The sequence below is a fragment of the Vigna angularis genome, chromosome 10, assembly GCF_016808095.1.
Source record: "Vigna angularis cultivar LongXiaoDou No.4 chromosome 10, ASM1680809v1, whole genome shotgun sequence".
NCBI classification, from domain to species: Eukaryota; Viridiplantae; Streptophyta; class Magnoliopsida; order Fabales; family Fabaceae; genus Vigna; species Vigna angularis.
Window position 1 is genome coordinate 18,917,803 of NC_068979.1, and position 72,089 is coordinate 18,989,891.

Sequence of the window (72,089 nt, forward strand, 5' to 3'; positions counted from 1 at the left end):
AGTAACCCAATAAAAAGTGGACCCCCCCTTTCATAAAAACTAATGTCAATCCTCATACAGAAGAAAGATTCACCTGTTGAAATCTCCGAACACGTGTTAATCCACTCAGGGCACCACTAGCCTCATTCCGATGCAAAACTCCAAAGTCAGCAAAACGGAGAGGAAGTTCTGAACAACCATTGAAAAGTTGAGATAATATTTCATATAAAAAAAATCAGCTCAATCAAATTCAATTCTTCAAGATATACACTCAAACTCATGAAACATATCAACCTTACAACAAACTACAGATGATTGTCTGTTTGAATATTGTTATTAAAAACGATTCTTTAATTCTAAAAAGAATAAAACTTGCTTGATGACATTACTTCTCATTTGAAGTTTGGGAAAAATGTTTACAAAATTAGTTTTTAAAACCAAAAAATCAGAACAAGTTGAAGATATTTTCTTAATCTAGGAGCTCAAACATGTGCATTTTCCTAAATTCAAACTGAAATCTGGACTAGCTCAACCGGTGAGCATACAAACATAAAAGATTGATACCATCTAAAAAGATAAATCTCCATCTAAATGAAAATTACCTCTATATGATCGAACCCTGTGTTTAAACATCAGACAGTGTCCTGGGCAATTCATTGGTTTCAACCCAAACTCTTGTTTGTCAATCTAGTTCACACAAAAAAAAAAAAAAATACTTTGGTCAATAACCTGATTGCCTGTAAATAAAATGCCTTATTGGAAGGGTTTTATACTGTTCAGGTTGTGCAACTTAAAATACGTAGTAGAGATATCCTATAGAAATCCCAAAAACACTATTAGTTTCTTTTCCTACATCCTAATACATGGTCCCTGCCCACATAGATTATTCCTAAAGGTAATAATTACATGAGCATATACATCAACACAAATCTCAATCGTCTAGATTCCCCCATGATAAAGAGATATGTCCTTCAACTCTCTAACCCGCATTCTTACAGAAGCTAGCATTTATAGATATTGGGAAAAACATACCTCTAAAATAAACATATCCTCTCTATAATTTGCAGCATGACCAGATTGCACCCACAGATCCATGTTAAACACATTTGGAGATATGACCTGTTAATTCCATTTGCAAATAAATAAGTACTAAGTACATGGAAAAAGATTGTTTTTCTGTCACTTCAAGAAACTCCTACAATACAGTAGTTATTGGGCCTATCTTTTTTGGCTTTTCTTCGTATTAAAAGGAGAAGCTAAGTCAAACACATTTGAGGAAAAAGTCTTTAAAAATGAAGGAGCTTAATGTTTATAAAAGAAAAGGAAAAGCAGCTTTTAATATATTTAACGGAAGTAGCTTTTCTTAAAAAAGAATACATTACACCGTAGGCTCCCTCTCCCTATCATCCTACACAGATCAATGTGGAACAACGAAATAGAGCTTATAGTTTAAAAGAAGTTTTTAAGCTAAAACAGACAAACAATTTCCACACTGTTTTTAAAGTTCGTTTGCTAGATTTAACTTCTAAGTGACTTCTAAAATCAACACAATGGGCCAGATGTAGCCTTAAACTCAACCTCTTGATAACCCCTGTCTCTGTACTGATTTCTAATGAAGTCCATGAGTTTGTTGTAGACACGAGCACCATGTGGAAGAAAAAACCAGCTTCCTGGGCTGACAAAAACAAAGACAGATGAAGACATATCAGTCAGATTAGCTTACTAAATGTTGCAATCAGACTAATGGCCCCAACATACCTCCATTCATGATGAAGAATAAGCTCTTGCTTCACACCCAAAATCCGGTGATCATACTTTTTAGCCTCCTCCAGCCGATGCAAGTATTCCTAAAAAATTCAAAAACAAAAAATGGGGAGCAGAATCAAATGATAATAACACAGTAAGCCTTAATTCAAAAACACCACAGTGTGCATGTAGCACAGCACAGAGAAACTAGAGCGCCGCTGATAATGCTACAGGACACTATTAATGACTACTAGCTAGTTATTTACTTATTCCACAAGGAACTGCAATTGATTATTCAGTCCACCTTTAAACTCTTCTGATCAGGATAAGATATGCCATAAACTCTTTGTAAACTTTCACGATCTTTGTCCCCCCTCCAATATGCTGACGAAGCCTGGAATTCCAACCCAATTAAACCAAAGTACTTGCCGTTGATACAAATTAAAGGATAAATAAAAATCAGTGGTTGCGTGAAAAGACAGCTTACACATACCTTTAAACATGCAATTGCTTTGACAAATGATGTATTAGGAATATGGGGTCCACGACACAAGTCAACCAGGGGACCACATCTGTATACCGTGATAGTTTTGTCGGCAGGCAAATCATTGATAATCTCAATCTGATCACAATAACCACAAAGCCAAAGCGGCAAATTGTGAATTTGAGATATAAAATATTATAGGCGAAAGCAAACTGGAAATATCAGAATTAAGAAGATAATAGATAATATCATTAAAACAAGAAGCTAACCCCACCCCACCCTCAAAAAAAGTACGTTATGCTTGCCTTAAACTTATTATCAGAAAACATCTCCAGTGCCTGATCACGTGTAACTTCAATGCGCTCAAAGGGTTGTTTTTCCTGTAAATATAATTTTCAATGTTAACACAAAATTAATGTTTATCAGAATGATGAGTAACACATACAACAAGAATAAAATAAACGTATTCCATTAAATGAGGCCAGCTAAACATATCACAAAATCAACCGGGTTTAGTTAAAAACTATATTTTCAGAAATATTATTCACTGTGAAATTTTCCTTTCCATAAGTTATTCCAATGTTGTTCTTGATCTTCCTCCACCCCTTTTCATGAGGCTATAAACATTAGTTACTCTCCTCATCAGTGCCTCCAGTGACCACCTTTACATGTTTTCAATCCAACTCAAACAATTTTTATCATCATTTTCTAAGTAGCTGTCACATCAAAATCTCCTCATTAACAATCATTTTGCATCCCATTCTTTCTTGTCCTGTCACATCAATCTTAGCATACTTGTTTTTTCTACTCCAACATTTTTCTCTTGTTCTCCATTTAAAGTCCACATTTATTACCACAGAAACGTGCTAGGAAAATTCTTGGAAACGACAGATAAAAGAATGGAAAAGAGCAACCAGATCAAAACATCTAGATTAAGGAGGAAAATCTGAAATCTCTTTCCCTGTACTAGGAATATTTGAAAGTAGGAAATGATATGTTTTGATTTAGACATTCAATTCTATGTTTGAAACTCATTATCAGTGAGTGAACACCCATCCACTACAAAGGTTCTTCAATAAAAACCACGTCAAATAGTGCAACTGACTCAATATTTGGTTGCTTCTGGTAAACTAGAGAGAGTGGAAACATGTGTTGTTGATTTGCTTCCACATATGCATTATAAAAAGGGAATCTGAATTTATTTAGAAATCAAAATTATATTTCGAGGAAATTAAAAACGGGATAGACTTTATATCTTTTTGAAAAAAAAAATGAACTATTAACTAGGGTAATATGGTGAATCAATTAAAACTTAAAAATAAAAATCATTTTTTACTAAATTAGAGACAACTTCTAAAACAAAAGCAATTGAAAAATTGAACAAGGTTGGCTCCTCTAAAGTGAGATTATCTCTAAAATGGGTAAGGATGTATGATATATCTACCTTATTTAACTGAAATTGTAAAGAGATCGTAAACGAAAGTTGAAGGAAGGGTACATCCTCGCACTCATATTGGGGAAGATACCACTTTAGAAGAGCATTTTCATTAAAAATAAAATCACCTAATATTTGTTTAGCATTCCAAACTCAAGATTTGCTCAACAAATTAAACCAATAATTCCTAAGACACTCTTGATAAACATTAGACTTCCAGATATAGAAATATATGCAGAGGATCAGAAATTTGGAACAATCTTTGATAACTATGAAGTGTCTGTAAGTCGACAAAACACAAGATTACGAGGAGAAATGAACGTAAAGAGAAAAACATTAAGTACCATAACCATTATTCATCACGCTAACCGGAATAAAACCCCATAGCCAATGTAGCATCTAAAGCAGAAGTAAACATTAAAAAAAGGACATAAATAAGATAATAAAGAAGAAGAAGAAGAATACCGCAACAGCCTTCAATGCGCCAGATTCAATTTGCTTGAAGTGATCGTCATTGAGACCCAAGTCACCGTAAAACGCATCATAATAGAATCCCTAAAATAGAACATTCACTGTCTAACTCAATGCACACCTCACAAAAACATCACAACAAAGTCAAAACCTCATAAACACGTTACAACCAACAAAAAACACACACGAACCTCTCCTCTTGTAGTGCAAGGCCCAATGCAGAGCTTGCAACCATACTCCGTCTCAAGAGACTGAAAATAAACAAAAAAGAACAATACCAACAACAATAATCACTATTTCATCATAATACGAATTCAGATGATAATTAACAAAAACACTTGAACAGAGCTAGACCTGGCCGAGAATGTGCGCGCTGGAGTGCCAGAACGTGTCGCGTCCTTCATCGTCATCGAACTTGAAGATCTGGAGCTGGCAATCGTCCTCAAGCGGGCGCGTCATATCCCAGAGCACGCCATTGACTTTGGCGATGAGCGCGTTGTTGGCCAAATTCTTAGAGATTTCGCGCGCCACGTCGAGCGGAGTCGAGAGCCATTTCTTCGCCTCCTTCACGCCGCCGTCGGGAAGAGTAACTTTGATAGGATCCGGCGAGAGCGAGAGGCGCTGCGTTCGCTGCTCCGCCTGAATAGTATCGAACAGCTTGATGCGTTTCGGAATCGCCGCCTGAAGGTAGGCGTCGTCCTTCGCGTGAGCAACCATGGCGGCACCAGCGGAGGAGAAACGGTTAATAGGAATACGAAGAAGCGGAGAGTGTGGACAAGCGTAACGGCGCAAACGGATTAGAGAGTATAGCATAGCATAGTGTGTTGTGTGTGGGTTTTGGCTTCGAATTTTCCTTTTTCTTTATTAGTTAAACGGAAATAAAAAATGAAAACAAATTGCATGCGCTCATTGAGTTAGTGGGTTCAGTGGGTAAAGAGAAAGGTTTCTAGGGTTTATGGTTAGATCGAGCGTATCGCTTGGTGCACCTTCATAATTTTATCTTCTTTTTTTTTACTGTAGTAAAATGATAAAACTATTTTTTTAATATTACAAAAGAAAACTCCAGATTACATAGTTTAGAAATATTCTGAAAAAAAAAATTTAAGACGAAAAATTTAGAATGCATAATTTAAAATTGAAGTTTAACTAATTTAAAATAATATTTTAGAAACAGTAATTCTACAGGGTTGGAAGTTGAATTTTTAGTGGCATTATGTATTAGCATAAGCGGGTGCGTCTTGGTAAATATATTGTTTTGTTGTAATGTACTCTTTGAATTTTGTTCATACATAATCATGAAATTCCTAAGACCATTCGGTATTCCTAAGACCATTCTTAAGTTATAACCGTATGGTTACGTGGCGTGAATTTCTCCTACATGCTTCTACTTGTCGATAAACTTTCGGTTTTTGTCAACGTGAATTTCGTTTAATGAATTTATCATTGGATAACTCGTATAACATTAACTGAACTTGAGCGACAATAGTTCAAAGATGAACTCGTTGTTCAACTCGAGAAAGTGGAGAGTAGTTCCTTCAAAGATGAATTCGTCGTCCAACCTCCTTCGTTTATTAGGATCAAATGGTAGTGGTTCATGGTGAACTTGTTGTTACCACTGAGTGGTTTTCAAGGGAACTCTTCGTTCACCAATCTCTTTCTTCGTTTGTTAGACCAAATGGTAGTGGTTGTTGGTGAACTCCCTATTCATCATTCGATAAGGTTGGTAGTGGTTCCCAGGGGAACTTGTCGTTCACCGACCTCTTTCTTCGTTTGTTAGGACCGAGTGGTAGTGGTTCTCGAAGGAACTCACCATTCACAACCTTTATGGCGCTTGATTAACCCGAGTAACAGTGATTTATAAATGAACTCGTCATTCACCAACTCAGGGAGGTTGATAGTGGTTCCCGAATGAACTCGTCGTTCACCAACCTCATGTTTTTCGTTCATGCATGCAGTTATATATGGTCTTTGAACTTTGTGAATGTCTCATTGTATTAATTTGGTGAGAAGGAATGCAACTTTTTAACTGAAGTAAAATTTCAAATGAGAAGCATTCCATGTGTTGGGCACAACTTTCCCGCACGGGTGGCAAAGGAAATAAACATTGTTGTTCAAATCTTCTACTATCTTGAACGACTCCTCCCATTTTGTTGCCAGCTTTTCATGTATTGGTTTCTTTTGTGTGTCCCTAGCCTTTCTCCATACCAAGTCTCCTTCATTAAAACGTTTAGATCAAACCTTAGTGTTATATCTTCTGGCTACCATCCTCCTGCACGTTTTTGACCATATGGTCGTCGCTTCTCTTTGCTCCTAGAGGGTATCAAACTCCACTCGTAGCTTTCCTTCGTTGAGGTTCAAATCCTTAATTTGCCTACGAAATAAAGGTTCCCCTACTTCAACCGATAACATGGCATCAATATTGTACGTTAGATTTAAAGGGGTATCTCTAGTTGTGTAGTGTGGCGTATATCAGTACACCCATAACACCTTAGGGAGCTTATCTACGCATTCTTATTTTACTTCCCCAAAATGCCTTTTCAGCTCGGTAACAATGGTGTTATTGACGGCTTCTACCTAGTTGTTCGTTTGAGGGTGCTCAACTGAACTTGTAACATGTTTGATGCCCAAATTTGTGTAAAACCTAACAAGTTTTTTGTCAATGAATTGTCTGTAATAATCGTCTAAGGTAGCCCGACATAGCATGAGTTGTTATACGAACTTTTGGATCAGCTAAATGATGATAGTTGCCAAAGCTTCTACTTCCATCCATTTGGTGAAATAATTGATTGTTACCAAAAGAAACCTCTAATGAGCTAGGCCAATTGGGAAGGGACCCACTATATCCACCCCCACTAGACGAACGATTATGCTTTAAAATTCTCTTTGGAGTCAAAATACTCTACAATAACCGATTAACTACTTAAAATAATCGATTATCACAAAGAGGTTTTTAAGTTTGCTAAAAACTCATTTTGGCTCTAGAATAATCGATTACCAGAGAATGATAGTCGATTATCCATAATCGATTATGACTTACCACCATAATCAATTATCATAACTAGTCGTTGGAGTTTTTAGCATGTTTTTTAGCATTATGCATTCATTAAATGCATAATCGATTACCTTATTAAGAGAATGGTTTAATACATCATTTAGTCCCTACTTTTAGGGGTTGGGTTCAAAGTAATCCTACCTTTCAAAAAAGTTCATTAAGACCTCATATTTTGTTAAAAAATGTTCAATCCGGTTCTTTCCGCTCACGCCGTTAAAAACATAACGGTGCAAATGCCACCGTGGCATCTCATAAGCACGTGGCACACGTTAATAGGTGGACTTAAATGATTTTTCAATTTAAAAAAAAGACCTTGTCACGTCATCATCACCATCTCTAGACAAACCCTAATTTCTCTCCAAGAAACCCTAGCCGTCGCACCATCCAACGCCGTCACCGCCATCCTCGTCGGCAGTCGTCCTCTCCAACGCATCACACGCCACAACCAAAGCTATGCAACGAGAACGCGAGAAACCCTAGGTCTCCACAGTTTGCTTGCAGGTCTAATTGTGGTTGTAGGTGGAGGCAAGCAGCGATGCGATTAGTGATGGAGAAGAGTGGCGATTCGCGATCTGCAGTAGCTGGCGATTTGGCTGGTGGTTAGTGGTGGACGATTCTGTGGTGGAGATTGGACGGCAGTGCTGCTAGCGCGACGACAATTTGGTTGGTGCGAGGGTGAAAATGGTGAAGATTGGTGGTCGCGGCATAGCAAGGGATCACGTATGGTGGTGGCGCGAGAACTAAAGTGAGATGCGAAGGTGATGGAGGTGCAACAGAAGGGAGAAGACACTTTGGTGGTGGCGTGTGATATGTTGGAGAGGACGGCTGCCAGTGAGGATGGCGGTGGCGCTAGATGGTGCGACGGCTAGGGTTTCTTGGAGAGAAATTAGGGTTTGTCTGGAGATGGTGATGATGATGTGGCATTTGCACCGTTATGTTTTTAACGACGTGAGCGGAAAGGACCGAATTGAACATTTTTTAACGAAATATGGGGTCTTACTGAACTTTTTTAAAAGGGAGGATTACTGTGAACCAACCCCCTAAAAGTAGGGACCAACTGATGTATTAAACCTAAGAGAATCGATTATCATGCAAGAAAAGGCTGACAACAGATTTTTGGAAGTGTCCTTGAATAAGGTCTTTATAAAGATGTTTTAGACTCTCATTCTAACACATACTGTTTATTTTAAACTAAAAAACTCAATCTAGGGTTTATGTAACTCTTGTGCTTTAACTTTGAGAACTTGGTGTTGGCAAGAGCGAGAACTTTCATTGGGAGTGTGATTGAGTGTTGTTGCTGTTACTAAATGAATCCTATCATCCTTTGTGAAGATTCAAAGGAAGTGTTCATCTTTCATGAAACATTTGGAGGAGGTATTCATCCCTTGTGGTCTTCAAAGGAAGTCAGTTTCATCTCTTATGGTAATAAGAGAGGTGTCTCTAAACCCTTAAACTTGTTTTTTTTTGTGATTGTAACAATTTATTAGTTTTATGATAGTGGAACCATTATAAAATTATCTGTACAATTTTCTCTCTTCCCTTACTCTTTATTATTGTTTAATTTATTCGCTAAGATAAAATTGAGAGAAAATTATAAAAGACACATTTCGGAAAGGAAACTAAATCACCCCCCTTCTTCGTTTATTTGATCACGCTAATCATTCTGTTGTACTACTCTGACATGAGTGAGTTATTATTTAGTAATGATAGGGTTTGCTTTTTACCAATCAATTCAATTAATTTATATATACATACTTGCACCCCGACATTTTCAAATTCATTTTGCAATTTTGTATTTGTTACCCCCTTATTCTTTATGCTTTTGTTCATTACGGTGGTGGTGGCTATCTTAGTTCGTCCTCTTCTTCGTTAAGGCTGACATTCGAGATAAGATTTACATTTGGAATCCTTAATCGTACTTCGAAATACGGTTAAGGTCTCATTGACGTTTGAAATCCAATTGAAGTCTCGCCGTAATTCGAATTACGTCGAGGCCTTAACCGACTTCGAAAGTCGGCGAGACCATAATCGTATTTCGAAGTATGATTAATAGTTTGGAAAAATCAGTTATGATTTCTCAAAAATGGGAGAATTTGTTAATATGAATGTTATGTTTTATGGGGTTGTTTAATATCATCCTTATTTGTATTTTGTTTAAAAATCCATGAAGTGTTGTATTAGTGACATGTTGTCATCACCAAGTTGGGTATATTGTAATGTGATGTTATTAAATGAATGAAAAATCTCAAATTTTGCGTTCAATATACAATTGTTAGATGATTTTGGCAAGTGTATTGATTTGTTCAAGTAATATAAAATGGTAAAATCAAATATCGTTTTCCAAGAGACTAGTGTAATACTAGTTAATTGTACGATTAGTAACTCATATAAGCTAAAAAATAATTCATGAATTTACAACTATATGAAAGTAAATAAAGATTTACAAGGAAGGGTGGACTTTGGTAAATTGAGACACTTAGGACTGGAAAAATGATAGAAATGGTATGGAATGACAATGCTAAGGATAGATTTCACCGGCTTCACTCTCTTGCATACATCGAAACAACCCATCTCCATTAAATACTAATGTCAACCCTCTAAACACTAGTACAAAAACAGCGTATAACGTCACGCGTTTAACGTCCAACCACTGAATAGCCAATGTTAAAAATGATCGGTGACATTTTTGTAAATAAATGCAATTATTAAAAGTCGTTTAGAATTGTAATTCGACGTAAAATGATATAAAACGTCGAATGCCTCAGCGTTAGACGTCAAAAGGTTAGTGAATTCAATAAAAATTTGAGCGAGAGATTGAAAATTCATTATCTTTATCTTAGCGCGCGAGACCCTCTTCTCTTTTCAAACTTTTCTTGAACGAAGTTTGACGACCATCACATGTAATCTTTCTTTCATTTGATACAAATGCATTTTAGGTATGATTTTCGTTTGTTTTGACCGATTATTTTCGTGCTTTTGTCCTTCATAGGCGCATTCTGCTTTCTCTGACACCGGTGACGACACTTTATTCCAACGAACCCACCTTTTGAAGGTTAGTTTTCGTTTTCGTTTTGAAGAACTTATTTGTTGAACTTGTTTGTTATTATTTGCTTGAACTTGTTTGTTGTTGTTGTTTGATTGAACTTGTTTGTTGTTGTTGTTTGTTCTTGATACTATGTTCACAGTTCTTGCTTTATAAAATACCAAAAATTGAAGTTTTTTGTTTTTCTGCTTTTCAGGTCTCGTAAATTTGTAAAAAAGTATCACAATTAATTAAAAAAAACAAAAAAAAGGTGATTAACGTCGTATATTAACAAAATTCGACGTTAAGTTAACGCCATATATTAACGTCGAATTTTTTAAATTCGACGTTAATTTAACGTCTCCTAATATGACGTCGTTTGCGAATTTGCCGTTAAAAGCCCAAAATATTCGACCTTGTACGCGATTTTTGTACTAGTGAAAGCACTCAAACCCCAATTCCTTAGGTGAGAGAGCCTAGGTTTTCTTACTAAGCACCAATCTCTTGATTACTCAACAAGCAAACTTGCATGAGGACCTAGGGTTTTAGACAACTAATGAGTCATGTTCCATCTCTAGACATAAGTCCCCACTAGATTTCTTATTTCAAGCCTAGGGTTCACAAGATTTTTCCCCAAACCTAATGAAACCGCAAGTCGAGCTAAGAACGTTGCCATTCCCATAAGCATTAAGAGTAGAAACAAGAAGTTAACCTTTAAATGAAGATGCATATATATAATTAAAGCATTTATAAGGTACTAAAGAGTTCAATCACTACATCTACCCCAAACAAGATGGGTTTGACTATCCACTTTCATAGAGAGCCTCAAAGCTTACAAAACGGTCATGGAAGAAGAAGAAGAAGAAACCAAGAGGAAGAAGGGAGTGTTCCCACGAGCCCTAACAACCTTCCTAACCCTCCTCTAAGTGAAGTCGCACCTCCAAACAACAAAAGACCCTAAATGCTTCAAGAAAGCTTGAATAAATAGGCAATTTTATACATCAGTTGCGCCACCACTCAGCGCCAACTTCGTGAAAACTCTCTAGAAATGTCGCGCTCAACAGTGGAGAGTGACGCTCAACGCCAGCTAAGCTTCCAAAAACTCCACCATTTTGCTGATTTTCTTGCTTCTTTAAGTCATTGAGGCCTTAATGCAATGGAGGATCTTCTTAGCATCAAAATAGAAAAAAAAAAGAATTAGAATATTATTTACGTAATGTAGCCCAAAATATAGATAAACACTAAAATCATATTCAAATTAAGATATAAAATCAGAAATTCTGCTTCCAATAAAAGTGATATTCAATTCAATATACATTGAAATCATAAACAGTGCATCAATGCATATGATATTCATGCCAATATTCATTCAACAAACAACGTTGTTCTTTAACAAAGAACACAAAACAATATAATAAGGTCCTAACCAAAATAAAGTGCATAATAAATATTGAAGTTCCAATTTATTATATGGCTTCCAAAATAGGCATCAATATGGACATTAATAACGTTTTATGACTTCTAAATTAGTGTTGGAGTTGGATGATTTTGTTGGGGTTCTTGAAATTGACATTGAGTAATCTGACTTGATTGAGATGGAGTTGGGTTTTATTGTATTTGGCTGGTGTTCTGTTTGAGCTGCTTGTGAGCAAGTTATTCTTTCATATCCAAGTTGTCTACATATCCCACATCTCTCACAACTTCCACCTTGTCTTAGTTGTGTCATATTCTTCTTTAGCTACCAAGACTCTAGTCTTCTTTTCTTTAGCTATCTAAACATTGTAGATCTAGACACATCAATGTTCCATTTGTTACAAACTTTGTTTTGGAGGTTATTGAGATCAATATTTGGATTTTTTTTATGGCTTCTCTAACCTGTCACTTAACCATTTTGAAGTCACTAACCAGATATTAAATTCTCTACTGCATGTGTGCTTGTTTATAATCTTTCTTAAGTGTCATGTACTCTGGATAACCTTATATGCACAATAAGCGTATCATGGACATTTCCCTTTTGCCCCACAACATTTCACAAAAACTCTTCTTTTGTCATTTTTAAAAACCTTTAATTTCCTACCATTTCACCACAAGTTCTCATTGCTTCAGTAAAGTCTTTTTTTTTCAGTGAAGTATGTTCTCACTTCCCATTTATATTCTTCCATAGTTTTGGACATTGAGAAAATCCCAAAATTTTCATATTGGTCTCTATCATAATCTAATGAATCACTTAATACAACACTGCCTAAAGTTTCTGATTCACATTCACTTTCATATAAACCCATGTCATGTACATGCTAAAATGGAGTAGAAGACCCACTTAGTCCACCCACTTGGTCTACTCACTCAAATAAATCATCTTCCACTTCATCTCCATGGGCACTAACATTCATAAGATCATCCACTCAACACATCCTCTTGGGACCCATTCCAACTACTAACATCATACTCATCATGTCCCTCACCATTCCCCTTCAAACCAACATCATCCTCACCTTCATCTTCTCCCTCCACACCAACATCATCCTCACCTTCCCTCAAAACAACAATTTCATCCTTTCCTTCACCCTTACCTACCCCCTCCACACCAATACCATCCTCACCCTCCCCCAAAACAGAAACATCATCCTCTCCCTCACCCTTCCCCTCCACACCAACAACAACCTCACCTTCCCCCAAAACAACAACATCATCCTCACCCTCTCTCAACTTGTGATTCACCATCCACACCAACTTCGGATTCACCAAAATATTCCAACATATTAATTATCTAAAGGTTTGACACCATGTGTTACAACATACAAGTGAGCTTGACCATTCAATATGGCATTGTTGACCAGATGACATGCACCTTTGTCATCAGATAGCAATTTCATCCTTCCTTCTAACACAAAACCACCACCCACTAAATACCACAACTCTTTAACATTCACATAACCCATTTCCTTCAGAATGGACAAAATTTCAAAGTAGCTCCATCTGTCTTCGTCAATTACCAGAGTAATGGTTTCAACAAACTCGTATTTCAGTGACCTATTATTGTTAAACTTACCCCTGTGGTGAAAGACCACTTCGATATTAGAGTTAATCATTTCAACTAATATATGTCTATATAAAAATCCTTGTCATATATCAAAATGACCAAGTGAGATCAACTTGCCATATTCACTTTGTTATGCCTAAATGGGGGAGAAAATATATAGTTTTGGCATATTACAACTACACAATTTATGTTTGTTTACCCAAATAAGATTACATTTAGTTTTCCAAATTTAAGCAACACAAGGTAAAGTAATGAATACTATTAGGATCACTTCTAACTTATAACAAGTACATAAACTTACTCCAGACTATATATCAAAATCCACAAAGTTTATTCAAACAAAAGTACATGGATCCTATTCCAACTATGCAATAATCTCCGTTGAGTTTAGCACTAAATGTTTAACACCTCCAAGCCAAGTACATAAAAGCCACCTGACTAAGTATATCCAAAGCCTCTCTAGGTTATAAAACAAGCATTCATTTGATTACAGAGTTTTAAATACTTACACTGAATATGAAATTGATAACGATTGATTTCACCGTTAATTGGGATTAAATTTTGGTAATAAATGAACCATTTTTGACTTAGAAACTTGTTTGTTCTCTTGTTTTTAGCTTATTTTGGTGAATAAGAGAGTTGAGGTTATACTTGAAGATTTTATCACTAAATTCCCTTGATTTTGTAGGAAACTTGGATGAATTGGAAGAGGAGTTAAATTATCAAGAAGTTGGAACTCAAAAAGGACAGAAAGAGCACTAGAAGAGAAGGTTGTTGAAGGTCGCAGGACGTTTGGGCGCCTTTTTCTAGGGCCCTCAGCTAGTGCTGTCAAAATGGGTTGAAACCCGTGAGCCAACCCGGCTCACCACGGGTTTGAGCCGGGTTGGGTTGGAAAAAAATGTAAAAATTTTTATGCGAGCCAATTTTGACCCGGCTCACTAAGAACCCGGCTCACACGGGTTGAACCCGTGGTGGGTCGGGTTGGCTCACCAACCCATCTATTTTTTTAATTAAATTAAATTAATTATTAAAATCCTATTTTTTTATTGAAATCAAATTAATTAAATTAATTATTCAAAATGCACAACCTTTACTTAGCAACAGAGCATTTCGCGTTGTTGTCTTTCCAAAAGTTACCCTTCGCAAATAAAGAAGATGTTTCAAGAGAACATAATACTGTGGATTTATCCATTCAGGACTCCAATTTAATAGATGGATAATATTATTATAGATTGGATAATTCGGGAATATATCATTTGTTTTATCTTGTTTTTAGACCTATGTACAAGCATGACAATTTTATCTTGTGCTATATATTTTTGTTAACGTCTATATGTAGTTTCTTGTATGTCTCACTAAATTAAATTGGCAAAATTTTACGCTTGATAACTTAGAATATATATAACAATATATTTCTTTTGTTTCATTTTCTTTTATATCAATTGGTTCAATTATTATTGTTTCAATTTGATCGATCAAAGTAACATGTTATAAGAATCTGAGAAGTAGAAGGTGAAAAAAAAGTTAATTAAGTGAGCCAATGAGCCAACCCGTTTAACCCACCAACCCGTGGTGGGTCGGGTCGGGTTCGAATTTTTTTGACTCGCTAATAAATGAGCCGGGTTGGGTTGACTCACTAAGTGGTCAACCCGTGATGGGTCGGGTCGGGTCGGGCCGGGTTACCCGTTTTGACAGCTCTACCCTCAGCACAGGAGTCTCACATTCACGCTTGAGTGCCCTTTTAGGGAGGTTGAGCGCCAGTCTTCTAGTAACGTTTCATGCATGGGCGCCCTTCCTAGGGCATTGAGCGCCACTTCAACAAGATTTTTCCCCAAACCTAATGAAACCGCAAGTCGAGCTAAGAACGTTGCCATTCCCATAAGCATTAAGAGTAGAAACAAGAAGTTAACCTTTAAATGAAGATGCATATATATAATTAAAGCATTTATAAGGTACTAAAGAGTTCAATCACTACATCTACCCCAAACAAGATGGGTTTGACTATCCACTTTCATAGAGAGCCTCAAAGCTTACAAAACGGTCATGGAAGAAGAAGAAGAAGAAACCAAGAGGAAGAAGGGAGTGTTCCCACGAGCCCTAACAACCTTCCTAACCCTCCTTTAAGTGAAGTCGCACCTCCAAACAACAAAAGACCCTAAATGCTTCAAGAAAGCTTGAATAAATAGGCAATTTTATACATCAGTTGCGCCACCACTCAGCGCCAACTTCGTGAAAACTCTCTAGAAATGTCGCGCTCAACAGTGGAGAGTGACGCTCAACGCCAGCTAAGCTTCCAAAAACTCCACCATTTTGCTGATTTTCTTGCTTCTTTAAGTCACTGAGGCCTTTAATGCAATGAAGGATCTTCTTAGCATCAAAATAGAAAAAAAAAAGAATTAGAATATTATTTACGTAATATAGCCCAAAATATAGATAAACACTAAAATCATATTCAAATTAAGATATAAAATCAGAAATTCTGCTTCCAATAAAAGTGATATTCAATTCAATATACATTGAAATCATAAACAGTGCATCAATGCATATGATATTCATGCCAATATTCATTCAACAAACAACGTTGTTCTTTAACAAAGAACACAAAACAATATAATAAGGTCCTAACCAAAATAAAGTGCATAATAAATATTGAAGTTCCAATTTATTATATGGCTTCCAAAATAGGCATCAATATGGACATTAATAACGTTTTATGACTTCTAAATTAGTGTTGGAGTTGGATGATTTTGTTGGGGTTCTTGAAATTGACATTGAGTAATCTGACTTGATTGAGATGGAGTTGGGTTTTATTGTATTTGGCTGGTGTTCTGTTTGAGCTGCTTGTGAGCAAGTTATTCTTTCATATCCAAGTTGTCTACATATCCCACATCTCTCACAACTTCCACCTTGTCTTAGTTGTGTCATATTCTTCTTTAGCTACCAAGACTCTAGTCTTCTTTTCTTTAGCTATCTAAACGTTGTAGATCTAGACACATCAATGTTCCATTTGTTACAAACTTTGTTTTGGAGGTTATTGAGATTAATATTTGGATTTTTTTTATGGGTTCTCTAACCTGTCACTTAACCATTTTGAAGTCACTAACCAAATATTAAATTCTCTACTGCATGTGTGCTTGTTTATAATCTTTCTTAACTGTCATGTACTCTGGATAACCTTATATGCACAATAAGCGTATCATGGACATTTCCCTTTTGCCCCACAACATTTCACACAAACTCTTCTTTTGTCATTTTTAAAAACCTTTAATTTCCTACCATTTCACCACAAGTTCTCATTGCTTCAGTAAAGTCTTTTTTTTCCAGTGAAGTATGTCCTCACTTCCCATTTATATTCTTCCATAGTTTTGGACATTGAGAAAATCCCAAAATTTTCATATTGGTCTCTATCATAATCTAATGAATCACTTAATACAACACTGCCTAAAGTTTCTGATTCACATTCACTTTCATATAAACCCATGTCCTGTACATGCTAAAATGGAGTAGAAGACCCACTTAGTCCACCCACTTGGTCTACTCACTCAGATAAATCATCTTCCACTTCATCTCCATGGGCACTAACATCCATAAGATCATCCACTCAACACATCCTCTTGGGACCCATTCCAACTACTAACATCATACTCATCATGTCCTTCACCATTCCCCTTCAAACCAACATCATCCTCACCCTCCCTCAAAACAACAATTTCATCCTTTCCTTCACCCTCACCTTTCCCCTCCACACCAATACCATCCTCACCCTCCCCCAAAACAGAAACATCATCCTCTCCCTCACCCTCCCCCTCCACACCAACAACATCCTCACCTTCCCCCAAAACAACAACATGATCCTCACCCTCTCTAAACTTGTGATTCACCATCCACACCAACTTCGGATTCACCAAAATATTCCAACATATTAATTATCTAAAGGTTTGACACCATGTGTTACAACATACAAGTGAGCTTGACCATTCAATATGGCAATGTTGACCAGATGACATGCACCTTTGTCATCAGATAGCAATTTCATCCTTCCTTCTAACACAAAACCACCACCCACTAAATACCACAACTCTTTAACATTCACATAACCCATTTCCTTCAGAATGGACAAAATTTCAAAGTAGCTCCATCTGTCTTCGTCAATTACCAGAGTAATGGTTTCAGCAAACTCGTATTTCAGTGACCTATTATTGTCAAACTTACCCCTGTGGTGAAAGACCACTTCGATATTAGAGTTAATCATTTGAACTAATATATGTCTATATAAAAATCCTTGTCATATATCAAAATGACCAAGTGAGATCAACTTGCCATATTCACTTTGTTATGCCTAAATGGGGGAGAAAATATATAGTTTTGGCATATTACAACTACACAATTTATGTTTGTTTAGCCAAATAAGATTACATTTAGTTTTCCAAATTTAAGCAACACAAGGTAAAGTAATGAATATTATTAGGATCACTTCTAACTTATAACAAGTACATAAACTTACTCCAGACTATATATCAAAATACACAAAGTTTATTCAAACAAAAGTACATGGATCCTATTCCAATTATGCAATAATCTCCGTTGAGTTTAGCACTAAATGTTTAACACCTCCAAGCCAAGTACATAAAAGCCACCTGACTAAGTATATCCAAAGCCTCTCTAGGTTATAAAACAAGCATTCATTTGATTACAGAGTTTTAAATACTTACACTGAATATGAAATTGATAACGATTGATTTCACCGTTAACTGGGATTAAATTTTGGTAATAAATGAACCATTTTTGACTTAGAAACTTGTTTGTTCTCTTGTTTTTAGCTTATTTTGGTGAATAAGAGAGTTGAGGTTACTTGAAGATTTTATCACTAAATTCCCTTGATTTGTAGGAAACTAGGATGAATTGGAAGAGGAGTTAAATTATCAAGAAGTTGGAACTCAAAAAGGACAGAAAGAGCACTAGAAGAGAAGGCTGTTGAAGGTCGCAGGACGTTTGGGCGCCTTTTTCTAGGGCCCTCAACACAGGAGTCTCACATTCACGCTTGAGTGCCCTTTTAGGGAGGTTGAGCGCCAGTTTTCTAGTAACGTTTCACGCCTGGGCGCCCTTCCTAGGGCATTGAGCGCCACTCCTCTCGCAAGCTCACTTGGACGCCCTAAGTTGGGGCGCTGTGCGTTGGCGACGTTGGCCCATGATCCAATTCAACTGTATATAAGGACTTGGAGGTCCTAGAGGGAGTATCTTTTGATTTTTAGGGTTTATCCTCTTCGATTTTTAGGGTTTATCTTTCATTCTCATTCCATTGTTCATCTAGTTTCTCCATGACAAGGGGGAACTAAATTCAATTTGTTATTGGGGATGATAACCTTGTGAACTCTCATGTATTTGAATTGGTTTTAATTGATATTTTCTTCTTTCATTAATTGTTAGGGTTATTTTTCTTTGCTCTATGCTTGTTATGTTTAACTCATTCATGACATGATTATTGGTTTTCGTGATATGGACACATACGGGGAAACCTAGATCTGGGGAATTTCTCCCAAGGGAACTATTGTCTAGACATAGGGATAGAACGCTTGGTTATCTTAAGCTTCTAATCGTAATGCAGAATTAATTACTAGGGATACAAGACATTGTGATCTAGTAATTAAGGATAGACTTTCTTCGACGAGACATCGGGTTTTAAATAATTTAGAAATTGATATTAATATTAATGAAGAAGATGAATTCATATATGCATGAGAGTAAACTAGGTGAAATTTAAACCCCAACAACATATTCATCTCATATTTTCAATATCATTCATTCATCTTTATGTTTTTCTTCAATTGATCAAAAAAATATTTACTTTCTTGTTTTTGCATTCAAAACCCTAAAATTGTTCTTCAAAATCTTAATTAGTTAAGTAATTACATGACTATTTAGTGTCGTGAGTCTCTTGGAAAACGATACTTGGTCTTACCAATTATTATTACTTGATACAATTCGGTACACTTGCCGAGGTCTTAACAGAAATATGCACTCCACTTTCTCTTATAAAATAACTTTATATAAAAGTAAATAATTTACAATTACATTACTCTTTATAACTTAGTCATCTTGAAGATGATCTTGTTATGACTCGAACAATCTATTACTCTTCTTAAAATGTTTTGCAAGATATGAAAATTGCCCCTTATAGCTAACAACTAACCAACTAATTGTAACCACCCCTTAAAATACATCTTATTTCATATTAGTGGCCAATTAAATTTCAACTTTCTTAACCTAAATGAATTTGTTGTTCCTCTTTATTTCACCACCATTCAAGGAGTACAATGTCCTCAGGTGTTAACTTTACAATTCCCATTGACACATTCTATAAAACCCAAACTTTGAATATCATTTTCAAATGGCACCAAAGCAAAACAACAACAGACATAATGGGGACCACAACGAAAATAACATCTAACTTCATGGGGGAGGGGACCACCACTATGAATCGATTCCATAAACAAATAACCAATACACCACAACACGACAACACTTTCAAAATGCAAATATAAACACACATTCCACAAAAACGCACCTTGGACCTTCAATGGAATCCACTTTGGTGTTAAAAAAAGACTGATTTTGCACTTTGCATTTTGCACTTTCACTTCTTCGGTCTTTGAAATCCCCAAATGCGCTTATCTTTTTATCTGTTTGAAACTCCCAACTGCGATTTTTCTCTGATCTTAATCTCAATCATGAATTATCTTCGATCACGAACTCAACAATTCAATTCATACATTTAAATCCATCCATATGCATACATTTCAATACAATTCATACATTTCAATCCATCCTGATGCATATATTATACCAATGAATAAAAAACATACGAATGAATGAGTAAAGGAAGAGGGAGACCAACTTTTAGTAGCACAAAGAAAAACATAAGAGGAGATCCACCACACTACCACCACCAAGGAAGACCACCACACCACCACGTTATGCCGCCGCAAAACCAAAAGAAGAGAAAAAAAGCTCGATGAAGGAGAAAGTGCAAGGGAGGAGAAAGGAAGGAAGCGCAATGGGAGAATGAAGGAAGCAAAAGGGAAATATGTGATAATGAAAGTGAAAGTGAGGCTTGGATTTGTAGGGTTTTCTTTTTTAAAATTCAGAAGAAAAAAAATTCTTCTTTGATGTGTCAGAGGTGTATAGATGGTCAAAATGGACATTTTTAATAAAGTTGGAGAAGAAATGTGGAGTTAAACGCATTTATATTTAAATATTATGAAATATGATTGGATTGAATTATTTTTGAGTATTATGAAATTGCTTTGAATAAATATCATATTTAAAAATAAAGATAGAGAAAAAAAATATTACTAATATAAGTGTATTTTTTTAGGACATGCTGTTACATATTTTTCAGATATAACAATGGTTGATGGATTGATTTTAACAATACCTAACACACGTATAGGTTTTTATCCATTAATAATAAAAGTATTATCTGATAATATACCTATAAAACTATACCAATAGGTAGAGGGTACTTATCCACAAACCACATTTCCTAAAAACAAAAATATTTTAGAAATTAGCAACACTTACGTTATCAACCAGTTTTTTTGTTCTTGGTAATGTTAATATCAATGTATTTTATGAATTCATAATGGGATTTTATGGTCAATAAATAACTTTTATGATAAAATAAAATCACATATTTCATTATTTTTTGTTTTGTGATTTGTGATGTAATTCTGTGTCTTGTACCTTTGCTAAAAAAAAATAAGTTAACTTTTCCCAATCAAAATAAAATATCACATAAAAAATCTTTCATTTAAGGCTTAAAAAATTTAATAAAAGTAACACATTATTATTTTATTCCCACAAAATTTATAAAAATATTTTTACAAATATATTTTATCCAACAATCATATTTGAATAATTCCTAAAATTGGAATTTCTAAAAGTCCTAATTTTGAGGTGTGATTTTTTTATTCCATATCTTAACATATTGCAAACACTCATATATAATGAAGATATGAGAATTATTTGTCAAAAAAAGTAGGAGTATTCACCAAAGAAAATTAAAAATGAAAAGAGGGTGTATATAGGAATACTTTTGGAGGACTATAAGTATGAATCACCCATGAGCAATAGCCCAATACTTCTAACAGTAGTGAGCTTTGAACATTTGGGCTGAATGGATCAACTTCAGGCCACTTCTTCTTCCACTTCTATAATTTTCATCCACACCTTCATAAATTTTATATTCTGTATAATTCAAAATATATTTATTTTGAACAAAATATAAATATATTTTGAATTATACATTTTGAAATAAAATAGATACATTTTAATTATACAATTATATAATCTAAAATATAAATTTGTATTTCATGATACAAAAGTTTATATTTTGATATATAAAATAAAAAATATACTTTCATATAAATTTACATTTTGAATTAGATTGTTTAGAATATAAAAACATATGTTATGGGAGTACAAGAAAAAACATATGGAAGTTCAGATAGGTGAACTTCATCTGAGGCTTTATGCACTACTTCGAACACTAGCAAACTTTGAACATTTGGGCCGAATGGATCAACTTCATCTGAGGCTTTATGCAATCTTTTGGATGAATTTTTGGATGATAACACGTTTTTGACCAATAATATTTCAGGGGCAATCTACTACTAAGAAAACTATGTGGGACATGAATATGAAGCAACACAACAGCTTCAACTTGTCAAACGACAAAATGACAATTTTGCCTAACATTTTGCCTTTTTTTAGTCAGGTGAGGCCTATGATCTGTACTATAGTCTGCAGTTGTAGGGGACCCAAAAACCTTGGGTTTTGGAAGTGACTTCGTTTTCACATGGCCACTATTGGCATTAGATTTGGAGCAGCACAATTAGATGCTCTCTTCATCATCACCATTAGGGTTTCTTTTTGCCCCAGAAGAGAAACCCATGTCAGGTGTCTGCTAACATTTCAAATTTTCAACAACCATATGGTTGGTCAACTGCTACTGCAACGTTGACATTTTCTCAGGCATGTTTCCTTAAATGCTTTGTTTGGTCTATCATTGCTTGTTTTCCTCAATGTATGAGTTGGGTTTAATCCCAAAACAAGCAAAGATAAAAACTTTCTTCAAAACCACCACATGGGTGGTAGTAGTGCCACTCTTTCTCTCTCTCACGCACTCATTCCAACCTCAAACTTTAAACAAGGCCTAATTTGAATTTTAGATATCCTATTCTCAAAATGTATAGGGTTCACTCTCAAATCCTTCTCAGCAATGGTGCTATCACCAACCCCCCTATTCTTTCTCCATATTCTTCTTCTTCTTTACCCTCGCTGCCTTATGTTTCCAACTACCAGAAACAATCAGCTCCATCCCCAGCTTCTTCATCCGGGAACAAAATAAGCCCTGCAATTCTTTTCATCATAGTCATTTTAGCTGTGGTGTTTTTCATCTTAGGCCTCCTTCACTTGCTTGTTAGATTTCTCATAAAGCATAGGTCTTCTAATTCATCAATTTCCCAATCAAATAGGTACCCTGACATGTCCGAATCAGATGCTTACCAGAGACAGTTACAACAGCTCTTCCATCTTCATGATTCAGGCCTGGATCAGGCTTTCATAGATGCTCTTCCCGTCTTCTTTTACAAAGAGATTATAGGCCTGAAAGAGCCATTTGATTGTGCTGTTTGCCTCTGTGAGTTCTTGGAACAAGACAAATTGAGACTGTTGCCCATGTGTAATCATGCTTTTCACATTGAATGCATAGATACATGGTTGTTGTCCAATTCAACTTGCCCTCTCTGTAGAGGGACTCTGTATTCACTAGGCTTTGCCTTTGAGAACTCAGCTTTTGACTTTGAAAGTCAACTTGAAGAAGATGAGGTGTCAGGCAGTGGTGGAGGTGGGGTTGGGGTTGCTTCTTTTCACAAAACTGTAGAAAGCCACATAGTGAATGGGAAAAGGGTGTTTTCTGTTAGGCTTGGAAAATTCAGAAGCACAAACAATGGAGATGGAGTGGAGAGAGGTGAATGTGAGAGCAGTAGTGGAAATTTGGATGTTAGGAGATGCTATTCAATGGGGTCTTTTCAGTATGTGGTGGCTGATTCAGATCTGAGAGTGGCTCTAGGCCCTTCTAGAGGTGATGGAGGCAGTGGCAGCATGAGACAACTGAAGGGAAGAACAGCTCCAAATGGAAGTTCTTTCATTGATGGGGATATTGAGAGTAAGAAAATCAACCTTGCAAGGAAAGGTGAAAGCTTTTCTGTTTCCAAGATCTGGCAATGGTCTAGGAAAGATAAGTTGTCAGGTTCATCTCATGCTCACTTCCATAATTCTACTCTCTCTGCAACTTTGCCATGGATGAATAAAGCCAGAGGTATCTGATACATGAAGCTAGTTTGCATTTTGTACTTTAACTAATTCATATGTTCACTAAAGGAATCCTTTTGTTGAGCTTCTGCTTCCTCTCACACTTTGATTTTACTTTTTTTATATTTGTAGTGACAGAACTTGTAAATTGTGCCATAAACATAATCAGCCAATGTTCTTTGAGCAACAATTAATCTTGAGTATGAGGAAAGACTATAACTCTTAATTCTATCATGCGTTGTGTTATGTATTCATATTCATCCTATGATACATATATACTTAGTAGAACTCTTTTTCTTTCTTTATATCACATGTATTCTCAAACATTTTTCTTTACTTTACGCTCATTTCATCACACAGCACTTGTTTTTGGCATCACGTTTCTACAGTATCCTCACACTAACTTTTAGGAGGGGCGAAAACTAAATTTACATTATTCCCTATAAGGACACAAAAACTTAGAGTAAATAGTGAATGTTACACAGTACAAAGTTTTTATATTATTATCCAGTCACAATCATCATATAATATATATATATATATCAGCTTTTCCTATAATCCCTTTAAAAGTCATTCTGACAACGTTATTGCATGACAGTGTAATACATAGAAATTAAACTCAAATGTAAGAAAGAAAACATCTTTGTTTGTAATAACATCTTACCAATATAACCAGAAGCAATCACCTGTTTTGCCCAGAGAGTTCATGAAAAGGTACAAGCTAGAAGAGGCTGTAAGGGAAAAGAGTAAAGTGAGATAGTATTTGAAAGTGGGACCCTAATGCCATGTGATGTGATTATTTGTTAAAGTGTGAAAAGTGATTTTGATTAGCAGTTTCTTAAAAGGAGGGGGGAGATGAAAGTGAAGTCAAAATGGGGTTGCTTTTTGGATGCTGTGGTTTTCTCTAGAGGAATGCTTTTTGGGTTTTGGGTTAAAAAGAAGTGAAAGTTACAAAGGGAGGATTCTATTCCTTGTTGTGTTGGGTCATTCTTGTGTGTGGAAGTTATCCTTTTTGGATGGTTTGGCATAGCACATGAAACCAAATGGGGGAAACTGAAATGTGGGGTGCACCAGATTTTCAGATCAGGATTGTGGACTCTTGGGTGGTGGGTGGTGGGGTTGTGTGCTGACTCACTCAGTGCTAGGTTTCAATCTAAAAGATGTTCTTTATTTGTTTGCGAATTTCTAGGATTTGGGATGAAAACTAAGAAAAACGAAATTTTTAGCTGTTTTAACCATTTTCTTTCATGAATTTTAGAAATAACAATAAGCAAAATGTGTTGTTTGATTAATACTGTTAAATATGTTTTTATTAGTAACTTTCATTAAAAATTATAATTACTCCTATTCGAAATTTTAATCTAATTTAGTTTTCAAATTTTAAAAATATATAGATTTAATTTTTTAATCAAATTTTATTAAATTTATTTAATATTTCAAACATATTTTACAATAGTATTTAAACTTTTAAAAAACACAACAAAAATAATTAAAGAAAAATACAGACTTCATAATCTAGTAAATAAATCAAGTGAAGATTCTTGATAAAAAATATTAATATTTTATAAGAATTAGCATACTCTAAGACACAACAAATATGATCATAAAGTGTTTATATTAGAGTTTCTTTTATATAAATTCAAGAGAACGCCTTAAATAAAATTCAAAATCTAAAACACATAAAAATAACAAAAGAAAATTACAATCATAAACTTTTGCCTAACAAGACCAGTTTATCCGATAAATATAAACTAGTTTGTCCAATAAATTTGTCATTGTGTAAAATTAAAATAAATTTGTAATTTATTTAATTTTTTAAATTATTCAATATCGTTGACTTTTACAGATATGTCATTTTATTATTAATATATAATGTTAAAATTGAAAAAAAAAACTAATAATATATATATATATATATATATATATATTAGTAAAATATGCAGGAAAGTAATTATAGTAGTAAAGTGTGGGAAAATTAAAAACTTGCTTGCATAATGCTCGAAAACAAATTATTGTCGTAAAATTTATAAGAAAATAATAGTAATCGGATAATGAAATGTATAATTAAACATAGTAATTATATATCTTAAAGTTTACACCAACTATCTATGTTAATTACTTATTAATTTATTGTGTGAGTAGTATGTAGCACTAAAATTGAACTATTAAAAAGGCTTAGGTTTTTACTTTAGATGTATAGTATATACTAATATAAACCGGTTTTGTAGATTTTTCGTTGAGGTTAGGTTCTGTTAGAAATGAAAACTTCCTTTTCTAACTCTGTCTTATGACCTGTTTGTTATTACATTTGCTCATTCAACACACACCTAAATTATCTTCTAGACTATACATTGATAAGATAAGAGATTATAATACTACTTTTATCTCAATATCTCTTAAATAATATATTTGAGATGTTTTTACTATATCGTTGAACTTTTTTATTTTATTTTTAGTTAATGCAAAATTTTAAACTTATATTTAGATTTCTAAACTCTTAACATATGTATATAAAAAGTTGTGTTTTCCACCAAAACCAACTAGTATTAATTTAAGAATCACACTTTATGCAATTAAATTTTGATATTTTGGTTGTTGTTTTGAGGGGAAAGCACATAATAAAAGGAATACATACATTTTACTTGTTTTTTTAAGGTTTAATAGCATCTTTTATTATAAGTTTTGTCAGAATTATTCAATACAATTTCTCAATTATTTTTCATTTTAATATAGCTCTTTTACTGAATTGGTGTTAATGAAAGTGATAATGTAACCGTATAAATAATAGGAATGGAACTAAACTTATAAAATGTGTTGTTATTTATACAACCAATTTAACGAAAATCATATTAATTCTTTTAACAAAAACAAGAGTACATCAAGAAAAGAAAAATTAAGATACCACATTAAATAATTTCAATAAAAAAAATAAAGATGAAAACGACTATTAAACTATTTTTTTTAATTGTTTTGGGTCAACTTCCAAAGGTTAAATAAAGGGTAAGAAATAGTGCAGAGCTTAATGCTGGGGCCTGGGGGAAAAGGGAAGGTTCTCTACCCTTTCATTGCTGTCCCATGATAATGGTGGACATCTGTTATATCATCTGCTCACAAACCATACCCTACCAAACCATCACTCACCCCAAATTTAAGATTCATAATAACTAATACCATTGCCAATTTTGGGAGCAAAAAAATACATATTTTCTTATATGATTTATTTATATTCTAAAATAATTTTATCTTATTTAAAACTAGAATATACAAAGTAGACTTGAAATGAGAACAAAAAATAAAAAGGAAAAAGAAAAGATAATTTAGTATCGGTGGTTGGATGGATCTCATATAGAAACATACCAACTATGCACTATGTACTTGTTATTTATTAAGAGATATTATATCAGGTATCAATTAACACGTTTGTCTCTTTCAACTTGATTCAGTATGATGGATAACAACTAATGTTTTTACTGTTTGAGGCAAAGAAAACAAAGGTGGTAGTTAATCCAGTGATTACGATGTTGTATTAGATAACAAAATCGTAGAGAAGACATGTTTTATGATCAAGAACTTCGGATTTTTTTTCTTTTTTTTTTTTCTAAAAAGTTTGATAATAACTTTAAAGAGGGATGAAATCTTAAAGAATTGGTGGGTGTGAAGTGTGTGCATACTGATAATTTTCAATGATATTGTTCAGAAATTATTTGGCAGCTCACTAATGCTAATGTCCATTATTCTAATTAATATTTTTATATCATTTAAAATAATTAATTTATTGAAAATAATCATTAGTATATGTTTAGTGAAGATTTTGAACTTGGGTTGCATCGTTTAAACTTTATTGTCGGTGTTCTGTTTTTCAAAATTAAATTCCAAGACAATCTTTAGACTTCTAGATATGAAAAAGTAACATGACTAGAGAGCATTTGAAAGAGTAGAAAGGAAAAGAAGTGGAAAAAGGAAAAAAATATATAATAAAAGTAAAGATGCTTAAGTTAAGAAAAAAGTGAAAAGAAATAAATAGAAAGTTTGGGAATGATTTGAAACCTTTTTATTTTTTTGTTTATGTTTAATCTTTTGATAATATTAAGTTATTAGCTATCATTGTTTATTTAATCTTCCAAATACAATTTAAACATAAACATTTAAGTATCTTGATCATTGCTAGCGTGTTTAGAGGTTGTAAAAGCGAAAAATTGGCACAGAGCTTGAAGAGGTTTGTGAGAAAAAAACTACGTAGGGATAGAGTGTGGAGAAGATTGTATACAGAACAATTGTATTTACAATTGATTATAGTGAAAATATCCCCATCCTTGCATAAGTATCAAGCATGGCATAGTTTGAAAGTAAACAAAGACGTATATCCTCCTATATTTCTCGTATCCATGTTTTCTTTGTCTAACTAGTGTGCTGATTTTGTGAACAAAATTTTTGAACCAATTTAAAGAATATTTTTATTAAACGCCTATTCATTGGTATTGTACCTTAATCTTTCCAAAAACTCATACGGTTGGAATTTTTTTAAGGAAAATGTTTTTTTAACTGTTCTTGAACACTCTTCTGAAACACTTCTCTGCCATCTTATGTTTCCCGTGTATTTTCAACACAATTTCATCAATGCAATGCAATACGCTCTTGACAGTTTACTAAATAAAATGTTTTCCAGTCTCTTATCTTATGAATATTAATAAATGTATATTTTTTTCTTTATATTAATAAAATAATACAGTTCAATGCAAATAACCTTGGGATCTTACACTAAAAATATATACATTTCATGACTGTTGCATGCAATGAATGACTCTTAATTATTCACCTTGGATCCGTGAAAGTAAAATGTTTAAGGTCGAGGGGTTGAAAGATACTTACAAATAATAATAATTAAGAAGTTGGACTTTTTAATATATTTGACAACTTGAAGTTGGATTCTCGATGAGCCAATTCAAACTGAAAGGTCTAACGTGCAGAAGAAATTACCATCTTGTAACAGATCACCGACTGAAGCCATCTTAGCTCACCTGATAATTATAGTATTAGCTAAAATGCGTCGAAATTTCTTCAGCTGGAATTGTTTAAACTTACCAAACATCACACGTTGACTTGTGTAAATTTACGCTGTTCAACATAATTTTGCATGTTCAGAGTTGCGTAGAGTTTTGAACCATGACAATTTCTTCGATTGACCTACAACGAAGGCGCTTAAATACATTTTAGCCTATTTATTAGTTAAAACTCTTAATTTCCATACACTGAAATGAGCTCTATAAAGATAAAGGAATCACATACATGTTTCACAAACGCCGATCAAGAGAGCTGACAATTTTGAGATTACATTTCATTAATCTTTAGGGGAGAAAGTTACATAAAATCAAATATATCAATCGTCTAAAGGATACCAAATTGCATTCAACAACACTATAACTTTAGACAGCAAGACCGAGCGACTACCTCCGAAAAAATACCAAGAAAGCACCTCAAGTACCCAACATGACACGACTCTCATCGCCTTGAGAGGCAAAATTTGACTTTCACATTCATACAGGAATATTTTGTACTAATGTACATTAACCACCTAGGTAAAAAAAAGGTAGAAAGAAATGAAGCCACTGAATCGACTTCAAACTTAAGCCAAAAAGTGGTCCAGATGCTCCAACCATACCTCATTCGAAGGAATGAAACGTTAAAACTGCACCAGTAATTATGGAGGGCTGGGGAAAACGAACGGTTTTGTGCATCACCTTAATGACCCCTGATCATTGAGCTTCACAATTCACGAGGAAAATTATTGACTTGTCCTTCCTCTAGTGTATCCTTGCCATTTATCTTGTACGCTATCCTTGTACGCATGACAAGCGATTTCTGAAAAAAAGAATAATTGCTAGCAATCAAGTCTTCACTAAGAAGCACTTACATGTATTAATGATTTGGGAAAATAATATCAGCAAGTGTAAACCATAATCATACTCACAAAGCACAAACAGAGAAAAGGAGGGGATGGAGGAGTCTAAATCATTATAAGGTGGAGTGGCCAACCCCAAAAATGGTATGGCAGATAGAAAATTGCGGTATAGCCACCATTGACATATTAAAATACAACTAACAACATAATCGCTTATGCTACATAATTGCACAACAGTTAAAACTAATTCAATATATTAATTATTATTAATAACTGAAAGTAAGTCCAGATAATGTACACGAGTAAGGGTCGTCATATCCACACTCGCAAGGCACAAACATAAAAGGAGGGTTTGGGGAATCCATGGTTGTAAATCCCAGATAAAGCCATGGAGTGCAAACCCCAAAATTGGCTAATAGCAGGATAGGAACAATGACAGATTACAGTACAACTCAAGATAAATCAATTAGGATACATAATTGAACACCAGAAGAAAAGAAAAAAGAAAAAAAAAAAAAAACTAACCCAATATTATTAATAACCTAAAGAATGTCCAGACGATAAACAACAAAGAAAATGTGATTTACTGTATAATGCCTACTGAAAGTTCCAGTGCTTGTGCAATGTGAAGTAAACTAATTATATTGGAGTTCAATCCTACACACTATCCTGGTTGACTTTGATGACCAATCTGAACAGTAGTGATCAATCAACAACCCACATGCTCAAATTATAAGCATTTTTGCATGTAATATCAAATATTAACATAAAGCATAAACTAGCAGTTTTGTAGCAACATGTCAGTGATCAACATTTCGTTTAGAATTTAAGCCATAAAAAGACACAGATAATTACGGCAAAGCAATAACAAAGGAAAAAAAAGACCATCTACCTTCCCATGTTGGCTGTTAGTAATTTTCAAATTTTGGGTTATGGACCCATTTCCAGCTGCGGGAAGAGTATTACTGGTAGCTGGATCTAAGTGCAATTGAAGAAACTGAAAGTCAACAACAAAATACGTAAGTACTAGATGATGGAAGGTAACCAAGCACCATTATCAAATATTGAAGAATAAATGTAATTATTTACCACTCAATAGCTCAGATAACTAATAAAAAGAAATTATCGAGCTATTGACCGCTGCAAACACTTTTATTGCTATAATCCATCTATTGAGAGAAACAAACAAGCATGGGACTTCAAATTTCCATTTAAACAATGAAGATCATGATATTGCTTGTTGGAAATTGGAGCATTGAATGTTTGTAATTGTTAGATGTTCCGCATTCAGTTTATCATATTTCTGTTATTAAAGCTAATAGATGTAACATGCTTTAGCCCATCTCTTTATATTTTCTTATTTATAAATACATAACCCTATGTGTTCCATATACATTAGGGATTCAACCCATGTCTCTTTCTCTTTTATTTCAACAATTATCTTTACAAAGTACATCAATCAGTGTTTAGAATAGTTCAATGGTTCTAAGAAAGTTGTGAATGTTTTAATTGTTCTCTTGAAAATAGTTTTTGTTATTTATTATCTTTGTAATAATTATTATAAAATAAATCAATTTACTTAGTGGAATAGGCACTTCACAAAATTTCCTTTCTCATTTTCTCACATGGTTTCTGCTAGTTATATGGATATTTTGGGTTTGGACTTGGACCTATCCCTATGCGACACCTTGCATGATATATTTATAAATGTTCCTCCGTTGTGCTCATACACACTAGAGGATTCTATTACATGAATGCATATAATTTCTCTCTTGTATTAGAGTTTATCCTAATAAAGTTTGTTGAACCTATTGTGTCACTCATTATCAAGTTTCTATCAAACTACCCACAAATATCTAATCTCAAGCTTGAGATATTCAATCCTCAACATGAAAGAATATGTTACAGATCCCACATCGATATGTGCACACACACACACACACACACACACACACACACACACACACACACACACACACACACACACACACACACACACACACATATATATATATATATATATATATATATATATATATATATATATATATATATATCAAACTACCCACAAATATCTAATCTCAAACTTGGAGATATTCAATCCTCAACATGAAAGAATATGTTAGAAATCCCACATCAATATATATGTGTCTGTGTGTGTATAAAGTGGGTACAAACCTCACATTGCAAGTTAATTTCATAAGGTTGATTCAGACCTAAATCTACTTTCTAAGATGGTATCAAGTTTTTATTTGAATCCATGCCCTCCCAATGGACCCACTGTTCATTGGTGCTAATTTTTTCTCCAAAAAATGCATCACTCCAAATTTTAGCTACTCGTATTTCTGCTGTGCATTTTTTTTCCAACTAGTTTTCACTCTTCCCTATGTTGCTACCGCCACATTAGCTTGGTTATCACAAATGAAAGTCATTTGTATAGCTTCCCAAATCTTAGTTCTTTAAACAATTGTTTGAGGTAAACAAACTCACAAGAGGTAAAAGTCATTGCTTTGTTACAGAAGTTCTTGCCACCACACTATGCTTTCTTGAAGGACTGGAGTTTGGGACTAATGATTGGCAAAGGATGTAAGTCCCACTGTCTCTATCAGTTTCAGACATCTACTCTTGTTGGCTTGGGGTGGCACCCTTCTCTCATCCAATCCATGTTCAATTAGGTCATTCTAGCCTTGCAAGCTGCAACACCTTGTACTGCATCTATCTAAGTTGTCCATCTTGTTGTGTGAGTTGTGTCAAATAGGAAAACATAGCCGTAGTTCTAAATCCAGGAGTGTCCCCAAAAAAGTTTTATCACCTTTTTTGATTTAGTAAGCTTGGATATTTGGCACCTTAGACACACTTCAAGATTTCAATATTATGTAACTTTCATTGATGACTATGTTGTACTTGGTTGTTCTTAATGAAGTTGAGTTGTTTTCCATATTTCAATCCTTTTATAATGAAGTTAAAAATTAGTTTAGTGTTTGTATTTGAACTTTATACAGTGATAATGCTTGTGATTATCACATTCTTCTCAGACATTCATGACTTCCCATGATATTATTCGTTAAACTCATGTACATACACACCCCTCAACAAAATGGGGTGGTAGAGCACAATAATAGATTCCTTAATGAAACAACTTAAACTCTTTTACTTCATGATTCTGTTTCTTCACGATTTTGGGATGATATGATTTTAATGGCATGCTATCTCATCAATCAATTGTCATTCAATATTCTCAACAAGCAAGTTCTTCAGTAATTTTGTTTCTCCACTCATTAACTCCTCATGTCTTCAGGTCCACCTGTTTTGTTCACAATCCCAGTCCTTTACTTGATAAATTGTTAACTAGGTCTCATAAGTATCTTCTTAGGTTACCCTTAGTCTCAAAAAAGGATATAAATGTTTCTCACCCTCCCTTTGTTGCTATTTGATTTTAGCTTATGTCAGCTTCAATTAAGAATGTTTCAATTAAGCCATTAAGAGGGTATAATTCATGAACATCTAGTCAAAACATCTCAACAAAAATAATATTGTAGAAAGAAAACTCGACATCTCCTAGACTAAACTAGTGACCTATTGTTCCAAAAAAAATTGGGCTAATTAGGTTACCCTCTAGAATCTTGGGGTTCAAGAGTCCTATGGATATCATTTCTTCTTTCTATCCTAGTTTTTCCACTAATAATAAACTTTACACCAGTGGTCTTCGAGTGTGTCTCATTTGTTCAAGTTCATAGTCATGGTAGGAAAAAATTCAATCCTTGAGTCCTAAAATGTGTTTTTGTTGGCTACTCCTTTACTCAGAGATATAATATAAGAGTTACCATTTTCCTCCTAGAAAGTTGTTTCTCCGTTTATAAAGATCTTAAGGTTTTTCCAAACAATCTTATCTTCAGGGGGAGAATATGCAACAAGATAAGGAAGCTTAATTTGAAACTCTCATTCTTCCTAGCCTTGAGTTTAGCATTCTAGTGGTTGAGTAAAAATTATATCTTTTCCTTCCTTATCAACTAAAAAAGATACTAAAGTTAATGAAGGAAGACTAAAGGTCACTCTATTGACACATGTTCAAGAGCTCAATTCAATTCCTTCACATCAAGTAACAAATTCTGAACTTCCTATTTTAATAATTATAATATTCTTAACTTCCACGATAATGATAAAAATGGCACTAAAGCCCAATCAATTGACAAGATCTATATCTTTCAATTGCCTTCAAAAAAGGAACTAGAAAATGCAATGAAAAGCCATTCTATTCTCTCTTAAATGATGTCTCAAAATTTGTCACCCACCCATAAAATATTTTGTGCAAACCTAAACTCTATCTCAATTAACACTAATGTTTTTTAGGCATCATATAATAAAGTTTGGAAGCCATCTATGATTGCGAAAATGGAAGAATTGGAAAAGAACAAAACATGGAAGTTGGTCTATCTGCCAAGAGAAAATGGTTGGAAGCGGGATAAAGTGTACGGTAAATGGGTTGATTGAGAGACAAAAAAGCGAGATTGGTTGCTGAGTTTCACTCAAACCTATGGGATAGTGATATGATCTTGAAAAGTGTTTTGAATTTTCTTTCTAATTTTTATCTTTTAATTAAATATAAAAAATAATGATTCATGGGAATTACATGCAACACAAGTGGATATTAGTATTAGTTATTGAGAATTAATGTGGAATGTAGAGGGGTCTTGTCTAATTTATCCTAGAAAAGGATACACTTGTAATACACATCATATATGAATTCTATCAGAAAAATTGAGTTTTCTCTTTGTGAGAATATTTTTTGGGTGTTCTGCATTATAAGAACCCCAACTTTTTATCTTGTCAGGGTAATATGTGACAATCATCCCCGTGACTCACCTTCTCATCTCTCTTGAGTGTGGTGTCAATATCCTTTCCCAAATTGAAAATCATAACGGTCCTACCCCTGGTTTCTCATTAGATAGATTACTAAAAGACCTTTGCTCCAATTACAAACATGAATGTCGTTAGGGTAATATTATGTCTTGTACAATTATGGTCAAGAATTACAACAATTTACAAGACCTTGAGGAATAAATATATATGGAGGTCCCCACCAAGATATGAAACTTGATGTGAAGGATATGTTTTCATGCATGGAGAGATTGAGGAATAAATCTAAATGGAGGTCCCATCAAGATATGAAATTGTAAATTGTCGCCCATCATTTTATAAGTTAAAAAAATCTGCTCGAGCATGGTTTGGGAGATTTTTTAAGACCATGACAACTTTAGGATACAAAGTCAGGCAATTTATTCATCAAACACTCGTCCTCAATTGGAGTGACTATCTTGTTAGTATGTGTAGAGGACATTATTTCTAATGATTGGAAAGAACAACTTCTGAATCAACATCTACCAAACGTGTTTGAGATACTTGGATGGTTGAAATACTTTTATGGGGATTGAAGTGGCCTACTCCAAAAGAAATATTTTCATATGTTACCACAATAAGTCACTGATTTGCTTAAGGTGATAGGTTTGGAAACTTGTAAACCTACAAGTATTCCCATGGGTTAGACCTTTAAATTGGGTAATGCAAATGGTAGTGTAGTAGTTGATAAAGAGATGCATAAACGTTTGGACCAAAAATTAATTCACTTGCCCCACACAAGGCCAAATATTGCATTTGTTGTTAATTTGGCTAGCCAATGCATGCACTGTCCAAGAGAGGTCAACTTCCAGACCACATACCTAATTTTATAATACCTTATGGTGACACAAAAATAGAATTTTATGTCAAAGAAATGGAAATAAAATTCTTTAAACCTATTTTGACACTAACTATGTAGGGTCAACCATTGATAGGAGATGCTAATGGGTATTTCACCTTTCTTGGAAGAAGTAAAAAACAACTTTTATAGCTTGATCTATTGCTGAAATTGTATTCTTAGTTACACACAAGGTATTTGTGAACTAATTTGGCTGAAATGATTTTAGAAGATTTCAAGATTATTAAGAAGTCAACTTTAAGCCTAACTCAACCGTACAACTTCACGACAAGGCATATACATCTTGAACATGGAATTAGACATTAATATGTGGTCCGATACCAAGTAGAACAATAGATCCAATAAACAACAAACTCTGCTAGGATAGACTCTAACCCAAGGCTATATATCATGTTAAGAAATGAACTTTAAGCAGAATTTAACCTTATAAAATTGGTTTGTAAGATGTGGTTTACACTTACTTATATACAGTAAAGTGACCTTATCTCTAGTCAATGTAGTACTTTCAACAAAGATAAAATATGATGGCTCTATGAAAGCTCTATTGTGACAACAAGCCAACAATTAGCATAAGCTCATAATCATGTTCAACAAGATTGAACAAAACACATTGAAAAGGATTAGCCATTTTATCATAGAAAAGTTGGACAACGGTTTGATTTGTGCTCTATATGCACCTTCACTAAGTTAACTTGCATATATTCTCAGTTAAGGATTGTGAAGTTTTTGAAAGAATAATATGCTATGGAAAACATCTATTCTCCAGCTTGAGGAAGTGTTGGAAATAGGAGCATTTAATGTTTATTATGCTGTTTATCTTTCCAAGTGTTTATCATAGTTCAGTGTTCCATAGGAAGTTCTACAGTTTAATTTTTCTCTTGAAAATAGTAGTTGTTATTTATTCTATGTAATCATTTGTTTTATAAATAAATCAATCTGCTGAGTGGAAAAGATACTCAAGCACTTTCAGAAAATTACCTTTATCATTATCTCAAAATGTTAAAAGAAGTAAATTAAAATTATATCTATACAATTACAACGATGAAGATCTTAGCACTTCATGCAGAAAGTTCAATAGCATATTGATTGGCATACCTTGGGAACAGCTGCCTGGAAAACAAAATCTGTATATGTATTAGAGGTCAAATTCGTAAATGTAGCCTCGATAACTGTAGTTTGTGGGTTTCCTGGTTGTTTTGAGAAATTGAATGTCAATCTCAAGGAGTTGCTCTCAAACGCAGTTATAGATGGATAAACTGGTCCGTTGTTTTCTATTCAAGATAAGAAAGGACGAGAAGTCAGTACTTTGACTAAATATCATGCAATGATATTGCCCAAATACTAAACAAAGTTAACAACCTGTAGGTGGGCTGGGGGCAAAACCATCCAATAAATCCATCATAGGAGCAGCATTCGAAGATTCTTTTGAGGAAAGTGAAACAGATGAGAGATCATCCAATGGTAAAACTGGTGCTTTGTTACTAGAATTGGAGGATAAGATGTCTACTGTAGATGAGCTGGTTTGGGAAGGTGATCCAATAGACAAAAGGTCCAAAAGAACATCATTGCCACTTTTTGAATCTTGGCCAGCTGCTAAAAAAGCAAATAAAAGTCAGACATGCTACAAATATGTTTGATGGACTTATTCAATATTCATAAAAAGTTAAATGATGTTTCTTGAACAAAATCCAAATCACCAACGACTACCACCACTTTAGGTAGGATGGTTTAGATGGATCAAACAATGTCATTAGGTTTGATCATAAACTAAATTTTCAATAAATCCATAAGAGAGAAGTTCTTCATAATGGTTTTTATTATGGATCAAGAGGTTTGGAAAGTAAAGAAGGCCTCATAAAACAATGCCAATTATGTTGGATGGGTGAAAAGAAAAGATGTATAAATTAAAATGGTAATTGCTAAATACAAAAGATATTCTTTTCAGGGATCACAATACTAACCAGATTGTTGTGATGCTGGAGCAAGATCAACACCCAAAAGGTCCTGAAGAAAATCTCCACCAGAAGAGCTAGGTGCAGGAGCATCATCTGAACTTAGATCGAGTAGATCTACAAGAGGAGCCACAGGTTTGGCAACACCATTTGGTAGACTAACTGATGGTACAGTTGTAGTTGAAGCTGCACCTGGCAGAGACCCAGCCCTCCTACCAATAAAGGTTGCTTCATCCAAAACTGGCATCCTTTCTACAAGAGTAGACCTGCACAATGACATTCTCCCATGAGAGTGTGGTAGAATGTCATACTATTGATATAATCTACTAAGCAAATTAATTAACCTTACCTAATATTTTGATGCTTTGCAATAATCGCATTGAATTCAATAGCTCTCTGCTGCAATTCTAGCACAAAGCTCCCTTTGAACTGAACAATAATTTCTCTGATCCTCCTATATCCATATCAAAAGAGAATAAAATTTCCATGTTAAAAATAAAAAGTATATGACTTGCAGTTGGTGCCTGAGTCTTTGGCATGGGGAGTAAGGAGGTAGGAGAACCATGGAAGAAAAGTTCCCCAATTCCTCTCACATATCAAATTGCAAGCATAGGATTTTAAAACTATCCTGAACACGGTATGGTAAACTTCTACTAGAATATAATATTCCTAATTCCTCTAAAATAAAAAGGGAAGAAAAAGAAGAAACAATATTAGACATATAACCATTCATGAATCTTCACCTAATATTTTAAATGTTTGGGAGTTGGTTCTTGATATGGTGTTAAAGCCTCTATGATCAATTGGCCATGGTTCAATCCTTTCGAACTCCATTATTTTAAATAAATGTTGAATTTCAGCATAAAGTAAGGTGCTACACTTAGAGCCCAAACGGCTCAAGTGTGACAGAGCCTGTCAGATACAAAACCATCCATAAGGTTTCGCCTACAACTTAAGTTTTTTGGTACATTGATTCTTGGCAAACTCCAATTTAAGGTATGCTGTAATAGATAATAACTTAAAAAAAAAAAAAAAAAGATCGTACTCTGAACATGAAGGGAAACGTGAAGAGAGTTTTAATAATGCAACCAAAGCCATCGCTTTTGTGGTAAGATCTGATGCATGACGGTTAATGGCAATCTCTACAATGTCAACTGCATCAGACTCAGTCACCTGCAAGCATGACAAATTGAAGGCTGATAACTTTTAAAAAAAGTAGATTCAGTGAAAGATTTCTTTTAGATTTTCCTATGTGCTGCTAATATGAGCAGATTTAGGCAACAATTGTTAAAAGTACAATCACAGTTAAATAAAGCTGCAACTCTCAAAAGAAAACACGGCCGGAATATAAACTCATTCCTCTGTATAAAAAAATCCAACTATGCAATAAGAACTAAAATGAAAAAGGCAAGTCATATAATGCTAACATATATGGTTTTAGTATAACCATATCATGCCCAGATTTCATTGAATTAGCAAGGACACAGGAGCAGTTTCTTCCACAGAGCATGTTAAATAAACTAATCAAACAGGTAAACTAAATCCCACCCTCACTCCACCCCCCCCCCCCCCCCCCTTCAGTTAGGGAGAACTATAAAACTATGAAAGTGACAATGAGTAAGTATAACAAGGACCAGGGACATTATTAAAACATCTTTCATTAGAAGGTTCAGACCAATACATTTATCAACTTGTTAAATTATTGCTTATAATCAAGTGATATATTATATTTATGCAACCTGAAGCAACAGTTAGACAAATGAATAAACTTCTCAAGCAGTAGCACTCACTGTTATTGGATCTTCTATGTCAAGCATTCCAACATTATGGACTAACATGTCACCATACTCCCCAATGCACCACACTGTAACTCGAACTAGAGTCTCCTGAGGAAAAGCATTAGGTAATATTATGTGCACAGCATCAAAAGAAAAGTAAGTGCCTAGATTCTGTCAAAACTAAAGTGAGCACCTGTTCAGCTGACGTTTGAAATGCTCTGTACAATGCTCTTACGGTATATCCATGAAGCTCAGAAGCATTGGTTATCACAACAATTAAGGCATACCATACCTCATCTTTTACAAAATTTCCAGCCTACTAACATAGAATAGAGATCAGAACATGCACCCAATATAAATATATATATATATATATATATATGTATGTATGTATGTATATAACTAAAATGGCTCAATGTGGAGACAGCTAGCACCAAAACAACAACCACAATAAGAGGACAGCTCAACACAGCTCCCACCATTCAGTGGTCCTCAGAAGGTAAAATGTAGCCACACCCCTGTGATCACATAGATTGTTTCCACAGCTAGAACTTTGTGACCACCAGATTATAAGGTAGCAACCTTATTGTGTCAAGGCACACCTTCCAGACAACAATCTCAATACACCATCAAATTTATTTGGCAGACATTTTCTGACCAACACATGGCATACAACACAATTCTGACTCAAACAAATTGATGCCATGAAACCGTATATACATGGCAGATTTTTAGCATCAATACCTGAACCACCATCAAATCATAAAACAACAATAATAAGGTGGGAGATGTTAACATTATTGTTAGAGCAGATTTTAAGCATGCGAATGATTTCATACAATGTTTCATGCCAATTGGGAAGCAAATGAATTATCATATTTCACATACAAGGATTTAGCTCCTCTAGAGGGCAGAGTTCACTTCAGAAGAAAAGGCAAGAAAATTTAAGCATAGATGAGAATGGTTGATATTACATGCACATGTATAATCATGGATTTGTTAAAATCAACTCCCATAATTTTAGCATTTATGGTTGAGATGTCTCACTTTTCCCTCCAGTGAATCACTGTCACTCTAGAGGAATTAAATCTACATGTAGACCCGCATCACTGCTAACGGATAGCCTAAAAAGCTAGCATGCTTGGAATTTTTGCCTTTAAAATTTTAATTCACTACAAAAGTTTGTCCCTTATATTTATTACCTCAGACAGAACCTTGAGCATCTGATCAATGTACCAGATCTTCTCTGGGGAAAACCTGAAACATTAATAAATAAATGCTAGTCAACTAAATATATCTATGAGTGTGTGTGTGTGTGTGTGTGAGTGTAAAATTTAAAGAAAATCTCTAATTAGTTCTAGATTGACAAGGGGTAACAAAGATAAGGACCAATTCAAAATGGATCAAATGGCTTCATCTTTATTTTATCAAAAAAGAGATCAATAAGAAAGAGCAGAAAATTCCAAAATGTAAAGACTGCAAGGCCAACATAGAAAACATGTTCACAACTACCAACGTGAGAAACAGTTATATCTTCTAAAAGAACTAATGCCAGTAAATCATGTTCCTCTGACAAATCAAGTGTCCTTTAATGATGGAATATCACAAGTGATCCAGAAATTATAGGATACTCAAAAAAGAAGAAATAAATTTCACACAGTTGGCCTCCTTCTCTTCTCTCCTTGCCCAAGTTAAAAGATAAAAAAGAAACAAATGAAACTGAAAAAAGAATGTCATTCAGCATCTTATGACTCACTTTGCTACAATGGAGCAAATTTTCGCAGTAAGGTCAGCTCTGAAATCCTGATCACTGACTTCAAGATAATCTATTAGTTCTTTCGCCAAGGGCTTCACATTAGTATCATTGACCAAAACATAAACAAGTTCAAGGGCTCTTTTCCGAATTGAAGCATCTGAATCCTGAATGGAAGAGTCAGGTGATCAACCCATACGATTCTAAAACAAAGCTCTTTTCTTATCACTAAGGAAGAAGACAAATTTAATACCTTCACACACTCTAAAATTGTTGCACGGTGCCTCTGTACTGCCTGACCATCAGCTGTTACAGCCTTCATTAGCATGTTTAATGCCACATATCTAAACGAAGAAGGTAGAAGAGTAAGATTCACTTCAATAATTAAACTTAAAAGAAAAACAAAAACAGAAGGATGGAATGAAAATAGAGCTTGAAGAACACTAGATGCAATATTAATTATAACCTTTACAAAGAATTAAAGAAATTGAATGGGCACATGATTTATTTTATCGTAATATAGAAGTTATAAGCGCCTTTTTCTGTCAACAGCCAAAGAACAATTCAGCCTAAGAACAAATTAAGCCACAGCATAGCATATACTTTTGTAAGCAACATAAAAATTACAAACAAGATTTTGACCAAACTAAGTTCAAACTAAATAAATTTTAGCATATAGCCAAATGAGTAACTAGAGACATCAACTACTTAAATTTTATCCCTACCTTACAAGTTGGTTTTGTATGGTTAAGTTAGACTTAATTTACTTTCTAAGAGTTATAATCACGTAAATGTTGTCAATATAATTGGGGTCCCCGGTCCTATTCTTTTTTAGAGTTCATTTGTTTGGAAACATTTTTTTATCAAAGAATCAATTCTGTTTTAAAAAAAAAAATAATCCCTTTCTTTGTTACATGTTTGTGCGGCTTTTAAAAATAATAAGAAACTGGAAATACTTACAAATGGTTAGGATCCTTTTACACATGGTACAATCGGATTTTGTCCCATCACAAATGAAATTACATTTTAGAATAGCTTCTTGTAAAATTAATTACTTAAAAATTGGTGATTTTCTGATTGTGAACAAACCTGTTAATTACTACTTCTTTAAAAATCTCTAGAACAATCACTAAACTATTCCATACAAAAATCACTTTTTATCTTAAACAAACTGGTGATTCCTTATTTTTTTTAAATGTTTTAAATTGGTAAGGCAATAATTTGATTGCTCAAATGACTTACTGAGTCCAGTTTACTGTAGACCAACCCAAAAAGCACCATCCATCAATCACATTTTATGTATACCTCTTACTGTGCTAAATTTTATGTTTCTTTTAGCAATTATAGTGAAGCTTACAATTTCAACACTCAATCTACCACCGTTAGAAGGTTTTGATTGAAATTTCTAGTCAGTTACAAAAGAGAAACAATGACGAGAAATAAACCTGATATTGTTGTCACGGTTTGACAAGAATCTTCCCAGGATATTAATGGCTAGTACACGTAAGCCGCCATTATCTTCAATGCTCATTATTGTTTGAACACATTCATATAAAATGGCATTCCCTGCAACTTTATTTGACTCGGTCTTCGTAGCCACCTAAAACAGGCAGCACGTGTAAAATTATCAACCTAAAATTTCAGAAGAGATGGCCACCAACAATAAGAAATAGTATATTAAAACTCATCTACCCCTAAAACATTGATTTGGCAAACAGAAAATGGCCTAATCTTGACTACTATAACATGTGGTTAACACAATTGATTAAAAAACTAAGCTTCGCCAGTTAACTGAAGAATTCTAACAGTAACTAAATCACATAGTGTATCATAAATACTAGTTCCTTGGCAAAAATTTTATATAGAATACAATTATAGAACTCCCTCCTTTCTCTTTTGCCTAATTTATAATTCTTCAAAGAATTAGATAGAAATATACAGTGAAATTTGAAGAAGAAAATCCAGATGCTCAATGGGCTTCTATTTCAACAGCTATTTACAATGGAAGACACCTCTTCCCCTTACAAATACTGTCATACATTCACATGCACACAAGAAAAAAATAAAAAAGATTTTAATACAAATCTTCAACTTTAAGCACATTTTCTGAAGTGATCTTACATTAATGCAAAACCAAACTAACCAACCATACATTACCATAAACCAATAGAAAAGCATCTTCCTCTGACCAGTGCCACCCAAACACACCAACATCCAAAACCACAATCTATGTTTGATAACGCCCTTTAATGCATTAGCTGGAGCAGAAGTTTAGTATCATTAACTCCTTTCCCCAAAATGTGTTGTCATAGGATTATGTACTAGTGAGTTTAGACATCCCTCAACCCTATAAAACCAGCTTATGACATAAGGACTATCCCTACTTGTATGCTATATTTTAGTATTATCTCTAGTTGATATGCACTTGCGTTTTTCCTGATACATTCCCTCATCTCCAACATTATTGGGCATGGTACACGGATAACATGATGAGTGACCCTTTTAATGAATCTAAGATAAGCTCCAATAACATACTAAAAAGTGGATTTAGGAATAATAACTTAGTCCAACAAAATAGACTTAAGATGTGAGAAATGATAGAGGCATGGTCAGATAACCAAGCATCGCAGATTATTAATGAGCTCTATAATAACATAATATCATAAAATTCACCATAAACACACAGCTGACCTGGGCAAGTATGTCATTCATGCTGTCACTAGCATCAGCATCACCTTCACCCAACACCCGCAAAAGTTTAAGCAATCTGATGTGGAGAAATGGGTCTGTGATACCAGCAATATCATACTCTGGTGAATATGGACTATTTGCTAGATCCTTAAGAGTTCTGACCAAACCATCTGTGCATTTCTGTAATAATTTATTCACAAAATGATTCGTTACAATAAAAGCTGTTCAAATCATGACTCTATTTGCAGGAGCTCTTCATATTAAAATGCAATCAGAGGTTAACTTTGAGCATTAAGGTACACCTATGAAACTTTTTAATATGCCTTTCCAGTTCAAATAAGTATATACTATTATTTATACCCAACAAACTAGCTTGCAGAAACTAAGACATGGTGCTGTGACCTTAGAAACAGTATGTTATTTTTTGAAACAGTTGAGTTTACAAACACCATAATACTAGCTCACAAAAAAAGCCTTTCCGATATTGAAAAGAAATTTCAAATTAACTACCCAACAAATCCCATATTCTAGATTATAACTTCATTAAATTTCCTTTAGGTTATATCATCGTCAAGAATTCATGGATGCTATTAACTCCCAAATACCAAGAAGAAAATATATAGAGATAATTTGACTAGCAGCACAAAATATTTGTAATTCTAAGGCTATAGTAGATAAGTTTACCTTAAGTCTTCAATATGCAAAGTGAGTTATAGGTAACTACACCATGTGAAAGACAAAATAGTTTAAAAGATGAAACACTACCTTCCTAATATTTTCAAGAGCTTCAGCGCTAATTTTACACAGATCTGTACAAAGCTGAACCCCAGTGATCAAAACCCCATGATGCTTCTCCCTAAGTAAGGCAGTAGCAGGATTGATAAAATTTTCTGCCAAGTCTGGAACTTTCTTTAAGATCCTTATAGAGCATAATGCTGCCTATATAACAGTGAGCACGGTTAACTTCTGTGAACGAGTTTTTTTGAATAATTAATCAATAGTCATCATTCAAGCAGTTAAATGGGAAAGGTTTTATTAATAACTCAAATATTAAATTACATTGCAAGGTTATAAATATTTAGAAAATGAGAATAGGGAGATTACTAGTACATGTGATAGACAAGACTATGGAATCAATTGTTGCATGCTAAGTCCGTAGGAGGAAATTTGATAGAACTTTCATTCAAAATAATGAAAATGAAAGAAAAAAGTACTAGTAGCAAACAGCATTTTACTGGTAATCAATGAGAAAGTTGATATTTTACAACCGCGCAATGCTTCACTTCTATTTTCATAACTCCACATGTTTTGTTATGTGGTCAGGCAAGATTATACATTGCAAAATTTGCAGTGATGTCAAAAAGATGTAGCACGCTGAACAGACCACCCTAACGTAAGGATTATTATTTTTTATTATTAATACTACATGATGAAATTCTAGATTATTCGAATGGGCATCAAACACAAAGCACCATTGTATTTGTGCATCAGAATTACTTCCTTGAGCCAAATACAACTAAAAAATTTATAGAACAAAGGCATAATCATCGGATGATTGAAAATAATTTATAAATGCATGTAAGAGAATTCTTTACAATATATAACTCAAAAACCTTTATTAAAAAAAACTACAAAAAGAAAGAAAGAAAGAAAGAACTCTAACAAATAAGCAACCTCTTGCAGAATAGTCAATAAAGTTACACTACTAATCATCATATGGAAAGGAAAGTATGTTACTGTCACTATGAAACCTAAAACCATTCACGACATTTTCTCCCCTAATATATGGAAAAAAACACTGATACAATATGTGATGTACACTGAAAATTACCTTCTTCCTAATATTTGGATCTCGAAATTGCAATAATCTCTCAACCTCTGGTGCAAGATCACGTGCCATTTCCGCTGAACAAATGTTTCCTAAAGCACAAAGGGCAAGTCCGACTATATACTGATTTGTATGATTAAGATCTCTGTGATTCAGTTAAGGCTCATCATCTATGACCAATCATTAATATTCTTCCCTTCCCTCATTTTGTTTCAGTAGGTAGAAGAAAAAAATAGCACATTTGTAAAGTGCAACATAAAAATCAGGAAATATATATAAAATAAATCACAACTTTGACTAACAACTGGATACTGTTTCAAAGAATTGGTGACCAACATGAGAACTTCTTGTCTTTCATCCAGAAGCAACATGAGGCCAAGATAACCTATTCTCTTCTCCGGAAATCCAGGAGATGCAATCAACTTGAGGCATTCCATTTGACCAAAATGTGTGGGGTAACCAAGCATGTGGATGAACATTAGCTTAGCCAGATTTCGATGCCGATAATCAGTATCATTTTCATTTATTGCTGCACGAATGGCAGCGCACTCTTTTCTTACAACAGCCCGTTCTTCTGCTGCAGTCTTGCAAGCACGAATTGCCCGGATCATGTCCCTATAAGTTGGGATATTGAAAAATATGAACCCAATGTGTAAATGATATTGATCAAAATTAAAGCCAAACAGAAACTAGAAATTAAACACGTCTCCCCTTTCCAACTAGCAAGAAACCTGGAAAAATTAAGTGTATTTGACCGTTTAAATCAGAGGAATTTTGAAATAAAAAATGTCAATCACATAGACAAAAGAAAACACATGCGTAACTGCAAGATCACAAAGAAAACAAGACCTTGCTTATGTAAGTGACAGCATAGTATAGTTGTAATTCCAATTCTTCTACACAATGCTTTATCTCAATGCTCAAAGTTAGTGCGGAAGCAGAGAACAAGAGATACTCCAACTATTAACAAATCAATACAATAGTGCTTACGGCACAGCATATTGGCCCCTTCCAGACCAGTCGAGTGTGTAAAAATCATGCTTTAAATTCATGGGAGGACTCGAGACCGGCCACATATTGTAACTAAAGCCATAGGATGCTAATTTACAAATTCATTGCTTCACAATAATGAAATATATAAAATAAAATCAGCATGAACAATCTCATGACTACTCACATCAGATTCAAATCCATTATCAAACTGGTAGGTCACAGTACTTAATAGGGACAGCATCAGTGACATTCTGTGGATGAGGGAGACAAATATACTAATAAAGATCTATAACTAAGTCACTTACAATGTTGCAACTACATATGTCTACGCTTAAGACTTTATCCTAACAATATACAGAATACATATCGTTCAAGAATTGTTCCAACGCTTCTATAATTACACGAATGAAACTCTGATGTACAGTGTTCATTCAAGTTCGGGGCTAGAAGCTGGAGTTCAATATCACCATCCGATTTAGAGACTGAGAGAAAACCTTGACCAGCTAAGCACAACAAAACCAGTCACCAAATGAATTGTTAACATGTATATCACTAATTTCAGCTGAAAGAAAAACACAAAATCGCGACCATGCAACTAAAAGAGCAGTAAATTCCAATAAAATAAAAATGCGGAGATAATTTAAAATTCTTCCAAACGCAAAGCCCTACTCAACTACAAAACCAGCACAAAGAAGAACAAACATATTGTACATGATGTGAGAATGTGGTCGTGCGTGTTAGCGTGTGCGTGTTAGCGTGTGCGTGCACTAGGCGTTGATCCAATCCAAGCGACCAAGCGAAGAAGAGAAGGATTTAATTGCTTACCTCAAACGCGTTCCTGAAGAGAACGGGTTCATGATTGACGGTGATTATGTACGGCAAGAAGCTCAAATCGGATCCAATTGCGACGAGGAGGAATCGGAGAAGGAGATCAATCGGAGATCCGAATCGGCAAAACGAAGAGGGATTCGGATCTGATACGAAGCGAGTATTTGCGTTGTGTGTGTGCGCGAGCTCTGTCAATTTTCAGAGGAAACAAAACAACTCGACACCACCGCACCTTTTCTTTCTTCCGCTTTTGCAACGATTTTACAATTTTAACGTTTCTGTCTCAAATCTTTGAGAAAGAAAAATATGAAAATGGATTAAAATTACAAATTCCAGACAATTAAAAATGATAATTAATTAGGGACAGATTCGTAAATTTAAACTGCTTTTGGCAAAATTTAAAAATAAAATGTTCCTCAATCCTCACCCTGAGAAAAAAAGATGTTACTTGAGTATTAATTTAATTGATGAAGATGGCTTTGTTCGAGTCACGAACCCGCAGTTAATTTAGGCTTTTTTTAATTCCTGTAATTTATGCATTTCCAATTTATAAAGAAAGTGTTAGAAAACATTTTAAAAATAAAAAAGTTAGAAAATATTTGAAAAAAAAAATGTTAGAAAAGAGTCAGCTACACCCATTTGAGAGTCATTGGGTGCATTAACGTTAGTTAAGTTAGGGGTTTTTTATTTTATTTGAAATTGGAAATGAAACATCAAAAGGGTTTATCATTTAAATTTGATCAGTTTAAAAACTCATGTTTTTAATAATACTAGTCAAAACATGTCTTATGTACTGACTCGCATTTTTATTGCATTATTACATTTTATATTAAAATAGTGATAAAAAATATTTTCATATTTTTTGGTCCAATTCACTAACGTTTTTATTGCAACATATTATTTCCTGTTGGGTCAAATATTAATATTTTTTAATTATAAATGACATATAAAGTATGTAAAAAAATGTTATCAAGAAATAGTTGAAAATAACGCAAATTATTCGGAGATGGTTTGTAATAAAAATTAACTTCATGTATATAGATTACAAATAACCAAAACTTGACTAAATAAAAAAATTGAATATTCCAAATACTTTTATGCTTACAAATATAGACTAAAAATGCTTTTAGTTAACAGAGGATCTTTACTTCATACAAAAAGAAAAGAAAACTCCTTTTAAATTATGGAAAAAAAATACGTTCTCATAAAAAATAATAATCTTTACTTTCGAGAATCATTCTATTTATGGATAAATAAAATCGAAACAATCATTGCAAAAATATAATACATAAACTTCAAAATCAAAAATAAAACACGAAAGTATTGTTTAATTACAATAAGATAATAACACAAAAATATATAAATAACTTTTTTTCATGAACTTTAATCTACACCCACATTTTTTAAAACAATAAATTAACTCAAATCTCACGATATTCTAATACAAAAGTATAAGAAAAGTTAAATATAAGTTTAAAGGGTTTTTGACTTAGAGCTACTAAAATCATAAGAAAAGTACAGAGTCGCTCTTTTGCTCATCTTAGATGATGTGAAACTTTTTAAGATGTATTATTTTCATCAACTCAATCATCTCCACCATGATTAAAATAAATACATCTTCATTGTCTATACCAACAATCATACTCCATCATAAAAGTATGTTCACTTGGAATTAAATCATCCTAATAATTTCATTTCGTTGCACACATATCAAAGATAATCAATATCCGTGTATTATCATTGCACCTTGCATTAATGTTAACCAATGTTCATGCATAAACATCATACACCATACATCAATGTTAACTAATGTCACATTGTATAATCATACACACCCTGCATAAATATTAGTCAATGTATGTGTATAATTACAATTAGAAAAGACTCATCCTAGCACTCACAACCTGCTCAACTGAGCTACCACGTGTCGCATTCCTCCATTTTCAAATTTAATCAACTAGGGGATGTCACATCTCATAATCCCTCACTCTCATATTTAACCAACCAGAAGTTACCACATCATCTTCTTTTTTCCTCAAGCAGATATGCAATACATTAATGTCTTCACCACAAACCATCATCAAACCTCCACATAGTCACTAGAATATTTGAATCGTGTCGTCATTGCATGTACAAGCATTGAAGAAGGGAAAAGTTTGTTCCACCCAACATAAACTGAAACATAAAATGTTGCAACACCATCACACACTTGTTGACGACACAAAACTCCATCATGTCAGCCACACAAAACACCGTCACTAGAGATCTCAAGCTCCACCCACGTAAATCAAGCTCTACTCACTACTAGCCTCACCAAACACAATTGTCCACTGTGTGCATCATCGAAGTAGCACATTGCATGTTATTGCAATCCCATCGTTTGGCACTCAGTAGAGTTATCACCAACACCATTTGAGTTCCATGCATATCGTATAGGAAGAGCTTTTGTGCACAATACGCTAGATTAACACTTCCACCGTTAATCTCCATCAAAGACTGCATGAGCTCCTCTCCAGATCACAAGCTAAAACTCTCTACAGATCCATGATTTATCCTCCTCGCAACCACCAAAAAACACACAGGAGCATTAGAAGATCAACCCAGCTATTGATCTGAACACACTCATCAAACCTTTAATTGCATCCTAGAAATTGTTACAACATGCAGACCATGACAACCATGGAAACCCAAATCACACATGACTCATCGAACACATCTCCATCAAACCTCACTTATCGAGCCATGCGAGCACCGATCCAATCTTCTCTACATATCTAGGAGCACACTCGCCAGAAAATGCTCACTCCACTGCATATCTAACATGACTCATCGTCCTTGCGCCTTGGTTGACTTCCACAAACCTAACTACAAATTCACCAAGCCAACAAAGTGCCAATAGTGTTTCTTCCATCAAATTTCTATATCATATTTGACAATACCTACAAATCTCATTGCAAATTCAGTAACCAATGATGACTCTCCAACAATAAGGAATTCATCTTTTGTAATATGGAATATCATACTAAGTTGTAACCACATAATATACTAATAATATTCTACCGAGTCATATGTTCTTGATACTCACTCTAATGTGTCATCATAAATAACATTATCGTTTTTACTTGTAAGAATCACCATACAAATGGAGAAATAAGATCAAAACAATCAACACAAGAATATAACGTGAAAACTTTAAAATCGAAAAAAATCACAACCTTGTTTAATAACAACTAGAGAATAACAATATGTGATATTTTTTACAACATATGCAATATTTCTTCCATGCCTTTTAACCATAAATAGAAAGAATTTAACACAACACTATACTATAATAATTTAAGAAAAGTTAAAAACAAGTTAGAGTGTTTTTTATTTGAGGCAACTAAAATAATGAACTTTAAATTCATTATATAGTCACTAACACTCACTTATTTGCTCATCCTAAGTGATGTGAGACTTTTCAAAATGTATTATTTTCATCAACTCAACATAAATAACTAATTGAAAGATTTTTAAAATTTATAAAATAAATAATTTAAACTTTTAGATTTTAAGTTAACAGATTTTAAAAAATAATAGAAATTTTAAGCCATTATTAATTAAGTTTTTTCAATAAGAAAATATTACATCAGGTTAATTTTGAAAACAATAACAATATTTAAAAGTTCAAAACTTTGGATTTGAAAAAAATATGAATAATGTATCGTATATAAGTTTGCATATCAAAATTAAGCATTTATATTTTTATTTCAAAATAAAATAATATGTGACAATAATACAGTAAAATAACAGTTAACCACTATTCAATTAAAAAATATAAATATTTTAAGTACTTAATATGTAAAATCCAAAAATTGGTATATTTTAGAAGTGATGATAGTTTAAAAACAGTAAGTCTCGGTTATTTTAATATTAAATGGTTTAGTTATAAATAGTTTTGTTATAAACGACTTTCATTATTTTAAAACGTATCATCTCTCTATAAACCAATTTTCCAGAGTTCTCTACCTTCTCTCTAAGTGTTCTTGTTCCTAAGTTATCTGTTTGACGATCAGGGGGTGTCTAGACGATCACGACGTCAATGTCTATAAATCTAGTCGATCAATTTCAAGAATAGAGAAAATAAGTTTTGACTCTTTTTTCCTCTCTTGTTCCTAATCTGTTTTTAGAAAAATCTTGTACTGTTGCATGTGTAATCATTCATGGTTTATCTAGAGTTCTAAAGATTCTATACCTTTCCAATTTGGTATCTCGTAGGTTTGTTTAGAGATTCCTTGCGTTTCAAGCAATCGATGAAATGTTTCTTTGAGTTGGACACTTTATTGCAAGGTAAGGAAAGCTAATTTGCTTTTTATAAGTGTAGTAAAATGGGTTAAATCAGTTAATTTGTGTGTATGTGTTTTATATAAAAACAAGTGGTGTTAAATTGGGGAAAAGTGTTGAGTGATTGTAAATTTAGGATGTGTTTTGATAATTTTGATTGTATGATTGTTGTTGTGAGTTATTGCATGAGGAATTTAATATGTTATTAAGATAAAATTGTATTAATAATGATGGTTGTGGATATATGAAATTACAGTCCAGATTGTACCTTCAATGGATGTTGTAGGTAATGTCAATTTTGGAATAATGAGAACAATGTGAAATTTGTAGTCTAGTATTTGTCTTTGAGTGTTTTGTGATTTGTTAGTATCATTAAATGGTCAAATAAAGGAGGTTAAGGAAGGGAGATAAAATGAGTTCAAATCCTACTTGTTTTTGAGTGAAAATTAGGGGTTTTGGTGAGTGAGTTTTTGAGTAAGCAGTTGGTTAGGTAAAAGAGAAGTTTAGGGATTGTTTTGAAGTCCATTAGGACTTGTGATAGTGGTTAAACAAGAAAAATCTGGTTTGTAATGCAAAAAAGAGTTTGAAAGGGCTTGTTGGAGTGATTTCGAGTCTATTAAGGGGGGTTTTAAGTATTGAGTATTTAAAGGAGCAATTCTGTGGAGTAGGAGTTGGTTTAGGGTCTATTGTTGAGTCAATTAGAACTTGTTGGTGCAGTAAAACCAGTGGCATAAGTGGTAAAAGAGGTAGAAATGAGATTGGGTAGCTTAGAGAACTTAATTTGGTAGTGACAAATTTGAGTTACAACAATGTTTTCAGAGTTTTCTTAGATTTTTTGAGGGTCCTAAAGGCCTTTAGAAGTTGGGGGTAAAGTGTTCAAAGTGAAAAAATTGAGTTTGGTACCTACTGATAGTGTTGAGCGCCCAAATAGGGTGCTGAGTGCCCATTTTTCAGTGGCCAGGGCGCTGAGCGCCAGCCCTTGAGTTTTCGAGTAGACTGCACTACAACAGTTTTGGGGAGTTTTCGAGTTTCAGTTATCGGCTTTTTACGTTCTTTAGGTCGTTTTGGGGGGTTTTGAACCCTTCCGGAGTTGTTGGTGAGGGTTTCAAAGCTGGTTTCCTTACCTAAATAAAAGTATCAAGATGTCATGAAGAAATTGTGTTATTGTGTGATTTGTATGAGTGTTTCTATTTCTTTAATGTATGATCAGTATTCTCATGTATTGATGTATTATTTGAATGTTAAAGTGTATGTACATATGTATGATTTCAAATGGTTTTCAAGGTTGGAAAAGAGAATTCCATTTCCAAGGAGGAATATCTTATTAGGGGATTCATGTGTATAAATTGTAAGAAGCCAATATGGGGTTATCTTGATACTCTAATGATCATTCATGCTCAATTAGAGAGTGATGAGTCATGTCGTGACAGGAGCAAAAGGTCCTAGCCTGGAGTCCTTTCTTCATGGTGGCAAAGGACGTTTTAAGGACTAACCTTGTATGACAGCTTTGAGTGGGTCAATTATTCCACCACACAAGTGGAGAACCTTCCATGACTCAACATTTATACTATATTGTAAAGGGTTTGGCCAAGTCCGAGTGGTGTGAATAGAAAATAGAATATGTGTAATGGTGAGATATGTTCTACTAATTGTGTGATTGAAATTGTATATTGAATTTTATTTTTCCATGTTAAAATGGGATGTGATATATGTTTCTTGTAAGTTATCATATGTAATATGTACATTTTATTTTAGTAGTTTTATATTATTAAAACGGCATAATAAATTATAAAATTTTTATTACACATTCAATTAAAAGTTTTCAATTGTAATTAAGTCAATTTTTATCATACATATTTTATATAAAAACACATTTATTTTCAAAAACATGGTCTCATAATGCTATCACAAATTGAATCAAACAAAAACTATTGAAAACAAATATTAAAAGAACTCAAACATCAGTATTTCCGAATGTTGATCTCAAAAATCATTTGACCTTATTAAAATAATGCATTGATCAAAACATATTTCAGACTATTTTTTATTATGTATTGTGGAGCATCTCTCATCTTATAATAAATATATTATAATGCTTTATTTTACATATAAAATAAAATGATGTTTATTTTACAAAATATTGGAATGTACATCTATCATTATTTTAAAAATAGTTACTGTAATAAATATTTGACTATCTGAAAATAAATAATTTGAAATAAATTCCATATATCTGAAATGTACATCTATCATTAGTTATAGAACGCCAATTGTGTCATATTTGTTTTCTAAAATATTTAATCTGAATGTTTTTTATCCATTCCATATATCTGAAATGTATCAAAAATTTTAATATGATATTTTTTGTCATTTGCTATGATTGGGAGGTGCATATTTCAAAAGCCCCGGGGTCCTTTAGAAATAAATAAGAGTTCTTCTTCTGTACCTATAAAATTTATTCTTACTACATCTAATATATATGTGAATTCCCATTTAACCCTAACTGTTTTACCCTACTTCACCAGAACCCGAGAAGTACCTCCTCCAACAATGTAGGAGAAACCACACCGCAACACACACCAAACCGTGTTTCCATAAAACAAAGAAGGGTAAAAGTGGAATTCAAAAAATAATAGGTGTAAGAAGAAATCGATAGGGTGCATAAAGAAACACCTCCATACTTTTTTAAACGTAGGAGGCACATGTTGCAATTGTACCTGAATCTGTTACATCCAAGTGTGAGTACCACCACCTACCCTGACTCCCTAATAAATACTTCAAATTTCTTAAAACTTTGTTTCATAAAAGTAGCTTACTCAATTACAAAGATTTAATCAAAATAATTATTAAATTAGAAGGATGTGATGAAAATGTAAAACGACAAACCTATATAGATTTTATTGTATAAATAAAACTTGTGTCTTTAGACAAAAAAGTATATTATTGTATAATTATACTTTTAAAAAATAATTAAATTTTTATTAAACTTTTAGTGTTTTTATCAATTTTTCTTAAGAGTTGTATATATTTTTTAACGAGTCATTTTATTTAATGTAATTTATCTGACGAGTATTAATAAAGAAATAAAAAATATATTTTTTTTTGTCTCTCTAAGATTAAATACATATGATAAGTAAAAAACTTAAGAATTATGATGAAATTTATTAAAATATAAGAAATAATAAAACAATGTAAAAATTAAAAACTGTCAAACCAGGACATGTCGAAGAAAGGGGCAAATGTCTGAAAAAGATGAGCTTGAGTATTTTATATGGCTTTCCCAAAACACAGCTCATCTCATTCCTCAGAATTTACATCTCTCTAAAACTTAAACCTCTACCTTTTCTCCTCCTTCTCTCTAGAAATCCTCCATCTCCTTTAACTTTTTCCTCAAGTAGCCACCGTCTAAGCAATTTGGGAGTCAAGATCTTCAATCTACACCGATCAAAATCAAGTTTAAAGTAAGTAAGTTCATTCTCTTCTTAGAAATTCTACTTCCTGGCACATGCAAACCAAGTTCCTGGTTGCATGTGTTCATCAACTCCTTCTTCTTATTTCTGACTATTTTTCTGGTAATTTGGGTTGGTATTTCTTCACCGTTCGGTGAAGTATAGGTGTTCTTGGTATAATCCTGGGAAGGAAGCAAAGTCTGGAAAAGAATAATCATTGTTCGGTCCGGTCAAGAGGTAAGGGAAGCTAGATAATTTAATTACTTGATTTTGATGTATGAAAATGTTGTTTGATAATTATGCATGTGTATGAAACTAATCTGGATAAAGCTGTATGAATATAAAATTGGATGAATTGGATGTTCGGTGCTGTTAGTGTGGAATATTGATGATGTGATTATGATAATTTTGTATCTGCATGATTATGGTTCAGTGGCCAAGTGAAATTGAAAGGTAGTGTGGTATTGAAATGGGGAAATTGTTTGGGTTTGGTTTGTATAGGAAATCTGATTCCCGGTCATTGAGTTTATGATTCTGCAGAATTGATTCTCAAATTTGTGATGAAACTCTCTTAGCAATGTTAGAAAAGTTTAAGCAATCTTAGTCCAGTATAAAGAAGTGTTTGATATATGTTTGGAGGATTAGAGGTTGGACGAGTATAGTGAAATTGGTAATGTTTGGTGTCGATCATTATTCTGCAGTTATTCTGCAGAATTATGTAGTTCACTAAGGGTTCGGGGTTGACCGCTCGGCCATGCTCTGATTTGGCCGTTCAGCCTTCTCCTGTGTTCGGTTATTAATTGGGTTTGGTGTGTTTGAAGTCCTCCCAATTCATAACCGTTTGGCCTTAGTAGCGCTCGGTCTCGGTAGTGCTTATTATGTACTACCGCTCGGTCTCAGTAGTGATTGGTCTTGTTTTGGTACTTGGTTGGTATTGATGTCCGGTCGAAGCTCTTAATGTTCGGCATGAGCCCTAAGTGTTCGGCCTAAGCCTATAATGATTAGTCTAAGTTAAAGAGTGTTCGGTCTTAGACTGATACTCGGTTTCTTAAAGAGTGTTCGGTCTTAGACTGATACTCAGTTTCTTAAAGAGTGTTCGGTCTTAGTCTGATACTCGGTTTCTTAAAGAGCGCTCGGTATTGTACTAGCCGTTAGGCTAGTAATAGCGCTCGGTCTTGTACTAACAGTTAGGCTAATGATAACGCTCAGTCTTGTACTAGCTCTTAGGCTAATGATAGCGCTCGGTCTTGAACTAGCCGTTAGGCTAGTGATAGCGCTCAGTCCTGTACTAGTGTTCAATATCGTAAATTGTACTAAGTTAAAAGTGTTCGATCTAAGCCGATATTATTCGTTCCAAATCATAAGTGCTTGATATAAGTTCAAATGTTCGACTCCTACTTGAGTCTTATTCTCAAAATGACCATTCGGTGATATTCTCATATTGGGAGTGCTCTCCTGTTCGTTCGTGTTCATAGGTTATGTTGAACTTTCACGTTCGGTCTGGTTTAAAGGTGGGATTATTGTTTCACTGTGATGTGTGATATGTATTTAAAGATATGACGAATGAGGTATGGTATTTAAATTGTGATACACATGAAATCATATGGGTATGAAAGAGTATTCCAGGGAGGAATATCTCAAGATTGGTTATTGAATGGTAAAGTATGAATATGGTCAGACTAAGCTGTCGTTCATCCTGACATTCTAATGGTCACCGAGTCTCAAGTAGAGAATGATGACGCATGTGGTGAGAATAGCAGGAGGCCTGATTGCGTATAGCTTGGGGTTCCGGCTATCGGACTAAACTCATGTGTAGACTTGGGTTTCGAGCTACAGTGAGGGATGAAGGGCTAACCTCGTGTGGCGGCTTGGGTTTCCAGCTATGGTAATTTTGATGGTTTTCCAGATTACCTTTCTACGAGTGCAAGAACGTCGTATCTACATAATTCATACAGTCTGGGGAGTCAGAGTAAAGTGAACAGTCAATGCATGCATTATGGTACGATTATGGGTGGAAATGTATGATTGTTTGTTACATGATGGACTGATTGATTTATATCAGATTTATGTGAGTAATCTGTTTACATAGTTAATTAAATTACACTAGCTTACCCTTATTTTCCTGACTTGTCTGGTTGTCCTTTCGGTCGTCCTCGTCCTCGTCCTTGCAATGATCACCCTGTGGGTGTGAGTAGAAGGAGCTGAAGTTTTTCTGGAGCAGGCGATGGCAGGAGAAGATGGTTCTTGCTAGGGTAAGACTGTTTGGTCTGGTGCTGATTTTGTATTAGTAAAAGACCGTTCGGTTTAACATGCTGTTTGTATGACTGATCAGTCTGATCTTATGAGTTGTGTTAATATAGGTTTCTGTAAAATTGTAAATTTATGGTTATTCTAGAATAACTGTAAATTAATTTTATTCTTCTTGTAAACTGTTCTATTTTAGTATGAATGTAAGAACTCTTAAGTATAATTTAAAACTATATTTTTGGGATGTTACAAAGTAATTTTTGTAAATTAAATATTAATTGAAATAAATTTAAAGCTCATAAAATAAACTACTGTATATTTATCAAATACTTTTATATTGATAAAATAAACCTCTAAAGCAATTAAATAAACCGCTAACTACTTTATTATTAGCCATTAATACTCTAAATATAAATATAAGTTTTAAATTTTAAATATTTGATAAATTTGTATGTTTTAAAATAAGTTTTTATCAAAATAAATATTTAGTGGGTATTAAAAATTTTACACTTTTCAATTGAGTTTTTGTGATTTTTTTTTAAATTAGGTGACATAATTATTATTTTACCCCTTAATATGTTTTTTTCTCTGTGATATTTTGTGATTAATATAAGACAATAAAAATGACTTGTAGTTTTATAATAAAAAATTTAATAAAAACTTAATTAAAAATATTTAAATTTAAAAGAAACTTAAAAATTAATTAAGCCTAAATATAAATATAAGTTAATATAACATTTGACACTCTTTTTAAATATCAAATAGAAGAAATTATAATAACACAAAATTAACTTTCAAAAACAAAACTATAAGGTTACAAAAAAACATCATAGCAAAAAATATATAATATAATTCAGTATTAAATGTTAAAAGGATACTTATTTTTCTTCAATGTTAAATATTAAAAAAGGAATTATCACTGTATGAATATCAAATAAAAATGTAAATAATTATAGAAAAGTGTAAAAATAATGAAATGAGTGTTTTAAAAGTGAATTAAGAGACTAAGTATAAATAAAAGTTGATATAACTTATTTAAGTTCTGTAATAATTTCAAATTTATACAAGTTCCTGAGTTAAGCTCATATTTGAATCTAGAATTTTGAAAAGATTTTTTGCAGGTATCTCTTTATTTACCAAATTTAATAATTTATTTAAAAAAAAAGTAAAAATATTTTAGTAATTTAAAATAAATATACATACACTCATCTTTAGTAATTTAAAATAAAAATAATAACAGAATAAACATATACATATTCATCTTTACCCAGTTCAAAAAATAAATATTACATACACTCAGTCAATAGGTAAATTTTCTCAGTGTCATCCTACATAAAAAAAAAAAAAGATCATGCACAATTTAAATCTCAAACCCCAAGCGAACTTGGGCGAATTCACCTAATCTGCCAGTCACATATTTAGTTTGAAAATAAATTCACATAATTTTTATCTAATTCACCTTAGATCCAATAGAATCCTCCAGTATTATTTTTCCTTATTTAACATTCTTTATACTAAAATCTTTAAGAATTTAATAATGTAAAATGCCATAATGTCAGTCACATGCAGTGGCTAGTGGGGACTCCCAACATGTCATGTCATCCACTTGTAATGAAATCTAGAGTTGGAGTTAACACACTCCGCTGGTCACTCCAATTATCATATTCCTTCAATTATTATTACTCTCCATTATTACCACCTCCATTCCTCTGTCACTACTATTAACATCTTCTATCACCTTCACAATAATCTTAATTACATTCATATGTTCAGGATGGAATATGAGAGTTTGTTGGAAGAACAGCAAAATTGGTAACTGAAACACTCATCAAACACAAGTTCTGACATGCTCCACTAGGAAAATATTTTTCCTTGTCTACAATTATCAAAGCATGAGGTGTTTGCATGTCACCCACATAAAACGTACAAGGTACAGAAGAACACTTGAATGTGTCAGAACTTTTCCGTGGAACAAAGGCAAAAGGAGACAAGTATATGTATACTGTATAATATATCTTATATTTTATGGCAGAGAACTTCTGCTGGACATTGAAACATAATCTTCACCAGAAAAAAAAATCAAGAAATAGCATGCCAAAATTTCTTGATCTTTCCCTCAAACTGATTAAACACTTAATATTGTGATGACCACCGGTTTCTCCTTACAAAGATCACACTTTTTAAAAGAAATCATTAATTATACTTCCTGTACTTGATATCACTCTCCCCTCTCTAATTAAAGCTGGATTGGGGATAAAGCACTTCTTTGCTCCTAATCTTTGTTGTTTTATATACTCAGTGCTTGTTGGTATAACCCATAGAACTGATTCGAGGTCGAATGTAGTGATGATCATAGAGAGATTGACCATATTCCACAGGCTTGATAACCACAGTTTCCTGCTTCCTATCGTGCTCTTGAACTGCTCCGAATAGTATCTCATTGGTTTCCTCGTGGCTTTGCTCAAGGTAAGTGTGAGGGATTGATGAATGATATTGATGGCGATGATGATGCTTGAGTTGTTGTTGTTGCTGCTGGTGCTGATGTTTTAGTTGCTGTTGTTGCTGAAGATCTCCTTCCCATCCGCTATAGAATGCTCTACTTTGCAATAGTTGTTGCATTTTTTCGGCATCCTTGGACATGAAAGGATATGTTTTGCGTGGTGTTGGGGTTCTGGGATCAATAGAAGGGGGTTCATCTTCTTCTGGGATCACAAAGCTTTCTTGCACAGGCCAAGCATTTAGTTGCTTTGGAGGTTGCTGGAACAACGTTTGGCTTTGAAATTCGTAGCTCTGTGGTCTTTTCCTGAAACCAGGAAATAAACCTCCCATTATTTCCACTACTGATGCCCCAGCATTGGTAAGAAGCTTCCCAAGGGATCCAAAGAAACTTTCTTCTTGCTTATCTGATTCATCTTCTGATGGAATTAAAGGAGGCCTCACAGACTTCACCGGCTTTTGATATGGACTTGGTGAAATGCCAGACATTGCTGAACCCTCAGCCTACAAAAGCAAGAGATTGCTTAAATGGCCCAAGTTTTCTAATAAATTTAGGAAACTATTGAATAACTCAACTATGCAGTTTTAGCAAACAAAGGGCAAGTTTAAATTCTGCAGCTATGGCAAAAAGCTAAGATAAAAAAGGATAATTTGAAAAGTGTAGCATAACATGAAATGAGAGATCTAGACCTGTCCATGTATAGAATATGTTACTTTCATAGGTAGCTGCATAACAAAGAAAACTCCACACATCTACTTACAATGTCTATATATGTTTTACTGTTATAATGTCTAAGAAGATAATACTATGAACTCACATCTTGAGATGATACAATTGTACCGAGTCTACGTTGTAATAATGCAAGCATATAACCAAAAAAGCCAGCCCCAACAAGCATTGCAATACCTGTAAATTTATGGTAATTAGCCTTGATGTGTAGTTAAATTTTTTTCTAGAGGAAGACTCTGGAATGATTTAGTTTACCAAGTGGAAATCCATTTTCGTATTGGTAAGCACAGTCATCAAAGTGTAGTTGAATCTCTCTGATGGCTTGGTTTCCCCGGTCTATGACAAGTAGGGAACAACTACTTCCAACATAAACCACATCAAAATCATTAGAAAATTTAGCTTCTTCACTTGGACCATCAACATGGCCCCCTCCACGGCTCCATTTTCCGCCAGCAATTGTTGTGACACCTGTAAACAGAAATCTCAACTCAACAAAAAGCTCTCACCAATGATTCTATAGTGGAAGTAGAACAAGGGCCTCATGAGGGAGAGGAAGAGAAAGAATTGTTCAGTTTTGGTATAAGGTTTACCTGAATCACTAATCTTTCTAATTGCCATGTTCATTATATCTGCAATATAGATATTTCCACGATTATCAACAGTTATCCCCTTCGGGTGATTCATCCTAGCTTCCCTAAGCCTTCCATCAACATGTCCAGAATATCCTTCAGCAGATCCTGCCACAAGCTTCGGTCTGCTATCTGAAAAATTGCAAAGCAAAGGCTATTAGTTTTTTAAGTCAATAAAAATATATACATTTAAATGGATTCAAGAGTGGTAGAGAAATTTCAACAAAAGGAGAAGTCCCACAGATGCAGTAAGTTCAAAATGCATTACAGTTACGTTGTAAAAGTTTGATGCACATTCATAAATCTCGTAAGCAAGAACTAAAGTGAGATGATATAATGCTAGGCACATAACACATTGATTCAATCAACTGTGATTCTACCATGTAAAAGGGATTTGAGCAAGGGGAATGTGAATCTTAAATGACAGTTGCCAACTAGCCGTCTATAAACAAGTATTTTGACACGAAAACCATATGCTTGAGTACCAGACAATGGAGAATAATTCAAGTTCAATTGCACAAAAGAGGGAAAAAAATGGTCTAAAAACATTGCAATTGACTTTAGCAAGAAATTCTGAACAGAATGTTGGGGTGAAGTAGGTAGGGAGAAAAACCTCACAAGTTTCTATTGAGAGAAATTCAAGGTTTTCTAATACTGCCTAATAGATCACAAAGTAGAGAAGCTCATAATTTCCAAATTGACAGCAAGTCCAATGTCAAGAAAACCTTAGTCCACTGTAACACAGTGAAGAGATAACCGACTTATGCTGATATCACAAATTAAATAAAAACACAAACAAATCAAATGACAGATTGGACATGGAAAATGAATCAGATCACAAATTCAATCTACCATCGAATCAAACGGGGCACACTTACACAAAGAAAGCGATGACGAAATCCTATAAATGTTACTATTAACCGAATCCAGAATAAGAAGGTCCCCATCAGGCAACACCTCAACCGCATAAGGTTCAATTCCAAGCTTGCTTCCATCAAACACAGTCTCCACACTGTACCCACTCTCGAACTTCATCATCGACTTCACACCAACCGCTGCAACAACACTCCAATTACACATAAACCGAAAAATTGAAATTAAAAAAAGAAAGAGAAAAGAAAATGCAATCTACATTGTGCAGATTCATACCAGTTTTGGTGGGTGCCTTGAGCGACCACACCCATTTGGTGAATGCAGGCACGACATTGGAGAAAAACCCACTAACAATCCCTGAAAAAGGAACAAACTTTGAGCTAAAGAAGTTGAAAGGATGAAAGCAGAGTGATAACAGTAAACAGGGTTACTCACTGGCTGGTAATGTGGTGGATGGTGCAGCTGAGACATTGCAGAGTAGAAGAAAAAGCGTGAAAATGAGAGCCAAATGGAGCTTGGCCATTTCTTGTGGTGGAGGTGGGAAATGCAGGGTCCGAGAAAGGAGGGAAACCCTAAATCATGGAGGTGAAAGGGGTGGTAGCAGAGAGTGCAAGATTGGGTTTTTAGAGTTGAGTCTAGTGTGGAGAAGGAGAGAATGGAAAAGGGAAGAGGAAAGGCAAAAGAGACAAGAAAAAGGAAATGGAAAAAGGAAATGGAAAAAGGAAGAGGGAGTGGTGGACCATTGGGAGGAAGAGTGAAGTTAATGTAGAGAATCATGAACCGCCATTATTGTCTACCTTCGTTTCTCTACTACTACTCTACATGTAAGTTGTAACTTTGTATTCACGACCTTAATTCTTTCCTTTAAAGGTCAAATATACGGTTTTTTCCCCTAGGGAATTGTTCTAAACTACGTTTCATTAATGTAATAACACATTTTTATTATAAGTTTAAAAGGATGATTGTTGTTGACTTTTTATACTTAAATATCTGACTGTATTATTGTTTTTTATAAAGTAAATGAAAATAAATAAATAGATATAAAGTAAATGGGTAAAAAAAATAAAAGAAGACAAATATAAGAGAAAAAGTATTATCTGATAAAGAAAAGTAAATGAAAAGAAATATTATTGTTTTTTATATTGTATGTATGTATGTATTATTTTATAACTTAGTGCAATTAAATAATATAAGATATGCCAGAGTGTGTGAGAGTACTATAGATAAAGGACCACAGTGTGGTGTAGTGTAGCTAATTCACCCAAATTATTTTTCTATTTAGAACTTTTTTTTAAGTGAGTCTCACCCTTGTTTTTACAGCTAGGAGTGGTTAAATATTGGAGGTAGATGTTTTTCAATAATATATTTTTTATTTTATGAATATTTTAAGAGAATATTTATTAAAAACTACTTCCAACTTCAAAAATAATAAATGTTATTCACATGATCATGATTATTATCATGATTTTCTATGGTAGTACTTCATATTATTCAATGCATTAGTTGATAGAGTGTGTTTTCTTGTTGGTGTATTAAAGGATGATTTGTTTGCATGCATCTTGGAAATAGAAATAATAAATACTTTGACAACATCTAGTAGAAACTGAAAACATGAAATTTTTTTTCCCCAAATTTAGTTGAAAAAGGGACATTTTTGTATTTTTTATTTATCAAAGTAGATAATAGACAACACTTCCCTCCAACTACCCACATTCAAGAAAATAATATATAATAGTTATTCTCTTTTTTTTTTCACTTGTAACAATTTCCACATTCAAGAAAATAATATATAATAGTTATTCTCTTTTTTTTTTCACTTGTAACAATTTGCATTATTATAGCTAGCCTTTTCTCATAAATAAATTGCTTTGTGGTCCATAACAACATGAACCAACAAATGAACCATATGTTTCATAGCCTTGACTTATAGTAGTGATAAGCTTAAAAAATCTCACAATGGCAAGGAAATGATTAGCACCATGATGAGTTTGTAGAATCACCAAGAACTTGTTATTACCATCAAAATTCTCAATCCAACTTTCTTTTTTGTGTGGTGCAACTGTTGTTGCAACCTCAACTAATGATCATGAGTCAGATCTGTTATGCATAATCCATGATCATGATGGTTTTCAAGACCAAGTTACATTAACCAATAATGTTGGCTATATATAAATACATAGGTGACAATTATGTCTTGGCACGTGATGTTATTGTTGTCTTGCACTGCAATTTGCTATTACCCATTCAAGGAATGGTAGAACTCATGAAGATCGGATACAACATTTTATATAATAATGTATGATCCTTCCAAAAGCAGAAAGCAAATAGAGACACTGTGACAGAGCAAGACAAATGTGGCCAATTTTCTATTCTCTGTTTAGACAAACAACAAAAACACTTGCCCTTTTACCAATTTAGTATCATGAAAACTGATAATGTCTTGATGAATTAGCTGGTACAAAAAAAAAAGGAATTTTTTCATAAATTTATTCATGTAACATATTAACAATAAAATTTTAATTTTAATTCAACTTTATAAATTCATTTTATATGATTTGCATACAAATAAAATAATACATCTAACAAATAATAAATCTTGTTAAAATAAATTTTAATAATGATTCTAATATAATGTTAAAAAATAGACTATAAATCTAATTCAACTTACAAAATTGATTTATAAAATAAAATTTATATACTATGTTGTGTTTTTTGATTTAGGCAACAATTTCAAGTGTCACCAGATTCAAAATTTTAACTCTGAAATTTCACATTAGATTAAAAAAATTAATATTATATATATAAAAAATACTAATATATTCATTATATTAAAATTTAAGTTAAAAATAATAGTAATCTCTTATTTAAATTAAACCCACATCTTATAGGCGTGGTTTGATTTGATAAATTCACCCTCAAAAAATCTGTATACTATTCATGATGTTGTCTAGTATATATATTGAACCTCTATTTCATTTTCTATCATTCACCCGTACGATGTTTTACACTACTCTTGAAATTGGTTTTTTGTTTAAACAATTGCTTCGAATCTGCGAGTAATTAAAGGTGTTTTAGTGGTAAAGATGTTGGTTCATCCAAAATATGTTTGTCTTGTTGTGTGCTTTCTTATTTGTTTGACACTTTTTGTGATTTCTATGCCTGGCTTGGATTTCAACAATGAGGTGATTCACATAGATATAGGTTTCTGCAAACTGCCAACACATACCTATGAATAATAAAATACTACAATATATTCATATGACAAATTATGTGCAGTAGAAAAAAATATAAATAAAAATCATAAAAGGTTGATAGGAAATAATCTGATGTTATTCATATAATATTTGAAAGTGGGAAAGTTCGTGTCTTTAGCAATATGTATTGGAACACAGCTAATTCTTCCCTAACAGAGAGAGGTCATAGAGAGAAGTGAACAAATTATTATAATAGTATAGTTAAACATTTCTTTTATTAAATCGGTTTTATAAATTGAATTAAATTTAAATTTTATTATTTTAATATGATATTAGAATTATGTAAAATCGTGAAGATTTCACATGAATGAACTTTTCTTACTAAAATAATTTTATAAATTTTAAATTTTATTACTTTAATAAAAGTTATTACCTGGCATCCAAAGGCGTATGTTGAAAAATGGTAACCATCTTGAAAAGCAGGCAGCCATAGTTAATGACTCTTTACACGCGAGAAGAACAGTAGTATGAGTAATTTTACATGTTAGTAATTTATATTTAAATAAATTTTTATTTTAAATTTTCCACATTTGAAATTCAGAATATACATGCAAAATTTCAAACGTCAAATTATTCAGAAAACAAGATTAAAATCGAGCATCCACGCTATCATTTTATTTTATTTTATTTGACTGAAAGTAGATTCATTTCTTAGAGTTTCATACTAATTAAATAAAAGTCATTAAGAAAACACGTTCCTTTAAAATAATCAATGGAATTTTTCAATGGATTAATGATAGACAAAACTGATGAATAATTTACTCTAGTAACGTTCTGAAAAAAAAACATTTAACTGATTTTGAATTCTGTTGAAACATAAAAGATGGAATATAGGATTGTTTGAATTACAAATAATATTTTTAGAATTTTAAAAACGTTAGAGTTGCAAGGAGAAATAGTTGGACGTGTAGAAAAACATGCCCAGAGAAAATTGGAATTGGGCTAATAGCATGCCTTTGGACTATAATTGTAAAAGAATTACTTCCTGCACCCTATTACTTCCAGAATTTATTTTTGGGAATACAAAAATAGTTTCAGAAATTTTTTCTAGACAGCAATCACCCCTTTTTATGGGGGTGATGAAGAAATGTGATAGGGTACAGGAAGCAACGCCCTAATTATAATTATAAGAAGCCTCAATTAAGGCAGCTAAATAAGTTAAATATGTTTATTTGTTGATGAGAAATAGCTTAGAAAGTCTGCATGAGTGGCAGCATTCAGCAATGAGGAAACCGAGAAGAATCTCTTTAGCTATACCATGCATGTGATTTATTCCCTGCACTGACTAAATTAATACTCTGATGTGATGACTCCTATCCAGTATTTAAGTTTTCTATGCATAATCAACTTTTTCAGTCACCAATTCCTAATCTCTGACTTATGAAGATATAGGTTTTGTGGAGAAATTAAAAATAACTTTTATAAGAAGAAAGATTTTATCACTTAAAAGATTATGAGTATGGAACATTCCAAAATATAGTATGAACTAGCATAGAGTTATCACGTACACGATAAGATAGAAGAGTTATTTAACTAAAGTATAAAGTATTAATTTTACAATTATTCAAAAACAACTATAAATTTAAAGCTTTATATACATACTATAGTATACTCAAAACTATATACAAAATTCTACGAAATAGCTACTCAGCAGCATCACCTTCATCCAATGCTTGCTCTAGAGATACATCTTCTTCCGCTGCTCACATCCAAAGGATGATCATCGCAGAGAAAGAAACACCAATACATACAAAACACAAGCACACAACAGGGTAAACTAGTTTAAACAAAGATTAATCATACACTCATTTACTAAGCTTCACACAATCATACTATTCATTCACATCACATAAACTCTTAACACATAACACCACACTGACTTTGACTGTCCGGACTTAGAATGATTGTCGAGCTATGGCGGGTCGTGCACTCGTGGTGGCTTCTACTGTTTTGCAAAGCCATTGCCAATGGGTTTCACCCTACCACACTCACCTTGGGTCATACTGGAAGCACCCAAGACTAGGACCTCATGCTACTCCTCATGACATGGATCAATCCTCTCTACTTGAGAATGAAAGACCATTGGAGTTTCAGGATAACCCCCAAGACTAAGCTCCTGCATTCATTCTAAACTTACTTGAATCTCAACAAGAGATTTCACTTTGAATCACAACATAGGGCACCACCATGTATCCTCTCCTTGAGGATCATGGAATTACGTCCATTAACCATACTTTGAACTTTACACTTTGAATTAACCAACTTACACTTTGAAACACAACTTACAACAATAACCAATGATACAACATAATACAACTCCAACATACTTCATAAAGCACTCAATGTTTCATGTAAAACAACTTAAGTCCAAAGGAAAAGAGTGAAATAACCTTTACCATTCGCATAGCGCACCCATTCGCAGAGCAAAACTAGAGACTTCTCGCACAGCGACCCAGCTCGCTGTGCGAATCCTCAGACAAAGACCCAACCCTCTAAACCATTCGCATAGCGGTTAGACTCGCTATGCGAATAAACTGCGACTTGAATCAGACCCCCAAACTCCTCGCATAGCGTCCCAGCTCGCTATGTGAGAGCCTCAGACAATGGCTCAAGCTCCTTAAACACTCGCAAAGCGAAACCCATTCGCTATTCGAATAAAATGAATAATAGTCCCAGACCCCAACCAGTTGCATAGCAACCTGATTCGCTATGCGAATCATCAAACAGAGAGCAACCCTCTCAATCCATTCACACAGCGCACCCATTCGCTGTGCGAATGCCTTGGTAGAGAGCATATCGCCAAGGTGACTCGCTATGCGAATCCATTTGCACAGCGAGTCTGCATAATCTGCAGAACGAAAATTCTACAAAACGAAAATTCTGCAGAATTATGCAACTTAACCATAACTTACCAATTCTAAACATTTTTCCCAACTTCTAACACCCATAGATTGTTGTATATACCTAATTAGACTTGACTAAGTGATTCTAAACCTTCACAACATCAATCTAAAGTCTTTATGTACCAAATTCTATTCCAATACTACAATTCTCTCAACCTAGAGACCGAAATCCAAATCTACCACTTTTCACATTTTAGGGACTCAAATAAGTCCCAAATCTTGTCTAAGCTATCCCAACTGACCAATACCACTTCCAACCCCAAATTCACAAATTCACTACTCCACTTCCTCAAAATGACTCTAAACCATCACAATTCACTTCACTTTCTACCTCATCACTACCACAACAGATTACTCACAACAAGTACCTCCAACATGCACAATTAAAACAATTAGATTCATCCAAACCAGTTCATAATCATCATTTTACAGTTTTCACAATTTGACATTCAAATAACACACAATTAAATCTACTTAAAACCTAATGTTCAACTCAAACAACACTATAACACAGATTTTATCACACACATGCCATACTACTAATTAAATCAATAATCTAGCTTCCCTTACCTCATAGATAATAGCCCAGCTCACAGAGTTACACCAACCGTACCTTGCACTGCAAGGAAACTCAACAGAAACCTACAACTCACCAATTGGTGATAGAAAACAACTCTTAGAACCTAAATTGAGCTAAAAATTGAAGGAAGAACTGCTAACCACATGCAAGAGAGAAACATTGCATGCTCACAGTCCAAGAATACACGGATAAAAGGGGAAACGACTTACTAGCTGAAAAACACGAAATTGATCGATCAAGATCAAAGCCCTCAACGCCAGGATCGCCTAGGCACCTCCTGATCGTCGAACAGATAACACAGCAGTGAGAGATGGTAGAGAGAAGTCAGAGAACTCTGAAGAATAATGTTATAGAGAGATGAAGTGTTCTTAGAATAATGAGACGTGTTTATAAAAATTCTATTTATATTATAAGATTATTTTAAAGTAAAATAATCTGTCTCATTATTTTAATACACCTATTTGTTCTAATACTCTATTTTCTAGGTCCTTACATAGTCAATTTGAATTATAAAAAATTTAATAGGAATAGACAAAAAATTAATATTAGTCCAAAACAAAAACTTATAAAGATTAAAGGTTTTTTTGGATATGAGAAAATTCATTAATGATAAATTTTTTAATATGTTATGTTGTGCTTTTTTATGGTATATGAAGTTTAAAGTGTAAAATAATTTTCGTAAAAAAATAATGGATTTTGTTTTTCATTATAGTTTTTTTTTCTATGCATGCGATATAATTTATTATGTTTGATGGGTTCTTTCATGTTTTTTTACCTTGTTTTTTTAATAAAATTTTTACCTCCGTAACATAAACTTATTTGAAATAATAATAACAATAATAAATAATATATATATAAGGAGAAAGAAAATGAAAACATCTTTTTTTGTTATTCGATTTGAGAAAAATGTATCAAAATGAATTTTAATATGTGAATCAATGCGACTAATTATGAGTTTAAGTTTCGCTAAGTTGAAAAGAATTTAATTATTTTAAATGTAAGTCAAATTTAACTTTGTTTTCTTAAATCACAAGTTAATTAAGTTTAAGTTGAATTGGATATAGATTGACTCATAACCTATCCTCTATGATCTTTTATTATTTTTGTATTACTTTTTTTATTATAATGATTTACTATTTTTAATTATGTAAGTTGATAATTTGATATAAAGACTGCATTATTATTTAATAATATTTAAATAGTTTAAATACCTAATTTATTTATTTTATTTAATTATGATGATATTTTTAATTTTCAATTATTATCTTTTGTAAAACAGGTTAACACTCTTATTTGGTACATGTTTTCAAACTATATGCTATAATTTCTTTTTATAGATATATACAAATTTAAAAGAGCAAAATATATAAAATATACTAAAACTTTTTTTAAAAAATTATTTATATACTAATAAATAGATATGTATATTTTTTTGGCATCATGACAAAGATATTAAATCTAAAATAAAGTATCTCAGTGAGATTGTGTCGCTAAATAAGATAGATTAGAGAGAAAAAAAAAGTTTAGATTCATAATAATTACTTTCTAACAATGTTAATGCTGATTTAAAAAAAAATCACATTGTCTCTAATTAAATAATATAAAAATTCAATTGAGTCCAAAAAATAAAATGTAAAAATAAAAATAAGTTACAGACTCATGTATAAGAACTAAAACACTAATTAAATTTTTTATTAAACTCACACGTAATCACCTATTAATATCAATTTAACACAAAAAAACCATATTAACTTTATTTAATAAATATTAAAACTTAATTAATTCAAAAACAAAACCAAAATGAATAAAAACTTAATATATAAAATAAATTATAATTAGAGTGTCTCGTTCCAATTTTCAGGGTGTTACATGTTATTCAAAAATCGTTAAAATTTCAAACTTTAACATAATGTGGAAACCTATCTTCAAAACCTCAACATTTAAATATACATAAAACATAATAGTTCCAAAACATTTGTCCAATGAAAATAATGAAAGAATTAAAATGACTTCCATTACATTGTCTTAAAGTTCAAAAATAATAATTGTAAATAAAATCCCAAGTTTGTCCCCCGTCATCTCTTGAATTTATCATGATGAGCACAATCTGCAACATCATCTGCTAACGTATAACATCACACATTATACGATCATCGCATTCACATGCACACACATAAACATGTATGGGTAAGCTACCGGTAAAACAATCATAATAACATGATATTAATATACTGATTAAATCAACAATAATCAAACACCCCATAATAATAATAATAACAATGATATTCCTAGTCCTCTAACATAATCATTTAATCAAACGAATTACTTAATCATCGATCTTCGATCCTCGAACCTCGATCCTTGATCCTCGATCTTTAACCCTTGATGTTATCATTAACATCTCACACTTAGACTCATGGTATATTCACTCCTTAACACCTATGCCAACTACGTATTATACTCTTATAGTAACATCGCTATCACATAACATCACCTAGAGCATCTTAAATACCACAATCACCATCATAGATACACCATCATCATGACTATCCCAGTCATGAACAACACCATAAGCATCATCATACCATAAACACCATAAGCATCATCATACCATAAACACCATAGTGAAAAGAATCAGTCACACTCTTGTACCCTACCTCACCGACTGTAGCCGCTCCTACAACTCCACCTATAGATTCCCCATACAGATACATTCGAGTAGTCCCGCAATCCAACAAGGAACATGTAGTCATGCCATACAAGGACAAGGAAGACACATTCACCCCCACACAAGGAAGACTCAATACCTGAATAACCTCCAATGCACACAAGGCAAAAGGAAGCACTTATCCGCAGATAGCACCAGGATTTACTAGGTACAACAAGTAGACTTTATCCTCCACTCTCATGCTCATCAATCACATACTCCAATACATCCCAACACTTATTCATGCTCCCATTCACAATTACAAGTCAAAACTGACCCTACACATGCCCAATACTCTCATTCCTTGAGTAGCAACACGTTCCACTATTTCCTAGGCTTGAATCACGTCCATTCTTCATCAAATTTGCTAATTTTCACCAAAATACATTGTGATAATCGATTATCACTTTTGATAATCGATTATCTCAGTGAAAATCACCCAGAAATGTCACGCAAGAAGGGATAATCGATTATCATAAGTGATAATCGATTACTCACGCAAACAGACTCAATATCGACGCGCAATAATCGATTATCATAATCAATTATTTGCAAAACAAAACACATCCTGGACATAATTCAAGTCTACAAACACACATGCGACAACCCAAAATCACGAGGGAACTTCCCCAAAACATCATTCATGCATTCAAGCATCACATACTCTTGTAAACATACTCAAACACATACATCACAACACTTGAATCATCCAAATTCAATAATTACACATATTATAACCCAAACAGCATAATTATAATTCATATGATTATTACTACACCCTTACACATACATTTGCATGGAAAACCCTAAAGTCTCAT

The 72,089-nt window shown here is 33.4% G+C and overlaps 4 protein-coding genes and 1 long non-coding RNA gene across 7 annotated transcripts in view; 1 reads left to right on the plus strand and 4 right to left on the minus strand.

Annotated features, from left to right (window-relative positions):
- LOC108335953 (threonine--tRNA ligase, mitochondrial 1) overlaps nucleotides 1–5,045 on the minus strand; it is a 9,994-nt gene extending 4,949 nt beyond the window's left edge. The window contains exons 1-11 of the mRNA XM_017572192.2: nucleotides 4,470–5,045; nucleotides 4,307–4,366; nucleotides 4,110–4,199; nucleotides 2,515–2,589; nucleotides 2,219–2,347; nucleotides 2,030–2,119; nucleotides 1,738–1,826; nucleotides 1,558–1,654; nucleotides 1,012–1,098; nucleotides 582–666; nucleotides 74–168 (exon numbers count right to left, since the gene is read on the minus strand). Coding sequence (XP_017427681.1) covers nucleotides 74–168; nucleotides 582–666; nucleotides 1,012–1,098; nucleotides 1,558–1,654; nucleotides 1,738–1,826; nucleotides 2,030–2,119; nucleotides 2,219–2,347; nucleotides 2,515–2,589; nucleotides 4,110–4,199; nucleotides 4,307–4,366; nucleotides 4,470–4,928 — 1,356 coding nt within the window. The 5' untranslated portion in view covers nucleotides 4,929–5,045. The remainder of the gene's footprint in view (nucleotides 1–73; nucleotides 169–581; nucleotides 667–1,011; nucleotides 1,099–1,557; nucleotides 1,655–1,737; nucleotides 1,827–2,029; nucleotides 2,120–2,218; nucleotides 2,348–2,514; nucleotides 2,590–4,109; nucleotides 4,200–4,306; nucleotides 4,367–4,469) is intronic.
- Nucleotides 5,046–10,939: 5,894 nt separating this feature from the next.
- On the minus strand, nucleotides 10,940–24,676 carry LOC108334695 (uncharacterized). Its single transcript, XR_001832699.2, has 3 exons — nucleotides 24,268–24,676; nucleotides 19,795–19,926; nucleotides 10,940–11,354 (listed from the first exon to the last, which is right to left on the minus strand). It is a non-coding gene; the product is annotated as an uncharacterized LOC108334695 (long non-coding RNA).
- On the plus strand, nucleotides 22,049–23,832 carry LOC108334694 (RING-H2 finger protein ATL47). Its single transcript, XM_017570608.2, has one exon. It carries the CDS (start codon nucleotides 22,476–22,478, stop codon nucleotides 23,616–23,618), a length of 1,143 nt encoding a protein of 380 aa, XP_017426097.1. The 5' UTR covers nucleotides 22,049–22,475; the 3' UTR covers nucleotides 23,619–23,832.
- A 4,236-nt stretch (nucleotides 24,677–28,912) lies between the features above and the next one.
- On the minus strand, nucleotides 28,913–47,376 carry LOC108335652 (AP-1 complex subunit gamma-2). Of its 3 annotated transcripts, none has more exons than XM_017571722.2 (18): nucleotides 47,078–47,376; nucleotides 45,572–45,874; nucleotides 45,263–45,404; nucleotides 44,197–44,370; nucleotides 43,432–43,611; nucleotides 42,186–42,340; nucleotides 40,994–41,084; nucleotides 40,744–40,907; nucleotides 40,190–40,244; nucleotides 39,181–39,303; nucleotides 39,000–39,095; nucleotides 38,255–38,382; nucleotides 37,559–37,663; nucleotides 37,219–37,475; nucleotides 36,617–36,847; nucleotides 36,353–36,528; nucleotides 30,395–30,499; nucleotides 28,913–29,462 (listed from the first exon to the last, which is right to left on the minus strand). In XM_017571722.2, exons 1-18 carry the CDS (start codon nucleotides 47,107–47,109, stop codon nucleotides 29,367–29,369), a joined length of 2,613 nt encoding a protein of 870 aa, XP_017427211.1. In that variant the 5' UTR covers nucleotides 47,110–47,376; the 3' UTR covers nucleotides 28,913–29,366. The 3 variants fall into 3 exon arrangements, with proteins under 3 accessions (XP_017427211.1, XP_017427210.1, XP_052725204.1); XM_017571721.2 differs by having other exon boundaries at nucleotides 36,617–36,850; XM_052869244.1 differs by having other exon boundaries at nucleotides 36,617–36,850; nucleotides 45,572–45,990.
- An 11,719-nt stretch (nucleotides 47,377–59,095) lies between these two features.
- Nucleotides 59,096–62,648, minus strand: LOC108334659 (uncharacterized). Its single transcript, XM_017570556.2, has 7 exons — nucleotides 62,263–62,648; nucleotides 62,104–62,184; nucleotides 61,833–62,009; nucleotides 60,916–61,086; nucleotides 60,581–60,793; nucleotides 60,414–60,502; nucleotides 59,096–60,099 (listed from the first exon to the last, which is right to left on the minus strand). The coding sequence occupies exons 1-7, from the start codon at nucleotides 62,348–62,350 to the stop codon at nucleotides 59,395–59,397; spliced, it is 1,524 nt and encodes a 507-aa protein (XP_017426045.1). The 5' UTR covers nucleotides 62,351–62,648; the 3' UTR covers nucleotides 59,096–59,394.
- Between the last annotated feature and the right edge of the window lie 9,441 nt (nucleotides 62,649–72,089).

What these genes read in the sequence shown, in the direction of transcription:
- LOC108334694 (XM_017570608.2), top strand. Translation starts at nt 22,476, where the DNA reads ATGTATAGGGTTCACTCTCAAATCCTTCTCAGCAATGGTGCTATCACC.
- LOC108335652 (XM_017571721.2), bottom strand. Translation starts at nt 47,109, where the DNA reads ATGAACCCGTTCTCTTCAGGAACGCGTTTGAG. An exon ending in ATCCAAATATTAGGAAGAAG is followed by an intron (nt 44,371 to 45,262) that starts GTAATTTTCAGT and finishes ACTGTTATATAG; the next exon opens with GCAGCATTATGCTCTATAAG. An exon ending in CAATTTTAGAGTGTGTGAAG is followed by an intron (nt 40,908 to 40,993) that starts GTATTAAATTTG and finishes TCTTCCATTCAG; the next exon opens with GATTCAGATGCTTCAATTCG.
- LOC108334659 (XM_017570556.2), bottom strand. Translation starts at nt 62,350, where the DNA reads ATGGCCAAGCTCCATTTGGCTCTCATTTTCACGCTTTTTCTTCTACTC. An exon ending in CAAGGCACCCACCAAAACTG is followed by an intron (nt 62,010 to 62,103) that starts GTATGAATCTGC and finishes GTGTTGTTGCAG; the next exon opens with CGGTTGGTGTGAAGTCGATG. An exon ending in TTCGTCATCGCTTTCTTTGT is followed by an intron (nt 61,087 to 61,832) that starts GTAAGTGTGCCC and finishes GCAATTTTTCAG; the next exon opens with ATAGCAGACCGAAGCTTGTG.